Source organism: Cajanus cajan, chromosome 3, assembly GCF_000230855.2.
Source record: "Cajanus cajan strain Asha chromosome 3, NIPB_CcT2T_4, whole genome shotgun sequence".
NCBI lineage: Eukaryota > Viridiplantae > Streptophyta > Magnoliopsida > Fabales > Fabaceae > Cajanus > Cajanus cajan.
This window is the reverse complement of record NC_138519.1, coordinates 77,860,768-77,932,856: the sequence shown is the minus strand read 5'-3', so window position 1 is coordinate 77,932,856 and position 72,089 is coordinate 77,860,768. Positions and strand designations below refer to the sequence as shown.

The 72,089-nt window shown below is 30.8% G+C and overlaps 6 protein-coding genes across 7 annotated transcripts; 5 read left to right on the top strand and 1 right to left on the bottom strand.

Moving 5' to 3' along the window:
* Nucleotides 1-7,089: 7,089 nt before the first annotated feature.
* On the top strand, nucleotides 7,090-8,902 carry HSPRO2 (Hs1pro-1_N and Hs1pro-1_C domain-containing protein). The gene has a single exon (XM_020365309.3). The coding sequence runs from the start codon at nucleotides 7,356-7,358 to the stop codon at nucleotides 8,685-8,687; it is 1,332 nt and encodes a 443-aa protein (XP_020220898.1). The 5' UTR covers nucleotides 7,090-7,355; the 3' UTR covers nucleotides 8,688-8,902.
* A 9,128-nt stretch (nucleotides 8,903-18,030) lies between these two features.
* Nucleotides 18,031-19,829, top strand: LOC109808244 (putative aquaporin PIP-type 7a). Its single transcript, XM_020371183.3, has 4 exons — nucleotides 18,031-18,453; nucleotides 18,643-18,941; nucleotides 19,057-19,197; nucleotides 19,458-19,829. The coding sequence occupies exons 1-4, from the start codon at nucleotides 18,117-18,119 to the stop codon at nucleotides 19,548-19,550; spliced, it is 870 nt and encodes a 289-aa protein (XP_020226772.1). The 5' UTR covers nucleotides 18,031-18,116; the 3' UTR covers nucleotides 19,551-19,829.
* Nucleotides 19,830-31,350: 11,521 nt separating this feature from the next.
* EIF2 (eukaryotic translation initiation factor 2) lies at nucleotides 31,351-35,337 on the top strand. The gene is made up of 6 exons (XM_020376025.3): nucleotides 31,351-31,682; nucleotides 33,019-33,098; nucleotides 33,533-33,762; nucleotides 34,519-34,640; nucleotides 34,711-34,824; nucleotides 34,991-35,337. Exons 1-6 carry the CDS (start codon nucleotides 31,449-31,451, stop codon nucleotides 35,078-35,080), a joined length of 870 nt encoding a protein of 289 aa, XP_020231614.1. The 5' UTR covers nucleotides 31,351-31,448; the 3' UTR covers nucleotides 35,081-35,337.
* A 4,961-nt stretch (nucleotides 35,338-40,298) lies between these two features.
* Nucleotides 40,299-41,666, top strand: LOC109788219 (WUSCHEL-related homeobox 7). 2 transcript variants are annotated; one of them, XM_083072156.1, is made up of 2 exons: nucleotides 40,299-40,872; nucleotides 41,140-41,666. In XM_083072156.1, exons 1-2 carry the CDS (start codon nucleotides 40,551-40,553, stop codon nucleotides 41,346-41,348), a joined length of 531 nt encoding a protein of 176 aa, XP_082928282.1. In that variant the 5' UTR covers nucleotides 40,299-40,550; the 3' UTR covers nucleotides 41,349-41,666. The 2 variants fall into 2 exon arrangements, with proteins under 2 accessions (XP_082928282.1, XP_082928283.1); XM_083072157.1 differs by having other exon boundaries at nucleotides 41,143-41,665.
* Nucleotides 41,667-44,365: 2,699 nt separating this feature from the next.
* LOC109812185 (26S proteasome non-ATPase regulatory subunit 7 homolog A) lies at nucleotides 44,366-48,469 on the top strand. The gene is made up of 10 exons (XM_020376134.3): nucleotides 44,366-44,646; nucleotides 45,166-45,258; nucleotides 45,354-45,435; nucleotides 46,678-46,774; nucleotides 46,867-46,942; nucleotides 47,068-47,126; nucleotides 47,254-47,376; nucleotides 47,564-47,621; nucleotides 47,705-47,790; nucleotides 48,100-48,469. The coding sequence occupies exons 1-10, from the start codon at nucleotides 44,460-44,462 to the stop codon at nucleotides 48,166-48,168; spliced, it is 930 nt and encodes a 309-aa protein (XP_020231723.2). The 5' UTR covers nucleotides 44,366-44,459; the 3' UTR covers nucleotides 48,169-48,469.
* Nucleotides 48,470-59,941: 11,472 nt separating this feature from the next.
* Nucleotides 59,942-61,654, bottom strand: LOC109797773 (putative acetyltransferase At3g50280). The gene is made up of 2 exons (XM_020357907.3): nucleotides 60,953-61,654; nucleotides 59,942-60,858 (listed from the first exon to the last, which is right to left on the bottom strand). The coding sequence occupies exons 1-2, from the start codon at nucleotides 61,569-61,571 to the stop codon at nucleotides 60,101-60,103; spliced, it is 1,377 nt and encodes a 458-aa protein (XP_020213496.1). The 5' UTR covers nucleotides 61,572-61,654; the 3' UTR covers nucleotides 59,942-60,100.
* Between the last annotated feature and the right edge of the window lie 10,435 nt (nucleotides 61,655-72,089).

Below are 72,089 nucleotides of genomic sequence, written 5' to 3'. Positions count from 1 at the left end.
TTGACCATCAATTAGATATCTTTTTGTATATAGTTATGTAGTTTATATAGATTATATATGTACATGATGTGTATATAATTCCATGAGAAAATTTTATATCTTCAATATTATGGCTTATGTTATATACATATATAAATTGCATGAATAATCAAGTAACTATTACATAAAAACTCTATGATAGTTGATTGTTGATTAGTATTTCCACTACACAGTAATTGAATTATATTAAATATAGTGATCTCATATATTGTTACAATAATACTTTGATAAAATATATTTTTATTATCCTAAATATGTCATCTAATAGTATTAATTTCATCATATATTTTAAATTTAATTAACTAATTTATAAATTTAATGTTTTGATTCTTAATATCTATCTTATAAAATTTTAACTGTATTAATTTTTTTCAGGCACACTTATAATAATTGAATAAAATAAATAAACAACCTTTTAATTGAATAAAGAAAAAGAGTAGGAGGATAATTATTATTTTCTTGCTTGAATGAAAAGAAAAATTACAGTTCCACGTGGAAGCATCCTACGGCACAGTAGAGCACCGCCAGCGCAACCTGATCTGTCTACCTTTCGCCGACAGCGCGAGTGCAGTGTAACACCACGTCTTTGACAATTGCTGTGATAACTACTTATTTTTGTTAATCAACTCTCTCATATTAAATGAGAACTGTTAAACTGTTATTTTGCATAAAAATACTTTTAATAGTTTTTTTTAATGAAAATTTATAGATTCTTTTAATTTAAATTCAAAATTTTCATATTTATTCATGATATATTTTAATATTTTAAAATAATTTCATAACATAATATAAATTATTTATTTTAAATCTAAGATATAATTTTTTATTTTAAAATATTTATTTATAAAAATTATAAATATAATTTATACATTCAGTATTTATTTGTATATGTTTTTTATTATAAACTATAATTACATTTAATCTGTGAAATTCACATATTAAAATACTAGATATATTTACATCTAATTTTTGTATTTTAATTTTTCATTGATATACTGTGTATTTGAGTTAATTTAAAATATATTTTTTATTTTACATTAATGTCATAAGATTTTGTCTTAAATTAATATGATTCAATCAGAAGATAAATAAAATTTAATCAAAAATTATTTTCATCAAACTCGAGTACTAATTTAATCTTGAACTTAATCTATTAATTACGTGTGTCTAATTCCTTAATTAAAATATATTAATTAAAAACTGATTTAAATAAGAAACAATGGTTGTTTAATAAGAAATTAAAATAACTCAATGAGACAGTAATTAATAATTTAAATAAGCAATAGCTATGGAAGGGTGCAAAAGAGAAGATGAAATTGGAATTAAGGAAGCGTCACTTTCAGAACAAAAAAGAAAGACAGTCAGAGTAAGAAATTTGTGGGGCATGCAGAGTTCGATATGGATGGATTAAAATGTCTGCTGTTCAAACTTCTAGAGATAATAAATGGGTTTGATCATTTCTTTGTAGCAATTTAATTTATAAAGTTTAGAAGGGTTTGTAGTAGTTTATTGAATGTTTAAAGCAGCTATTACATATAAAAGGTTTGAACTTTAAATTATTAATTGAATATAAATATATAGTTTTATATTAATTGATTCATGTATTTTATATTTCTTTTATTCTTCTCAAAACGTTTTGCATATAAAAAAGTCATAATATAAAATATTATTTTAATTTTTAATATAATATGAATTATTTATTTATATCTCTGATATTTTTCCATTCTAAATTTATAGTTTTTTAAAAAAATTATTTTTAATCTTTATAATTTTGCAAATGCAAAATTTTGGATTTCAATTTTTTTAATTACAAATTTAGTTTTTTAATTTTTTAAATTAAGCAGTGTTTATTCTTATATTAACAACTTATTTGAATTTTTTAAAAACTTGCAGACAAGTCTGCAAATGACATTACCAAACAATTATTTGATTATATTGGCTTAATGTAAAGAATAACATTAATTTTTAATATATATATATATATATATATAATTTTTTATTTTAATTAAAATTTCAAATTTAATAAAATACTTTTTAACTTTCAATACTATTATTTTTTCAATATGGGTAACTAATTGTTAGACAAGATAATATTGTTCAGAGGACACTTAACGATTTTTATTTAATTTTATATGACATATTAATAATGAGTAGATCAATATTGCTTAATTTTGAAAATTATGGACATTAAATTTATAATGACCTGACAAGTCACCACATTTATTACAGCTCAACAACTATAAGTAACGAAAACATACATTAAATAACTATGATTACGATTTTTATTTAATTTTATATGATATATTAATAATGAGTAGATCAATATTGCTTAATTTTAAAAATTATGGACATTAAATTTATAATGACCTGACAAGTCACCACATTTATTACAGCTCAACAACTATAAGTAACGAAAACATACATTAAATAACTATGATTATTATACCAGCAAATTCTTGATATTCATGCAATAATATATATATATATATTGTACACAAACACACACATATACATATACAAATATCAGGCTTGAAAACATAAAAGTCTTAAGTTTTTCGATCAACAACAACTATATATACATTGCAATAGAACAACACAACAAAAAGAAGTCATCCTCAACATGACAAATCCTCAAGTAAGCCCTCCAACCTAATATTGCTTTACGCCCATAATAATATGATTAATGCAGTCTAGCAACATAGAAAAGCAAGCTTGTATACAAGGAAACAACATATACAAGCACATAGTGTAACATTGAATTTTAGGATTGTTTAGTTAATTCTATAATTAAATGATTGTATGTTTTGTTGTTTTAATGCTTTAAAACTCTTGGAATTAAGTATGGATGCAAGTAAACTTGTTTTAGTTCTCAAGTTCATCATCAAGGTCATCAATGGACAAATTAACACAAAAATCAACGCATGCAACACAATAAAGATTAATCTATAAGCTTCTCTTACCTTGAATCTTCTTAAAACAAGGGAAAAAAAAGGAAGAACACCGAAGAACACAACTCTTTGAGCTCTCATCGTACGACAACTCGATATCTAAATCTTAGCTTCGAAGCTTTGAATCTCAACTCCGCCACTAAAACCACTACTTCAGGGAAGGATTGAAGTACTTCTATGAATTTAGAAAAAAAAAAAAGAAAAAACTTTTGGCTCGAGATTCTATCTCTTTAAATTCTCTCTTTAAGAACTATTAGAAATGAATTTATGAAGTTCAAGTTCTCATAAAGCATTACATACTTTCCTCTAAACTTGGTCGACTTGATTTAAACATAAAACAACCTCAAATAACTTTACTCATAAAAATTCACTAATTCTTAAAATTTTAAAACACTAAAACAACACATCAACATAAACCATTTAATTAATAGAATTAAATAAACAATAATTCTTAACATAATGTTATAAAATTTACATTCAAAAATCTTAGAAACCATAATTGCACATTCATATTAGAAATGAATTTAAATATTTAATTTTTTTCTTCTCAAAGTAATTGACGTTTATAATTTTAAAGTTTAATTAGAATTTTTCTATTGTACCTTTATTTAATACATATTTTCTCCACCAATTATTCACAAGTACTTACGTTTTATAAAAATGAAATATAAGTTTTTTTTTTTAATTCAAGTTTACATTTTATAAGGACACGTGTAAAAAAGTTTAAAATTTTATAAGATCCTTATTTTAAGGACTACAATCATAAAATAAGATTTTATGACAATAAAAATATAATTTAACTTAAAAATTATTAAAAAAAATTCATACACTTAATTTCAAGTCATAACTTAAAAAATGTTACAATAATAATCAACAAGTGAACATTTAATAAAATAAGGTTATTTTTTTAATTTTATAAAATAAAAAAACTAAAATTATAGAATTAAAAATAAAAAAAATAAAATTATAAATTAAATATTATAGAGATTAAAAATATAACTTAATTATTTTTTTATAAAAACTAAAAATATAAAATAAATATACTATTAGAACTATAAAAACGTCTATAACTATTTACTTTAAGTTTCTGAATAAACAGCTAGTTGAAGTAATAATTGAATTCGAAATTAATACTTTTATCGAACAAATTTTTTTATTGCCTATTATTTATTCTCATTATTAAATTATTTTCTTTAACTAACAAAACATTTCATTTCTAAGAAATGTTTAGTATATGATAAAATTTTTCGTATATGAAAATCATGATTTTTAAGAATTATGAAAATATGTTTGATTAATTATAAATATTTATGAAAATATTTTTAAATATTACTTGAGAATCAAATATTTTTATTATATAAAATAAATAAATAAATATAGCATGATATTTTTGTTGCATTAATTTTTATTTTTATTTTTATCTAAAAAAAGTTGACTTTTCACTTTTCCATACCAATAATTTTTAAAAAAATTATGCAAACATCATTTTCAAGAAAAAATGCTTCTTATTTTTTTTTTAAATAATAAATCAACTTTCAATGTTTGATCTTTGAAAAAGTAAAAACTATTCATATATCCAAAATCACCTAGATGAAAAATTGTAAGTGATTAAAATTTATGAAAAAACCAAAATTATAATTATCTAATAATATGTTTATATTTACACAATAAAATTTTATATAAAATAACTAATCTTATTACACTATTTTCTTTATGTAACAAAACATTTGACCCTTAATGAAAAATTTTAAGTAATTAAAACTTATGAAAAAACTAAAACTGTAATTGACTAATAATATGTTTATTTCTACAAAATAAAATTTTATATACAACAACTAATTTTATTATACACTATTTTCTTTAAGTAATAAAACATTTGACCCTTAACGAAAAAGAAAAAAAACAGTTTGAATTATATTTTATAGTTATGAGTCAAAACAATAATAAAAAAAGACTTAGATTTTATAGTTGAAGTGTAACTCTAAATTAATTATCTTTAGTTTTTACTTTTTGGGGTAGATAACTATAGTTGTAATTGTAAATCCGTGTCAGTAAAACAACCCTTCTGGTTATTTCATAAAAATACAATTGCCAGTTGTTTTTCGTGGGGACCGCTCACCTTAATCGGTGTAATTCAAACCAGTGTTGTTTTATATTTTATGCATTATAAAAAATTAAAAAAAAAAAAAAAAAAGTGTCTTCAATACTACGATACGTGTCGCTGGACAAAGCTGGCGAATCCATTAGTCTTGTTTGGTAAAATAACATTCATAATGTTTTCAAATCTTGTTTATTATCGAAAAGGAAGGCATGAATGTTGGTAAGTTTTAGGAAAAAGGTTGTTGCCGCTGGATTTACATAGAAACAAAAAAGAAAAGCATTAAATCTAAATTTGTTCTATCAACTAACGAACCATATATTAATTCCCCTCACGGCAATATAAAATTCGCTAGCTAACTCGAACTTGTAGAGATTAAAATATTAAATACGAAACTTTTTTACTGAATAAATAGTCTACAATATAATACACTTAACTACTGCAGCAATTGATCAGATTATATTAAAAAAATTAATTGAAAATGAGTGTATATATGTGGATTGGGCATAGTCGTTTTCCCACAAATTGCGCAGTTTCTCACTTTCGGTCGACTAATGATACAAAATTTCTCGAGCAGTTAATGAGCTTTCCAATTCTACGCATGTCTAGATTTTCTTACTGTTTAAGGAACGTGTATTATCCTCTATGTTGTTGCTTCCATGTCTATCTTTTATGTTGTTTTCGATATATATGTATGCATTAAACAACTATTACCAGAATACAGTGCTTTGCATCTGGCAAAACAAATTGCTTATGCACATCACTTAACACTGAGTTAAGGTAACATGACCTGTATCTGGGAGCCAGAGTGAAAATTCTCAAGGCTATATAGAGATAAAAGTTGAGAACGTATATTCTAATGCACATTTTTAAATTCTGAGACGCAATATGATAGAAGAAGAATTTGTTGCTTCAGAAGTAAAAGTATTGTTGAGCTTCCCTAAATGGTGTCAAGACATAAACTATGACTTGTTTATTACTTTGTGAATTGCACTTCTTTTTATCTAGATTCAAAGTATGTTGAGTTGAGCTAAACTTGTGCTGGTAATTTAGCTTTAGCTACAATGATACATGCAGAACGAATTTGGGGTATTATTACATAGATCATAGATGGAAAGGTAGAAGAAAAGGACGGTGAGTTCATGTGGCTCTTTTTTTGAAAGGATTCAAGATTAATTCACCAAATTAATTTCTACAAATTTGAATATTATTAACAAATTATATTAGCTTAAAAAATTAATAAAATGTGTTATTTTAGTTTTTAAAACTAAAACAATAATTATTTAATACTCCATTCATATTTTATAGGATTCAATTAACTAATCTACAAAAATTAAGAAAATTATTTAATTTAAATGTTCTATAATACATAGTTATACTTGTAAAGAGCTTGAAAAATCAATTTCTTACACTTACTATTTGTTTGTTGAAGTCAGTGAAAAATTGTGATACTTTTGTAAAAAAAATCAATACAAAAGATATTTGGATTTCACTCTTATAAAAGAATCGGGACACAGTTCTAACTCTTTTTTTTTTTTTTTTATGACAGAAAGGCAGTTCTAACTTAGTTTTTATAAATAAATAAAAAATTTAAAGCATTTATTACTTGATTATTATAAATAAATAAAAAATGCTATAAATATAATATAAAAGAATAAAAAAAATGGCCTTCATTTTATAATTGTAAGTGAAATAGATTATGGTTAATATCCAAAAATAAATAAATAAAAAAAAATTGGTTTATGTGTGGAGAAAGCGGAAAGGCCATTGTTTGGAGCATAACGTAACTGAGCGCCGAACGATTGGGAATGAATATTGTCAAAAAGCGGTGGCTACTGGCGAAACGCGAAACAGCACAAACGCGTGCCCTCCGAAGGTCCAAATTCAACCATCCCCACTACTTATAATTTTTATTTATTTATGACAATAATATTCCCCGTGACAGTTCAAGTTCAAAGTAAACGGACACCTTCTGCATCTTCTTAGTTCTTATTCTTATGTTATGGATAAGCATAAGCTTCAATCTTCTTCTGCCGCTCCACCATTCCTCTCTCTTTCCTATCTTATTATCAATATAAGATAAATATAATTAATTCATCTACATGCCATGCCATGCCACTTTCCATAATTTTAAAATCTTATTTCAAGTAACCGCGACTTTCAAATAACAATCCCCTCACACACGTCTTTCAAATTCCACTCCATATAAATACTCAAACCCCCTTCCCTCTTCCCTCACTCACCCAACATTCTATTCAACCAAAATCAAAATGGTCGATTTACATTGGAAATCAAACATGCCAACTTCCGACATGTCTCCCAAGGCACCAAAACTCTCTCTCTCCTTCCATAACCACAACACAGACATCTTCTCCACTGCACCCTCACTCCGCGCCGCATACGAAAACTATCTCCACCTTCCGGAACTCAGAAACCATTGGAACACGCCACACTTCCCTAACTGGACCAACGAACCAATCGTAAAACCCGCTTTACAAGCTCTCGAAATCACCTTCCGTTTCCTCTCCATCCTTCTGTCCGATCCCAGACCTTACTCCAACCGCAGGGAACGCAACCGCAGGCTAGAGTCCCTCGCCATCCACCAAATCGAAATCATCGCAATGCTGTGCGAGGACGAGGACCACAACTCCGCCACACGTGGCACCGCGCCAACTGCTCATCTCACCAACACCGACAATTGCCAGACCAGAAGCTACAGCCAAGAGAGTCTGCTCCCGCGCCTCGCCACCTGGTACAAATCCAAGGACGCGGCGCAGAGGATCCTTCTCTCCGTCGAATGCCAAATGAGGAGGTGTCACTACACGCTGGGTTTGGGAGAGCCCAACCTCGCCGCCAAACCCAGCCTCTTGTACGACCGCGTCTGCAAGCCTCGCGAGATTCACGCGCTCACTGGCCAGCGCGTGGAGAATCACGAGAACGACGCGGTGCACGCCACGCACCAGATCGCCGAGTGTTGGATCCGCGCCGCCTGTAAGCTTGTGGAAAGGATCGGCGACGCCATCCTTTCCAGAAGGTTCGAGGAGGCCGCGGAGGACCTCCACGCGGTGGAGCGGATCTGGAAGCTTCTATCGGAGGTGGAGGATCTTCACCTGGTCATGGATCCGGACGATTTCTTGCGGCTGAAGAACGAGCTGGCGGTGAGGTCGTCGAGAGGCGAGACGGCGTCGTTCTGCTTCCGGTCGAAGGAGCTCGTGGAGTTAACGAAGCTGTGCAGAGATCTGAGGCATAACGTGCCGGAGATTCTGGAAGTGGAAGTGGATCCGAAGGGAGGACCGAGGATTCAGGAGGCGGCGATGAAGCTGTACGTGGCGGAGAAGAAGAGCGCGTTCGAGAAGATTCACGTGCTTCAGGCGATGCAGGCGATTGAGGCGGCGATGAAGAGGTTCTTCTTTTCGTACAAGCAGGTCTTGGCGGTGGTGATGGGAAGCTCCGAGGCGAACGGGAACCGAGTTGGCTTGAGTTACGACTCGGCTGACTCGTTGACTCAGATTTTTCTGGAACCCACGTATTTTCCAAGCTTGGATGCCGCCAAGACTTTCCTAGGCTACTTTTGGGATAATGCCGATTCCAAGTTGGTTTGAATTTCAAATCTATCCGCTTAAATTGTATGGGTAATGTTATATTATTCACTTTAGTTTCATACTGTTACACGTCAGGAAACTAAAATGAGAGAGCAAAACAAGACATGTACTAATTTATAAATTCTTTTTTTCTTTTCAACTAAACTGAATTAAATTTTGTAATAGCCTTTGCTCCTTCTAAAATATTGGTTAAATACTTTTTTGATCTCTTACAATATTTTTTTTTTTAATTTAATTCTACTTTAATTTTAGGTCTTAATTTGGTCCCAATAATTTAAATCGTTCCAATTTCAAATTTTCGTCTAAATAATTTAAACAGAATTAATCGGTGGCCACGTAAGTAGCATGTAAATGCCATGTAAGTGAATCAAAATAAAAAATATAAAAAAAAATATTGATTTAACAATTAATAAGAGAGAAAGTTACCGTAACTTTGAAGTCAAAGTGACTGACTTTGTTTCCACTATTGATTATTTGAGTTCCATTCTATTCTAGTATTCTTAACGTTTAATTTATTGTTGGTATAATAAGATTTGATTTTTGATGAAAATGGAATGAAGAAAATATTGGTTACTAGTTTAGCAGTGGCGAACTACAGATTCTTCCCCTCTCGCTGCCACCAACCAAGGAAAAATAAAAACTACCCATGGGCTGCTAAAGAAACAGATAATAAAGGAAAGTAAGTGATGGTTTCGGTCGAAGGCTGAAAGAATACATATTTCCAACTTGGTCAAACATGTAGTACAAGTATTCCTTGGACTTTTAAATGTAACTGCTCTGCATCTTACGCGTTTGGTATCAACTTAATCACATAAAATTATCATACAATAATATATTTAGAAAAAATAATCAATTAAAAGGTGAAATCATAACACAATCATATATATATATATACCTTACTCTCATAAAAAATATGATCATCGCAATCAAATAATAGAAAAATACAAGAACAAACTTAAATTTCAAAAGAAACAACACAATATAGGAGTATTGGGCTAATTATACAAAAAAATTAATAATACAAATTTAACAACATTTTAAGCTCAACTTAAGGATAATTATCGACATAATATTATATGTGTACAAAGTTACAAGAAGGTAGCTTCTCAACATACAAAATGGTTTATCAACCTTAACTTAGCAACTAAATCTCTTCACAACATGACAACACAAATATCATAATATAACAACAATAATCAACTTTCAACACAACTCAACTTAACAACATATCGACATAACAACATGATACATCGTCATACATTTCAACAGAAAGATCTTGTACAACATAGGTGAACAATTTAAATAATTTGATCATATCGAACTAACTTAGTAATGTGATCTTTATATGCTTGCTAGATCAATAACAAATTTAGATATTAATTCACAATACAACACATTTTCTCAAATTTCGTTACTTAAACTATGAAAATCCAATATTCTTACTCGGGATAAAAAAAACTTGGGTGTGAACCTACCAGGGTCTTGGCATGTACAACTAAACCTATATAAAATTAGTCTATCAACTACCTTCCAAATAGTGTGTAATATAGAAAAAAAAATGTGGCTGATTTAGTAGCCAGAACAGGCCGTTCTCAATTTGGAACGGGCCGTTCCAAGCTATTAAATTAGCTTGTAAAACGTAGTTGAGAACGGGTCGTTCTGATTTCAGAACGGGTCGTTCTACATGAAAATTTTGTACGTGATTAGGGGGTGCAGAACGAGCCGTTCCGGATTTGGTACAGGCCGTTCTGGCCACTCCGGAAATTCTATAAATAGGGGTTGAGGGTCTTGAGGAGAATGTGAGTTTTTAGAGAGAAGTTTTGGAGAGAAGGTCTCTGGGTCTGTGAGCTACTTTCTCTCCCAAATTTCTCTGTATGAATCCTTTCCTTCTCTAGATCACTAACGCCTTCTGGCTTTTCTTGAAATTCAGATTAGGAAGCTTACTTTTGGAGGATTGAAGTTCCGGGTTGAGCTTCGGCAAGGAATTCTACTTCTTCTCAGTTATTGGCTATTTTGAGCCAATCTTCAGGTGAGGGAAGCTAGAGTGTAGATTGACTAAGTTGTTTTTATGTTGTTTATATAAGTTGACGTTATAGATGAATTTTAAATATGTTGTATATTGCTGAAGTTGTTTATAAAGTTGTTAACTTAAGTTGTTCATATGTTGTGTGTTGATAATATGTGATACGTTGTTAAAGTTGCTATACGTGGTAAAACTAAGTTGTTTTTATGTTGTTTATTGTTGAATTATTAATAAGTTGAGATGTATAAGTTGAAGTAATTTATTGATGTAAAAGTTGTTTAAAGTTGTATAAGTTGCCTATTGTTGAAAAATGCTTATTGTTGTAAGTTGCCTCTTGTTGTAAGATATCTATAGTTGTATTGTTGTGAGTTGCTATAAAGTTGTAAGTCGTCTATTACTGTAAAGTTGTAAGTCGTCTATTGTTGTAAAGTTGATGTGATGTCTATTGCTGAAAAGTTGTATGTTGTTTAAGTTGTTATGCTTATTAAGTTGTGAGTTGATTATGTTGTTCAAGTTGAAAGTTGTTGAGCTGATATATGTTGTTGATTTATAAGCTGATTAAACTGTGATGATAAGTTGTTGATCACTAGGACTAGGGGAGATGTTTTCTAAGTTGCTCATCCCATTGTGTGGATTGAGATAGTTGTGGTGCTCTGAGAGCCCAATTTGTTGAAAAACCCTCCTTAAGAAGTTGTCCCTTGGAGTGGACGTTGTATTGTTCTCCTCTAGGACTTAGTCGATCCCGTGTATGGACAAGGTCGAGGCACACGTGTACAAAGCGACCACTGTATAGGGACCAGGCCGAGCTATACTGATTACAAGCGGCTAGAAGTTGAGATACATAGTACTAAGGTGATAAGTTGAAAGTTTTTTTAAAGTTGAAAGTTGTTTTAAAGTTGAATCCCTTAGTACTGTGTGGGCGACATGGAAATAGTCGATCCATGTCATGGTTGAATGACCAATTTGAGTAAGGTATCTAGTTAGAGATGCAGTCTTTGACAAGATACTGGAGGGTGCGTGATACTTGGAGGACAGTGGGTGAGCTAACTCCACATGTGGATTGGTGAAGCTAGCCAAGGTCGTGGTAGGCTCATACCCAAACCTTCTATCCTGACAGTAGTATTGGACCTCCGAGTCTAAGTGGCACACCTGAGAAATCAACTATTGTTGTCTATACCTTGTTCTCTTCGGAGTTCCTAAAGTTGTTCTATACCTGACCTGGTTGAGATAGGTCAAACGCTGGATTCGGTAGGGTTTATGCCACCCAGACTGCTCAACCTCAGTTGTTGGAGATCTCCCAGTTGTATATGTGTGACGACGCATTAAATATTAAGTTGTATATTGTTGTTGTTGTATTAAAGTTGCTTCTAAGTTGTATGAATGAGTTGGGTTTTTATGTTGAATTGTATGATCGTTTGTGATGATGATTGTTATGCATTTATTGCATGATTGTTAATATGATGAAGTGTGTGGTGTCTTGCTTCATGATTGATTTTGAACTCTAGCTTACCCTCTTGTTTCCATGTGGATGGATTGCGATGATCATACCTTGTATGGGAGCAGGTCAGGGCCAGCTTGGAGTTAAGGTGACCGCTGCGAGACGGAGAGTTTTGATCCTCGTGTTAGAGTTGCCACCTTGGGTAGCAGTTTTGTGCTTGACCGGCACTACGAGATAGTAGTTTTGGATAACTGTATAAATACCTAATACTTAAAAACTTAATGATTTATATATATATATATATATATATATATATATATATATATATATTTTATGTTTTTGTATTTATAAGTTATCCAATTTTATTATTTATCTTAGTTCACTATTTTTAGTGCGATTCCACTAAGTGTAGGGACCACGGCGGGTCGTTACATAGTGCATCCTTCCAATACTTAGATAAGGATCTTCGCCCTTGACCTTGTACCCTACTCGGTTGGTCACTTCATATATGTATGGCTCAATCTTACCCTCATATGGTTCTACATTGGTCACTTTATACTTAGTATGACTCAACCTAACACTCATATTATATCTACTAAGGTCTTAGAGGAGACTCAATACTCCACTTCAAGAGATAACTATGCTTAAGAAGTGTTTTTTTCACAATTGGGCTTTTAAAGCACCACAACATCATATCCTCACAATGAGATATTCGTCTTTTAAAATAACACCTTTTCTCAAGTCTTAAGTAAATTAACATAACTCAACTACATGCATCAAACATTCACAACATAACTACTTTCTACACTACACATCTTATTATCATACCACTTTACTACTAATCTACTTTCATTCATAATCAATTTGTAATTTAAGTAACTTAAAACATCATTATAGATTATCCTAGATCAATGCATAATGAACTAGAATCATATAACAACATAAACCATGTAAGTAATTAAATATATTTAACACATGTTCAACACTTTGTCAAATAAACAACAAGTTATCATTAAGTAACCCATGTTTCATGTCATTCTCCTAATGTTTGACATCATTGAGGTAGAGAGCTTTTAACTCGCTTATGCCTAATGCCAATTCACATGTGCCTAGTGTGGATGAGACAAAAAACTCATATGTCAATCAAGCCTAACGTGATTAAACCTACATCTGATTTCATTCATGTAGAGAACTTTTGTTTGATTCACACCCATGACTACAAAATCTATATCCAATGTCATATAAACAAAGAGCTCTCAACTGAGTGACATTTGACACTTCCAATTTTACGCCTGACATCAATAAACAAAAAGTCATTCACTTATCTTATGTCGAACGTCATAATGAATTACTTATATCAATTTACATTATGCACAAAATAGACTCTTAGAACGTGATTTTATCTAGCAAGTAAAAGATGGATTCTAAGTTTCAACAAGACAATGGAATTCATTATAAAATTGTAGTTTATCTTAAGTGTATTCCAATTTAAAATTTTAAAAATGAATTGAATTTGATTTCGAAACCAGATTTCTATCATTTTTAGAAAACCCTTGTTTCTTCGCTCGTATTTTGAAATTAAATTTTATTGTACTGATTTAAAAAGGGCATCATTTTCAGGTTAAAATAATACGGTGATGTGTAATAATTGACACTATTGATTTTTATTTGTAAAGGGGGAATTAATAAACTATAAAAAACAAATTTCAAATATTAAAAATAAAATAGGAATTCTAGGCTTTTGAGAATTTCATTGATAAAAATAATAAGTATTAATTTCTTTTAAAAAAAAATTATAGACTCGTATCCAGATATGATATCATAATTCTTCATTGTCTTTTTTATAGACGTTACAAGAGTATATGAATTTAAAATCAGTAACGGTCAAGTGATCACAACCCTTCATGTGTCTACAGATGACACTTGTTTTAAAACTAAAAACATAAGGGAAAAGTCCATTAATATTAGGGTTGGAGCCATAAAGGAGTTTGGGGTCTTTCTTTTGGGCTTGAGTGTGCTTTTGCTTCTAGTTGGGCCTTAGAGGTGCTATCAAATACAGTAGGTTGATGATATATACACCACCTTTTTTGTTATAAGTACACCTCCTTTTTTTTATTTTTTAAAATATCTTTAATTTTTTATCTTGTATTTTTTTTAATTTTACTCTTTTATTGTTTAATTTATAATTTTCTCCCTTTTTTTAGTTTATGATATTTTAAGAATTATTTTATAAAAAAGAAAAGAAGGTGTACTTAATATATATATATATATATATATATATATCATAAGTCAAAAAAAAAAAGAGAAAGATGCATGTGAAAAAATAAAAAAAATATATTAAATTAAAAATTAGATACCTAAAAATAAAAAATAAAAAATAAAAAATTAACTATATTTTAAGATTTTTTTTAAAAAAAGGTATACTTATCATAGAATAGAGGTGTATATATCATAAGCCAATACAGTATTATTCAGCATGTGATTTATTGAGTTTGCATCTGTGCGCATTTTTCATATGAGAATAATATTGTGAAACTTGTGGCCCAAATTTACTAGACGGTATCTGATAAAGAATTATTACATAATTTAACAGTTTGCTGTCGATAGTTTGTCAACATTTTGAACGATATTAATAAAATATATAGCTAAAGAAAGTTGATCATTATTAGCTTCCAAATGTTTTATGTATAATATTCATTTATTCAATTATTGATGCATATGTTGCACTGAAATGAAAGAGACAGCAACGATTGTTATCCTAATTTCTTTCAAGACAAAATACAATAGCCCTAGTCATGTAGGTGATATATTAAAAAGTATAATTTTGACATATTATTAATATAAAATATATTGTAATGTCTTGTATCTAATCTATAAAATAATTTTTAAAGAAGTTAACAATTTTCCAATACATGACTATCTATAATAAAATGACAGTGTTATATATATATCATCAATTATATTACAATTATATTTTATATCAAATGCATGTTATGCCTTATAATTTTTTGAATAAATCATACTATATACATATGGTATTATAAGGATCAATCTAGTTACTCTAAAAACAATTTTTTTAAAAATTATTTTATTGGAAAACTTATATGGTATATGTTTTCAACAATCTATTTATTAAATTAGAAATTCATCAAGTTTACATTTTTATAAAAATTATTTTTTTAATATTTAATTATATAAATTCAAATTAACGTAATATATATATATATATATATATATATATATATATATTTATGATTTTACCTTAATTAATTTGTGTATGATATTAAATTTGAAATGAAGATAGCATTGCCTAAACTTTAAATTTGGTTAAAAAAGTAGCAAATATAAAAGATAATTATGTTGTTAGATAGTTGTTATTTTCCTTATTTTATTTCATATGCAAATAAACTGTCTCTAAAATCTAACATAACTGATTTCAGGGAAAAACTATGTGTGGTATTAGTATATATACAAGGGGTGTATAGAAGGGGAAAAAATTGTCTCTGAAGTCCTTATTGAATGAGAAAAGGATATAGGAATATAAATGGGGCAAACAAATTTTGAAACCAACCATCTGAGTGGAATACTGGAATTGTTGTCCCCTCACTCAAAAGGAAAACCAAATGTGAATAATTTAAGTTATATCCTCAACACTTTTTTTTTTAAAATTTAATTAACACCACAAAATCAGGGATTGAAAGGAGCAAGGGACATGGCACCCTATTTCGACCAGGACGTGAGTGGTCCATCGAACCCGTGGCTCTTGCCAGAGCACAATTATGAAGATAAAAAACTCCAAGGTAGAAAAATAAATGGAAGTTATAAGCAAATTGATCACGAATCATTTCTTTTTATTAATGTTATCCCTGACAAGTCATCCAGACTAGTCAAGGAATTTAATTATCGTATGTTAGGTAACCTTATTATAATAATCAAGTTCCAAGAATATTCAATTTGTTTTATGTGTATAACAACTTTTGTATGCATGTCTATGGATGGTTTAATATAATTTTTCTTATTTTTATAGCCATCGAAACTTAAAAATTAATAATATATTCTTTTCATAGTTATGTTATGGACTTATGGAAGCCATCATAGTTTGTTGCATTCTATCTTTTATAGTAAAATTACATTTTTATTTTATTTGTTTTCTTCAATTTAGTAATTCATTTTATCTTGTGCTTCTGCTTAAAACATTAGTACCTAGCATATACTAGCAGCTCTTAAAAGTATGTAGGCTTAATTAATCATTGTTTCATCCTAACGGATTGAAACAAAATATATAAAAAGGTGATTTAAGAAGCGCAGAAATCGATCAAATATTTATTTTAATTGAGAATCAACATTTAGTTGGGGAGGTGAGATAAGTTAATTGCTGGACAGCCATATGCCAACCATTCTTATTGATTTTGCGACTTGAAAAAGAAGAAATTTGACAATAATCAACGGAAGAATCAGATTTATGTAGTGGTGAATATATTTTAAGTTTTAAGTTCTTATATATATATATATATATTATCAAATTAAGGTATATATACAACAGCTATAATGAGCTAAATTTTTCTACAAAAATTGAAAAAACCAAAAAAAAAAGAAAAAAAGAAAAGGGAAACAACTCATCAGCTAAATATTTTTAATTTGTGGGTTTGGTGGTAGGACACTTTTTAATATGGAATTTGGGAGAATTATTGATATAATTAAACGTTTTAAATTATAGTATATTTTACATTGGAATGCACCAAAGAAAAAGACAAATGTTCATGATAAGTTGATATCAATAACAATGCCATGATGTACAATATTCTTTCATATATATTAGTTGTATTTTCGTGCTGTATTTTTAAAGTCAAACAGTTCTTAGAAAGCTAAACAAAACATTCAATGAACTCAATCACCTTGTAGTTTTTCTAAAAGTTTTTTTACATACGGTATTTATACCGTTCAGTTGGAGAAACTCTCTTCGTTGAGATATAATCAAAATTTCATATTATTAAAACAAGATAATAAATATAAAATACACTATCTTTATTAGTAAAAGAGATATGTGATAATCAAAACTAAAATCATAAAAAATTAAGTTTAAAATGAATAATATTATACTAATATAAAATTATGTATTTGTAGAACCTTTAGTGTATAATAAATAGTATCAAAACCTATAATTTAGATAAATAGATGTAGACATAAGATTCCTTGTCTATAAGAGGAGATTAAACCATTATAACAATGTTTATTGTGGAGATTTTTATCATTGGAAGAAGTTAAATTATAATTTTAATGAGTTTATATACACTGTAAGTATTTTCATTGAATCAGAAGTAAAATTAATCGAGAGATATTATATTAATATAAAAATATGTGTACAGAACTATCCAAATGCATGACACTCTTGAAGCATATTTGGACGATACACAGTTGACAATCCCTTAGCTTGAGTGGTAGCGCATGAAGAGACTGTCTGGAACACCGTGGTCGGTCGTAAACACGAATGTACAGTATTAAAACAAACTAATACAGTAATTTTAGTACATGAACCGGTACCAAACATTTTGGAATTTAACACTTGAATTAAGACTTGGGCAGTTGTGCGTTCCTTTCCGAATGGTTTTCGTCGTGTTCATGTATGTGCATCACTGAGAAATTCGTGGTTAGAGTGGTGCCAGCAAGGACAATAGCATCGTCTGTTGTGCCAATCATATGGTTCCAACTAGATCCCCGTCAAAGCAATTCATGAATAAAAATCATTGGACGGCCAAAAAGATAAGAAAAACCTGCATTGATTACAACATAATGAGGACCCACCAGCCACCCCCACTAATCCCTTTAATTTTCTTTTGCCACCCATGGCAACAATGTCCACATATAAATAAGCCTCTAACCCCATCATAATTTTCATCACTACCATTCACCACAACAAAACACAACACTAGCTTAGTGTGGAAGGATAATATATAGAGTGAGAGAAAATATGGAGGGAAAGGAGGAAGACGTGTCTTTAGGAGCCAACAAATTCCCGGAGAGGCAACCCATTGGAACCGCGGCTCAGAGCCAAGACGATGGAAAGGACTACACCGAGCCACCACCGGCTCCACTCTTCGAACCCTCCGAACTCACTTCCTGGTCCTTCTACCGAGCCGGAATCGCCGAATTCGTCGCCACTTTCCTCTTCCTCTACATAACCATCTTAACCGTCATGGGCGTCAACAGAGCCGACTCCAAGTGCGCCACCGTCGGCATCCAAGGCATCGCCTGGGCCTTCGGTGGCATGATCTTCGCCCTCGTCTACTGCACCGCCGGCATCTCAGGTATATATATATATATTACTAAACCTTACATTAAATATATAAATATATTATCAAAGTTTGAATAGCAATATTTATGTCACTAATTAAGTTTTGTTTATAAACCATTTCATATGAAATAATACAAATATAAATAGTATATATAAGTGAAAGTAGATGAGTCAGTGACAATATTGTGTACGTGTGATGCAGGGGGACACATAAATCCGGCTGTGACATTTGGGCTGTTTCTGGCGAGGAAGTTGTCGTTGACTAGGGCGGTGTTCTACATAGTGATGCAGGTGCTGGGTGCTATTGTTGGTGCTGGCGTGGTCAAGGGTTTTGAGGGAAAAACCTTCTACGGCAAACACAACGGTGGTGCTAACTTTGTTGCTCCTGGTTACACCAAAGGTGATGGACTTGGCGCTGAGATTGTTGGCACCTTCATCCTTGTCTACACCGTCTTCTCAGCCACCGACGCCAAGCGTAACGCTAGAGACTCACACGTTCCTGTATGTTGCATCACATGCCCTCTACCTTAATAAATATTATGCATGCAAATGAATCAATTACATAATTAAGTACACATGTGTATTAATCGTGGAATTGAATGATTGAAATGATCAGCTATTGGCACCATTGCCAATTGGGTTCGCTGTGTTCTTGGTGCACTTGGCCACCATCCCAATCACTGGAACGGGTATCAACCCTGCTCGAAGTCTCGGTGCTGCCATCATCTTCAACAAAGACCTTGGCTGGGATGATCACGTATGTTAACTAAAATTCTCTTACTTTTAATTTTTGTATTATTATTATTATTAGAATTTCATTAACAATCTCAGTATCACTCTCTTCTGATTCGCTGCAATTTATTTACAAGTTGTGAGTCTTGCATTATTTTATGAGTTTTTCTTAATTTAGAAGTATTATCTACTGAAATTTATAATTTTCGACCAATAAAGTGTTATAGAGAGTTTGGCAATATTTCTCATACTATGGTGTGTACCTAAACCTTTTTTGTTGTGCAGTGGATTTTCTGGGTTGGACCTTTCATTGGAGCAGCTCTTGCGGCTCTTTACCACCAAGTTGTAATCAGAGCCATTCCCTTCAAATCCAAGTGAAAGATGCAAGGGTTGGTGGTCGTTGATTTTCGGCCTCAAATTCAATCAAGCTGGGTAAAACCCAAACCAACCCCAAGTTTAATTATGGTTTTATTAAAGCTTCTATTTGTAATGTATATTATGTATTATTAAGAATATTAGATGGTGCATGTGTTGGGTGAGGGGGCCAGTTTTCCTCTACTTTTAAGTTGGAAGATGGACGGCCATGTGTGATGTATCGCTGTGATTGTGAACTTAATTATCAAATAAAAACATAACATCCTCTTTTTTTTTGGCTTATCTATTTTCCCTCTATTTTTTTTTCTTGAGACTGTTTTGTGTTTGACTCTCTACTTTTGGCATCTTTCAAACAGTATATGCTCAAATGCCATATTGTATTATTGAATTCTTTTAAAAACGTTATCCCCACAGCCTTGATTGATAAACCACACCACACATGAAATTTACGGGTACTGAATACAATATCATGTTAAACAAAACACGTTTCAATATTTCGTTTTAGAATAAAGAAGTGGGTGGGTAATCAAACAACTTTTTAATTGCAGTACTAATTATATATACGAATAATGTCATTGACATGCAAGGCGACGAAATTAACAACTTGCAATTTGCGTCACCTTTGAACTAGAGGATTTGTCGATATACATTGCAAGTTAAAGATATAATATATCTTAAATTATATGTGGTACGGGCAACCTTTTAGTTCATGTTTATTTAAATTAGTGACGACATGAAAAAAAAACACAAACATAAAAAGCAGTTTCTTTCTCGATCGAAAGAATTGTCTGACTGGAGCGAATTAGAGAATGCAAGTCTGGCCATTGAGGGTGTGTTTAGTAGTATGAAAAGAAATATGTGAGAGGCACAAGATAAATAGAGAAGTGAAAAAATAAAATGAATGCAAATAAGTTAGAAATAAAAGGTATATATTTTTTATTAGTAGAAATTACAGTGATCATAACAAGGTTTGAACATGAAACCGTATACATATTAATACTGGCCCTCACCTTAATCACTAATTTTAGTGGTTAAAAATAAATGAAGAGAGAAATAAATGTGTTTGATTTAAGAAAAAAAAATTATAAAATCAATTTTTAATCACTTTTTTATATATAATCAATTAAATAAAAATTTATGGAATAAACCATGTTAATTAAATAGGCAACACAAGCAAAAGCATTTAATCCATTGAATGCATTGCACGATTAAATGTTGCATTATTCTCATTTCTTCGCATTTCTCCATCACTAGTACAAAAAGGGTCTTTTACGTTGCATATTTTCAGCCTTTTAAGTCGAAAAAGTGTTCGACGTTAATACGGGAGACGTAAATTTACGTCGCCTGTCAAAGACAATGTAAATTTACGTCGGAGATTTACCCAGCCCGACGTAAAAAGGGGCCTAAAAAGGGCAAAAAACATGCCAGAATTTACGTCGGACAAGACCATAAATTTATGTCGGCCAATGCTAGGTCTGAGGTAAATTTACGTCGAACATGGTCTTGTCCGACGTAAATTCTGGCATTTTTTTTTTTAAATGTTTATTGTTTTTTGATATACCCAACACTTGCATATATATATATAGTCCAGAATATCAAACCTAAACCAGGCAATCCAGAATAGAAATTCAAATTATATTTCAAAATTGAATGACAAAAAATATATATATATATATAAATCTTAAAAAGCATAAATTAGGACAATGTAAATCTTATTATCCTAAAAAAGCTATAAAACATATGTTTGTCAATGCTATCAAACTATAAACATAATATCTAACTAACTAAACTTAGAAATCTAACTATTATATACTTTGAAGAAAAAAAGTTGTCCATTGTTCTCTTATTTTGATCATCTCATCTTCGGGCAATGGAGATGGATCTTGAAAGACCTGAAACATTAATTTGAGTGTCATTAATATGCAATGTTAATTATCGTAAAGGTAAATATACTTAAATAAATTTTGATATGAATTACCTGCGCCCAAGAATCAGTAATACTCGCAGAAACTGTGGCTCTCATCCAATACATGATGTAATAGCCACATTCAAACGAGTCTTGTTGCTTATTACACTAAAATGAGAAACAAATAACTATTATTTCCAAAGTCAATAAATTTAAATATTATTGACTGTGTTAATTAATTTGCTAACCTTAGGGTATATATATGAAGTGCAATGTCTTTGATGATCTGCTTCTTCCACTTAAAATATTAGCTCCAGACACGATTCTATTTAATTGAAATAAAAACCGATGTTAGCCAATATATATAATTACAGTTTTAAAAGATAATGAAAAATTTTAGTTACCCTTGTAATTGGCATTTAATTTCGTGGCTTGGTTTTTGATGTAGTGAACAAAACCAGACCACGGTGTATTCCTTAGGAATGATTACCATTAACTGCCAATGAGACCTACATTGTATGACAAACAAATTAGGTATAAAATTATCATGATTAAAAAACTAATTAAAAAACTAACCTGTCAATGTATGGAGCCATGTATATATCTCTTCGTGAGTCACTCATCCATGTTTGCATATATTGCTGGATATGGACCTGAGTATTTCCTGATTTTTGGATGGATTGAGGCTCAATAAATCCATATCCTTGTGCTTGTGCTTGCTCCATACTCAATTTGTCCATGAACCTAACACAAATAATTATTATAAGTTAAATGTAATTATTGTAAATTTAGACTCATAAAAGAAAATATGACTTACATGCCCCACAGCTGTATGATAGATATATTTAACATGGAGTTTCCCCCAACAATCTCTAATGCATCAGGCAAGGATATGTATAGTGGAACATCAGAGCTATCAACTCCAAAAAATCTAATGTCTCACTGCAATTGAATTGGTTTCTTCTTTAATCGTGGTAATATGGATAGAAGCCTAGATATGGGATCATCCTCAGCTTCTGCGATATTAGCTTGATCAACTTGAGGTTCTCGCATGACCTCCTTACCACGATTGATAAAATCCTAAAGAAATAATCAAAATTAGTTAAACAATAATAGAATTATAAGAATATAAAAGAGTAATAATAGTATTACCTTTGCCCGTGCTGAAAGCGACATGACCAAACGCTTTGGCCAAGCTAAGAATGTGCCGGTTGCCTGCCCCACTAGTTGAACCTCTGTATTGGGCAAAGGCACTGGAGCAGCAGCATCTTGAACTTGGTCAACCACAACCCGTGCCCAGTTTGGCTGTAAAGGGACACCATGGATGGTTGAGCCACCCTCAAATACTCGGCCAATAGCCACTAACCGTGGGAGGTCATCCTCAACATATAACTCACACTGGTTTGGTACATCAGTGTGAGTCTGTTCCGCTGAGGGATCTGGAGCAGCACAACTCCCTTTAGTGTTGACTCGAACACCATCATGAGCAACTGCAGTCTATTACTGAGAACGAGCCAAAAGTTCAAACTTCTGTTCAAACTCTTCTCGAATGTTATTCAATTTCTCTTCAAACTGCATCTCCATTCTCTGCATAGCCTCTTGACTGCAAGAGTCAATAGTGCTCCTCGATGATCGTGCACCAAAGAAATCTCGGTGGCTCCAAGAACCACCAACACCACGCACACGACCTGCATGCTCTGGCCTTCCTATGGCCGTTGTGAGGATATCATCCCGACCATGGGAAACAAATGAGCCCTAGGTGGTCTGCTCAACTAAACCCTCCTGCAACATATTAACAATAAGTATACCTAAACTACACTTATGAATTAAATGAGTTGAAATGAAGAGTCTTAGTTTGTATATTTTTACTTACTATTTTATCAGCAACGACCCTTGCAGACTCAGAGGTCATTTGCCCATCTGATTTTATCCGGGTTGCTATCCACATCTCATGGCGGGGAGGTGACTCCACACGGTCAGCAGACTCAACCCCTGCTGCCTCTGCCCTAGCCTTCTTCATTTTTTTTTTAATTCATATCCCCTTCTTGACAATAGATGGGGTGAATCATTCTTGCTCTGTCGTTCCTGGACAGCTATTCTTTTGGCCTTCAATAATACAAAAAAGAAAATAAGATTAATTAAAATATACCTTAAGTATTTGTGTCAATGTAAGAGTTATCAATAACTAACCTGCCAAGAAGGGTCCAATCGAGTGGCACGAAATTGCATCCACTCCTCATCAATGATCTGGTACTTTAGACAGGGAGTCTCATTTTGTCGCTCTCCAAATACATACTCTCGTGTTAAGAAAGTCTTGAAGTCTCTCCACCTGGTGGCAAGGGCAGATAACATCTTCCTCCTCATGACCTCAGTGTTGGGAATGCCAAAATTTTGCTATGAAAATAACAACAATTAATAAATAATGTATTTAAGTTATATAATATTGAAGGGATGTGAAAGTATATACCAGAATATCCTGCCACATGAGGTTCTTGTCAGCCTCCTGAACGTCATCCCGTGATGGAATGATAATAGAAACATGTCGTCGAGCTAGGACTCCCAAATAGCTCTTAAACTTGGCAGCAACAGAAAAACTTCTGTGTTAATTGTTTATCTAGAACGGCCCGTTCTGGTTCCGGAATGGCTCGTTCCAGATTAACATTTTACAAACAAACAAATGAAGCAGAACGGTCCGTTCCAGATGAACATAAAACAGAAATAATGGGTAGACAAAAGTTACCTCAGTGCAGACTCTTACAAGACTTAGACTTAGTAATGTGTGCAAACAAGGGGCTTCGAGACTTAGAGTACGTAGAAGAACTTAGAGATATTATATGCTTTCGTAACTTAGAGTAGAAGGAGCGCGCGGGAATGAGGAAATTGAAAGGTGGGGTAGTAATAGAGGCTAATTTACGTCGGACAGATGGGGTCCAACGTAAATTAGCCAATCTACGTCGGCTAAGCTATTCCTCCGACGTAGAATAGCTAATTTACGTCGGATCCCCATCTGTCTGACGTAAATTAGCCTCTCCATATTGACGATACTGCCACCGCATTTTTATAACGTCAACTTTTCGTGTTTCCCACATAATTTACGTGAGTAAAAGCCTGTTTTTGCACTAATGCATGGAAATTATAATTCATGGATCTAATCACTTTTTATTTCTCTCTTCTATTATGTTTTTCTCTATCAAACATACTCAATTTTTTTGTTTGTTTGTTAGTTATCACTTATTTTTATCCATTTCTTACGTACCAAATGAAGACTTAGACTCTGGCCTATATAAGTAATTAAATTTGAATAGGTGAAAGTTAAAAAGGAATCAATTTTTAGAAGAGATATATTATATTTCTACAATTATTTTAACAATTAATAAAAAAATAAGAAAAACAGGGAAATGGGATATAAATTAGATATAGCAAATAAGAATAGCAAAAAGTAATCATAAGAAATATTGTGGAATTATATATATGAATGATAGAAATGTTTTTAAAATTAGTAATTCAAAACTAAGTGTCCAGTATCCTTTATTAAATTGGGCAACTAGAAATTTAAATAAAAAATAATAGTCAAACATAATAGAAATGTTTTTAAAATGGAAAGGTAAATGAACGTTATCACCAATCCAATCTCATACAAACAAATTTTTCGTTGAGATATTCACTCAATCACAAACATTTATAGAATATTTTTAATAGAGGGACAAATAGTCCTTCTAAAAGCACTTTATTATCTGTTTTTTTTTTTAAAAAAAAAAAAAAACCGAATAACTTGTATTAGTATATCAATTTTCATTTAAATATGTCGGTATGAATCATACCTTAGCTGGACAAGATTCTATGTGCTATGTTAGCGAGACATATTTAACTTATCTCACAGATCTAGGAGAAATAAAAGTGGATTTATCACTCCTCGACATAATATGAGAGTTACTCTTAAAAAAATAAAAGATCACAACATGTGAGTACGAGCCTATAAAATCTAGATTTGGAACAGGAGAAAAAGAGAATTTTACACTTCGAATACTTTAGACCTTACTAATTTTTTTCCTTGAGGAGTTATTTTTGTTAATTATATAAAATAAAATTATAATATATCAATTTTACTCTTATTATTTATCATTAAATTATTACAAAAGAAGTAAATGTATTATTATTTATCAAAGCTTATATATCAATACAAATAAAATTGATAAATAGTAATTAGGATTCAAGTGGGAAGAAAGAATATTTATTTGTCAAATTTTCCTCTCACTATTTAACAACAAGAAACATACTTGCTTGCAATTTTTAATAAGACATTATTAAAATTGTAAGATGTCTTATAAAAAGAATCATTATTTCTTTATAAATTGTACCTTATGATAAGAAATAAAGTAAGTATTAGTATCAATAATAATTTAAATTTAATCTATACATATTATAAAGAGAATTTCATATTTTTGTATACATAACTTTTAAATAATAAAAAATAATATTAAAAATTAACTATATTCAAGATTTAAACTTAAAATCTTGAAGTTCAAAGATTAAGCACGATACTAATTAATTTAACAAATATTAATAATTCTTAAACACTTTTAAATAAATAGAGATATATTTTTCGATTCTATTAGTAATATATAATATTAATATTAAGAATACTAAAAAGTTAAAAAAATATCACACTGCAATAAAAAATATAGTTTTCGCGCTTTGATTCGATCAGAATTCTGTAACCTATATAAAAAATCTATTTTTTTCGTATATAAAAATAAAACTCAAAATGAAAATGTCAGTAATATTTTGTTTTGGATTTAAGAAAAAAGACAAGTGAGTAAACATGTGAGTACGAGCCTATCTAAATTTGGAAGAGGAGAAAAAGAGAACTTTACGCTTTGAATACTTTAGGCCTTACTATTTTTGTTCCTTGAGGAGTTATTTTTGTTAATTTTTAAAACGAAACTATAATATACTATTTTTATTTTTATTATTTATCATTAACTTAACATTAGGGTGTTTACGGTAGATTTCTTTTTATGGATCCTTTTTATTCGAACTAGCATGATTTCACGTTTCAATTTATGCATGTTCGTGACATGACAGAATTGAAGACTTTCAGTGAAAAAATAAAATCGTACAAGTAAGAAATAAAGTTTTCATTAAATGGTAACAGAATTACAATTCGTAAGGGTAACGAAACGTGTTTAGAATGACTACACTACACTAGACTAGATTATGCTATGCTACGCTATGCTATGCTACTCCTAAAAAAGGAAAAAGAAAGGTGGTCGAGAAATCGTACCCAAAGCTGTCTCGTACGCACAGTATGCCTTATGCACAGGCTGCGGAGTGCATGTGAGGTATTGTGGGAATTAGATTTTCGACCCCCTGCTACGAGCATGGATCGTTTAATTTATAGACAAAGATTTGGGAAAGGTAACTGTTTCTGACGTGCCCCGGAAGTGCATAACCGTTCTAAACTTCCACCTCGACCTCGTGGCTTATTCCCGGGCACGTCTTTGGATAACTCTTGGAACTGCTCATTAACTTCCCCAAACCGTTCTGCAGCCTTTGACACTTATCCCATGATTTACTTTAACCGCTCTTAAATCGTGTCTCCTTTAAGTTATTCATTCTGAGAGGTTGCGAAGTGTGTTTGTGTATGTCCGGATTCTTGGGATTTCGAGTAACCAACGAAAAATATACTACTCGAGTGTTTCTTGATTTTTCTTGTACTTTGAGAGGTTGCGAGGCTGTGAGCCTTTCTCTTGAGCAGCGTCCTTCCTAGTTCAATAATTTCGAGAGTTTCTCGAAAAGTGTCTTCGTGTCCTTCCTGGTACAATGATTTTGAGAGTTTCTCGAAAAGTATCTTCGTGTCCTTCCTAGTATAATGATTTCGAGAGTTTCACGAAAAGTGTCTTCGTGTCCTTCCTCAGAAACTTCTTTGCCATTTTCCGATCACCTAGGATTTAAAGCACCTCTGTATTTCGAGTGCCTCCGAATTCATTTTTCGGTACTAACAAATGCCCCCCTGGAAAACATTTGTTTCGAAGTAACTGAGAAAGAATGTTTTTCAACGCCTCAACTCTCTTTCTCTGATAAGACCCTAGAGCGTTGTACTCTTCGCGAGAATTAAATGCCCCTGACATCTTTTAATTCTGAATTTCTCCTTTTCGTACCTGCTGCTCCATTTTCTCGGGATGTTATCGAAATTCGTGAATCAACTTCTCCTGAAGGTCCTGAGGTATGTTTTGTTGACTTTCAATTTTCCTCGAGCCTTCTCAGCTTTATAATTTTTCATAATTTCAGACTCCTCGAAAGCCTTAGCTGCTGATTTGTCAAACACAACGCTACATCTCGGATAAAGCATAACTTCCTGATCATCATCTTTCTTCCTCGAAAGAAAATCGAGCAAACTGTCCCTCTCTTTGGATACATAGGTTCCTGCTCTTTCGCGAACTCATCTAAGAGCTCTTCCAATTTTTCATCCGTAATAAGTTCGACAACTTCCTCTTCGTTCGCAACCAGGTCAACCATATCGATTTCACGCACATTACATTGATCCCCATAGGGAGAGGTTCCACATATCCTGCTTGTGCAACGAATGGATCAGTATCAATTTTCATTTTCTTCTCCTCGAAAGCCAAGCGACCATCAGGAATCGCTTTCTCGACCATGTCCCTTTCACTAAAATACCAAATATTCTATCGGCTTTCGTTATATTGAAACTATATTTTCTATTCGATCCGGCCTCTATTATTTTCCCCAGGTTTTAATAATTGGCATTGATAGGTTGGCCTAGGTTGCAATTCGGCTAAGTTCTCTTCCATTTCTTCATTTAGAGATTCGAAATTATCATCGTTAACGTCCATATTGTCTAAATATGCTATTTTCTCTTCGAACAAACTTGTCAATTTTCTCAACCTTTCTTTCTCTGCTCGAATTTGTTCAATTCTTCTCACCTTTTCGGCTAACAGGGCCATATCTCGCAACTGTTCATTTACTAATTTTTTGCGTATCGAGAAATCTAATTCTGTTGCTGCGATTCTAACTAATTCATGTTCAGGTATATTAGTATAACATCGTGATTTCAATTGCCTGAACCTATTTAAATAATCATCTAAAGTTTCCTGGCTTTCCCTCTTAATGTTCATTAAATCAACTATACTCACTTTCGTTTCTTCTCGGAAGAAATGTTCATGGAAACTACCTTCTAACTGAACCCAAGTGTGTATCGAATTAGGGGGCAGGGTTGTGAACCATGTAAAGGCATGCTTAGTCAATGAACTTGGAAAATATTTCATTTTTAAATACTCATTGTTTGCCAAATCCCCACATTCGACCCCATACCTAGTTATGTGTTCGACTGTTGACTCAGTTAACTTTCCCGCGAATTTTGAAAACTTCGGTACTTTTATTCCTCGGGGTAATTCTACTTGAGTTATATAATCTGGGAAAGCTGACACAAAGTAGGGGCATTCATTTCGACCCACATCGAATCCATGTCTATTAAGTATCCTCTCTACCATTTGGTCTAAGTTATCCTGTGGGTTTCTATTAGGTCGAACTACATTCTGATGAAAATTCTCATGCCCCCCAGGATTTTCCATCTCATTCAGATTTCCACTCATGGCTCTCGAAGGTGACCCCTCTCCTAATTTATCTCCAATTTTATTTATCAATTCATACAGAGGAGTCATAATATTATGCATTTGTGTCGACAACAAATTGACCATGTCATGATTACTGTGGTCCATTTGTTGTCGTAGAGCCATCATGGCTTGGTTACTAATACCCGTAGGTACATAACTCCCTGGTCGAATCAAAGAACCCTCCTGGCTTGTTCCTATATGCTGATACGGGTCTTGCATAACAAAACCCATGCCATTCGGCCTAGGATTATAACCCTGTGGGGATCCATGCATTTGTGAATTGGGTCCTATTAACGGTATTGGCATTTCGACATGCACAAGTTGGGTATTTCGCCAATTCTGTGGCATACCCCAGGGATACTCTCTAGTGACATTCGCTAGTTCCTGAGTAACATTTGTTTGCCTAGCTGTGTTTTCGAGTAACACAGGGGATGAAGACGTTGCCCCCCTGGTTACATTAGTCACATTATCAGGATTAGAATTTGCTTGTTCTACATCTACGTGATTATTGTTGTTAGTGCCTGTTTCTCTATTAGACGTAGACATTGTTCTTCCACTCCTAAGTCTCATGCAACATACATACCCAAAACTAGTCCAATTATGTTAGATTTAAACAGTCCCACCGGGCGTGCCAATTTGCTTACGGTGGATTTCGTTTTATGGATCTTTTTTATTCGAACTAGCACGATTTCACGTTTCAATTTATGCGTGTTCGTGACATGACAGAATTTAAGACTTTCAGTGAAAAAATAAAATCGTACAAGTAAGAAATAAAGTTTTCATTAAATGGTAACAGAATTACAATTCGTAAGGGTAACGAGACGTGTTTAGAATGACTACACTACACTAGACTAGATTATGCTATGCTACGCTATGCTATGCTACTCCTAAAAAAGGAAAAAGAAAGGTGGTCGAGAAATCGTACCCAAAGCTGTCTCGTACGCACAGTATGCCTTATGCACATGCTGCGGAGTGCATGTGAGGTATTGTGGGAATTAGATTTTCGACCCCCTGCTACGAGCATGGATCGTTTAATTTATAGACAAAGATTTGGAAAAGGTAACTGTTTCTGACGTGCCCCGGAAGTGCATAACCGTTCTAAACTTCCACCTCGACCTCGTGGCTTATTCCCGGGCACGTCTTTGGATAACTCTTGGAACTGCTCATTAACTTCCCCAAACCGTTCTGCAGCCTTTGACACTTATCCCATGATTTACTTCAACCGCTCTTAAATCGTGTCTCCTTTAAGTTCTTCATTCTGAGAGGTTGCGAAGTGTGTTCGTGTATGTCCGGATTCTTGGGATTTCGAGTAACCAACGAAAAATATACTACTCGAGTGTTTCCTGATTTTTCTTGTACTTTGAGAGGTTGCGAGGCTGTGAGCCTTTCTCTTGAGCACGTCCTTCCTAGTTCAATAATTTCGAGAATTTCTCGAAAAGTGTCTTCGTGTCCTTCCTGGTACAATGATTTTGAGAGTTTCTCGAAAAGTGTCTTCGTATCCTTCCTGGTACAATGATTTCGAGAGTTTCTCGAAAAGTGTCTTCGTGTCCTTCCTCAGAAACTTCTTCGCCATTTTCCGATCACCTAAGATTTAAAGCACCTCTGTATTTCGAGTGCCTCCGAATTCATTTTTCGGTACTAACAGAGGGATAAATATATTATTATTTATCAAATTTTATATACTAATATCAATAAAAATAAAAAATAATAATTAAATTTCAAGTAGTAAAAGAAAAATTATTTATCAAATTTTCTTCTCATTATTTAACATCAATATTCAAGATATAGACTCGGTTGTAATATTTAATAAGATATTATTGAAATTGTAAAATATCATATAAAAAGAATCATTATTTTTTTTAAATTATATCTTATATTAAGAAATAAAGTGAGTATGAGTATTAATAATATTTTAAATTTAATAATATATAAAATTAATATTAAGAATTCTAAAAGGTAAAAAAATTTTTAAAAAAATCACATTGCAATAAAAGAATAAAATAGTTTTCGCGCTTTTATTCGATCACGAATTCTGTAACCTATTTTTTCCATATATGAAAATAAAACTAAAAAATGTCAGTAATATTTTGTTTTTGGATTTAAGAAAAAAGACAACGTGACTAAACGAGCCTCCTTATTTGGGCCAAATTGGTCTACTCACTACTGGGCTTATTCTGTCGAACTGAAACTGAGTTAAAAAAAAAAACAGGGGAATTGTTATTGTTGAATGTTGAACGTTGATCACGGATAAGCCCATGTGTAAAACCCTAGTAACAGATTAGAGTGTTAGCGTTGTATCGTTCATTGGCACGCCTAGTTCGGTGTAGGGAGTGGTGAAGGTGCGGAATCGAATCTCCGAACATGGCGGCGAGCGATCGCACAGTGTTGCAGTTCTCTTCTTCTTCCTCTTCCTCTTCCGCGAGCTTGTCGGCGAAGGTCCACCCTCTCGTTGTCTTCAACATCTGCGATTGTTACGTTCGACGCCCTGACCAAGCCGACCGCGTCATCGGAACCCTACTTGGCTCCGTCCTCCCCGATGGAACCGTCGATATCCGCAATTCCTATGCCGTTCCTCACAACGAGAGCATCGAGCAGGTCCTTCACTCTCTATTTTCTTATCAATGATAATTAGAGTAGGAGTTTAGTCCCACGACTGGATCTGAGGCATGCGGTTTTGTTTTATTTTTGATTTTTTAGTTTCATTTATTTAGGTCATGTTTTGATTTTGTTGGATTTTGCTTTGCATTTAGGTCTATGTTACTATGTATGATCTAGTATGTTTCATCCACTTGCTATATAATGTGTGACATTTATCTCACAACTAATAAAAGTATGGATAAATTTCTTAATGAACACTGGCTGGAGAAGAACACAGGAATTAAAATGAATTAAACTTCTCACGTAAGTTAAATTTTGTTTTTGAGGAACTTATCAAGAGAACTTTTATAAATTAATTTATGCCTAAGCTAAATTAGCTACTTTTAACTTATGGGAGAAGTTTAACCTTCTTATGTTCTTCTCCTTTAGTGCTTATTGAGATGTTCGTCAAACGGGGCCTAAGTTTTCATCAGTTATGTGATTCTTATTACTATGCTTCTTATTTGCAATTTGTAATTGCCTGGTGGGTGTGCATGACACTAGAAGGAGATGGAATGAAATGATTAGTTGGTATTATTTGGATTATCTAAAACAGGGTGGAATGGATGGGAATCTAATGGAATTTATTTCCTCGTGCCTCATCTGACACTTATCTTTTTCTATGGGTTTGTGATAGAACAATTATAATATAAATCATAACTCTACTATTCCTTCTAGTTTCCAAACAATGGAATGAAATATTTTCCTTTCCATTTACTCATCATTAGATATCCAAACGTAGTTCAAGGTTCATATAGTAAATTATCTATTGACTGGGCAATTGAGGCTACTTGTCCCACTCCCACATTATTTAGAAATGCTACTCACATTCTGAAACTCGAACAGGAAGGAAATTTGAGGAACACACAATTCTTGATAGGAAGTTAGCTTAAGCCTAAAAATAACAATAATAGCTTTATCCCACTAGGTGAAAGTTGGCTGAAGCTTCTTACATGGAAATTATTTGTTTAATTTATCTCCTGTTGAGGCAATTTGTTTTCTCCTTGTGAATGGGATTAGTAATTTTATGAGTCAATTAGAGTTAGTGATCCATGTAGAGTTCTTCAAGAAAGGGGAAGTTTCACTAGCAGTACAGTTGCTGCTAATATTTAAAGCCAAGAAAAAAGTTTCAAAATTATTTTTTTTTTGAGTTTTGACTCTATTGTTGACCTTTTCATTCTTATTTTTCAAAGGTCTCTCTTCTGGTTGTAGGATCTATTTCCTCTTAACATCAGCTAAATTATTTGTTCTCACTAAAAAAAATGTTCTGATTTTTTTACTTATTTTTCTCCAGGTTGCTTTGGATATAGAGTACCAGCACAATATGTTATTATCCCACCAAAAAGTGAATCCAAAGGAAATCATAGTTGGATGGTAATTTCAATTCTTTTCAAAAGTCTATTTTCCCCCCCAAATGTTATCATAGTATTCTCAATGAAGTGTGTGCCCAGAAAACTTGCACATCCATGATCCATATGGCCTAGGTTGAAAATGTTTGCTTTGGATTCTGAAAGTGGGGTTTAAGTACAATGTATTTGGGTGGAGACGTGGAGTTCAATGCAACATTTTCACTCTATATTTTACCTGAAAACGAATTAGGTATTGTTGTGTCCTAGTGGATTAAAGCAAATGGTTTCTCAAGGGGGATATTCAGTGATTAATATGCAAATGGACTGGAGAGCTGTTTTATCCTAAATTGTTTCTTCATTTGTCCCCCCTCCAGTTCTTATGATCTCAGGAGGATTCGCCGAGTTTGTTTCTCCTTTTCCAGGTGGAAAAAGCAATGTTAACTTTGGTTATTTATGCAGGTATTCAACTGGTCTTGGAGTAACTGGTGGTAGCGCATTGATCCATGAATTTTATTCTCGAGAAGTACAAAATCCCATACACTTGACAGTTGATACAGGATTTACAAATGGAGCGGGTACCATTAAAGCATATGTGTCCAACAATTTATCTCTTGGAGAGCGGCAAATTGCTGCACAGTTTCAAGAAATTCCATTAGATCTTCGTATGGTGGAAGCTGAGCGGATTGGATGTAAGTAATCGTTGAAATTAACTTTTTAATTATCCTATCTCTTTCTTTGTCCCCCACTTCTCTCTCAACCTCTACTTTTCTTTCTTGTTTAATATATTTGCTAAAGCTTATATGCTTACTTTCATGAATGCATCTGAAAAGAGTATTGTTTTAAGTTTTCTTATGTTAATGAATAAATTGTTTTTTGAAATTTATTTTAGCTGTTTGTGATAGAGTCACGCATTGTCTTGTACTGAAGGGACAGAGTCTACAGTACAAGCTCGCTTGCGCTTCATCTTCTTTCTTTAATTTTCATTGAAGTCATTTTTATGGCATACCTATATAATGAGTGAATATGTATTTTTCAGCTGTAGTTCACTGAGTCTTGAAACTGAGGATTCCCTGTCCCCCCATTGGCCCATTCTACCTGAATTCCCTTCAGGATGACAAATTTACAAAGTGTTTTCTCTCTGTTTTTAGGGTATAAATTGTGGGTGCTTTCATGTCCCTTTGTTAAATGTCTTGTTTGACGTTCACTTGGATGGAAGTTCATAGTTTAATTAAGCCGTTAATTTGTTTATATTCATAGTCTAAAAGAAAATTCATTGAATGATTGATTTTTGCATTCTCTTCTCCACCAAGCAATGGCAATGTCTTATTAATAGCATCATTTGACAGTGGTGTTGTTTGTAATTATGTTATTCTTTAGTAATGGAACCAAGATATTCTTTTGTTTAATGATTGTAGCTGATTTTATGTTTATTCTGGTGATTGCAGTTGATATGCTGAAGGCAACCGCTGTTGACAAAATTCCCTCAGATTTAGAAGGGATGGAAGCATCAATGCAGCATCTACTAGTATTGATTGATGACATCTACAAATATGTTGATGATGTTGTGGTATGTTGTTGCCTTCGTTAATCTGTTGTCTTGTTACTCTGAGATTGTTTTAATAAGCTTTTCAACCCAGGAAGGGCGAGTTCCACCAGACAACAAAATCGGTAAACATATATCAGATGCCGTAGGTTCCCTTCCCAAAGTGTCCCCATCAGTTTTTGATAAGCTTGTCAATGACAGCTTGCAGGTAAGCTTATGTTTTTGTGCTAGTGGTTTACTGGGATTTCGATGAAAATTGCAAAAAGTGACTGAACATGTCTGTTTCATATTTTATTGGTTTATGAGCCTGTCTTCTCAGTGTGCCGTTAATGGTTTAGTTGTGCGTGCTTACACGGGTGTTTCATCCATTTCAGGATCACTTGCTTTTGCTATACTTATCTAGCATCACAAGAACGCAGCTTAGCTTGGCCGAAAAATTGAACACGGCTGCTCAGATTCTGTGATTCTTCCCTCTTTTTGTAGGCGAAGACAATTTTCTGATAGAAGTTTACTTTATTGTTCTATTATCCAGAAACGGGGAATGTCTGCTTTATACTTCACTTTTACTTTGCTTTATTGTATTTTTTATCTTTTCTATTTTGTACTTGGCTTTGCATAGGTAAGTTTATTTGGATATTGTCCTAGGTTGCAGGGTAGTGTTTACTTGTCAATTTTCATGTAATCTGTATTTGAAAGAAAATGAGCGAAAGTTTTCCTTCCATTACCTATTTTGCGATTTGATATAGTTGAAAATTCAAGTATTTAACAGTTTTTCAATCTTTCAGTTTTTAATTAAATTTGACATGAGAATTTCTTTGAACGTACTTTTTAATCAAGTTTTAGTTCGACTTTGATAGTCAATCATAATCGGCGCAGCTAATGACTGAAGTCCTATTTTTCGAGTTTTTATAATAATTTATCGAAGCAGTGATTTGGGATTTTTTGTAATATAATATTATTTTATGAAATTAGTTATTAGAAAAGTACATAATTTTGATACATATGATAAATTCCGTAATAAAATAAATAAATTCTGTTTATTACTTTTGATTCACTTAGAATTAAATCTGAAGTTTTTAAGATAAATTTGAGTCTGATTTTCATGTATAAAGATTAAAAATCATTGTAGTTATGATCTTTTAAAGTCTTTCTTATAACTATAATGAAAAGCGGTATTTTGATTATCTCTACATCTATGTAGTTATAAGGAAGGTTAAAATGGTTATAAATAAAGTGTAACAATAAGGGTTATTATTTTAACCGTCTCTGTTATATGCTTCAGTGAAAGAAATGTAATTGCTTGAAGTTTGAATGAAGATAGTATGTAAAGGTCTATTCACTGCCACTGATGATCTTCAATGTTTGCATTCTAATTTAGCATTTCTTTTTCTTTCATCCATTTTAAATGACCTGATAAGGGTTATAATCATTCTTATTACCTTTCGCTTCGCATCAATGCAATTATTCATTCTGTTTTTGTCAAACAAACGTTGATTTTGAATCAATATTGGCCATTGTCTCTCACTCGAGTCTTCTATTTCTCCTCCCCTTAAAAAAGGAGCAAAATTCTCAATGCACCTAACAAACATTTTGCTCGGTGTCACTGTCATTAACAGTTACATAGATTGGAGAATCCCTGGTTAGAATTTTTAATCTTCAATTGACAATTATTTGGTCGGAAAAATGCAAACATGCGACTAAGGTAGTGAGGGTGTGTAGTTTCCCTTCCGGGATTTGTAGGACTACATTGGATTTCTCTACATGCATAATTGCATATTACTGTTTTCTTCTATATGTATTGATTCTCGGGAACTGTCTGCATTCTCCTCCAAAGCAATAACTATAATTGTTTGCTATGTCTATAAATTAGTTATGTTTTGAGATGATACGTTCATATTCTTTGATGATTTCTAATCTAACCATATAAATCTTATATTTTGGCAGTGTCACGAAGAATATGATAGATCGACTCACTCACTTTTTGACAGAAGGCGAATGTTTTGCCTAACGCGGTTTGCAATGATTTTCTTATTGTATCCAATAAAATGGAGAATTGCAATTACATTAATTAAAGAAAGAAATGCAATTGTGGGTGCGATGGCAAGGACCAAGTTTTGCGTTGATTGGTAGGCAAAAAAAGCAGTGAGAAAAGTAGTGTAGACACGGTTGATACGAAAAGCCCGCGTCCAACATTTCATATTTCTATTTCTACTCCCTTACCCATCCACTTCTATGGCAGACTCAAATGGGAAATATTTTAGCGCAATTGTCATTGTAATAGGATATATAGATTTCATTTACTCCTTAAAATTAATATTATTCGTCAATTTGATCCTACATTTTATAATCACAAATTTAGCTTCTCACTTCAATAATTATTTTTTAATTTGATCCTAAACTTCACGCTATCCATCATTTTCATCCTTAATATTATTATATTAGGTTTGGTTCCTGAATTCGTTAATTATCATTAACTTATTTTTCAGTTTAACAATGAGTAAACAATTTAGTCTCATATATTAATATTATGCCATCGGTAAAATTTAATTGCGAAAAGTGGAAGTGGTATGTAATGGATCTAAGATTTGAATTTCGTTGTGGTCATTGGCTTTGTAATTCTTACAATTTTTTTAGACTCATGTATTAAGAATATAATTGATCAATACATGTACTAAATTCAATAATCAAATAATTAATATTATGCTCGCTCTCTCTAAAGTAAAATAAAATAAAATTATGCTCACAAAATTTACAAAATAATTAATGAAATTAAGAACAAGGATATACTTGACAAAAATATCTATATATATATATATATATATAAAACTAGCTAGAATCTAAAATGCTAGTTGGTTATTGAAAATTGGTAACTAGTAGCTCAAAGTTGTTAAACTTGCTTACGGAGTTATAAGTGTTAAAGTTATTTATTGAAGTAGCTAATAAATATAAAATAATAAAAATATTTTATTTTATATCCTATTTATATAACTTATAGTTTTATTTTATTGATAAAAATATTTTTTGGTATTTATAATTATAATTTTTAATTAATTATAAACTCTTCTAATTTTTGTTTATAGATCAATGATTTTAATTATATTTCTTACTTTCATTTATTATTATTTTTTTTCATATTGCGTATTCAACTTTGCATCTTATATTATATCTTAAAATATTTTCTAACAAGTTTAAAATAAAGTAAAATTAACGTACGCTTAAGTACACGTTTTACTTTCATTACATTAATGAGTGTAATCGTTAAAATATCTTGAGGTATGATGTTAAAAATAATAGAACAAATAAGTTAAAATAAACAGTATATTATAAGAAAATTCAAAAAATTACATAAACGACAAATAAATCTATCATCTATCAATATCAATACGTTGAAATATAATGCTAAAATAATCAAATTAATATCCTAAATAGTATTATAGTTAAACTAAACAGTATAATATAAAAATATCCAAAATTTAATAATCAAAGTAAAATATAATAAATTTATTCTCTATCATTATGAATATCTTACGTAGTACGAGGATAAAAATAAGAAAATCCTAATGTAAAAAGCAGTAAAATTAAACCTTATGAGTGGAGAGAAACAAAAATATATATAACCCTACCTTATGTAGAAAAGGGTAAAAGGAAAAATTAAAAAATATTTTAAAGATAAAATGAGAATAACTACTATCTCTAAAGTATCCACTATACTTTCTCTCTTAAATTTTATTTATGTCTCTTTCTTCCTAATTATTACTATTTAAAGTGTTTTAGTTATAGATATTAAAAAAAAAAAGTGTTTTTAAGTTCGTTTCTCATTTATTTACTTCTTCAAACCACAAGTGTTTGGATTTTGGAAGGTGTTTTGAGTATTACAAATAAGCATCGGCTGGTTAGCTTATGTTTTTTGCTCAGCCTCAGGACATGGATATCTAAATCGTGTAAGAATTTTAAATAGTTAGAAAAATATCATTATTACCCCTAAAATATCGTAAACATTACAGTTTATTTTTTTAATTTTCTTTTAATATGATTATGACCTAACTAATTTTTCTTTCTGTCAAAAAAATCCAATTTTTCTTGGAAATTCGAATTTTATATATTCTCCTCACAAATGCATGCTCCCTTTATCTTTATTATTATTATTATTATTATTATTATTATTATTATTATTATTATTATTAAAACTGGAGCTCAATGTGATACCAGACATTTGACCACCTATGGATTGTATTCTGAGCTACTATTTTTTTTACGTACTTTTTTTCTCATTCTGTTCTATTTTTGCGATATTGGACAACTAGAAAAAGACAGAGTAAAAGCCACTTTTACCAATTTTAATTTAACCTTGGACCAAATTCTTCCTAATTTGATTGAAAATTAAAAAAATTAAATACGTGATTTGAACTACAAATTTGATTGATTGTGATGATTTCCAAGCTTGGCTGCCTCAGGCGCTTCAATAGCTTAATTAAATGTTAGTTGAAAATGTGATATACAACATATAGTATTTTGTTTTTAGACAAAGAGAGATTGTAGGTTGGATGAGACTTCTTAGCTGCTCGATGAGGCATGTGTTGTGTATGAGTGTATGACAAATCACTACATGCTTAACAGCTTCAGTCCAAAAATCCTACAAGTTAGAGTAGGCAAGGCAACCCCTTCTTCTCAACTATCAACACATAAAATGGGACTCGTGAATTGTACAACATCCTCGGGAATTGTAGCAAGTGCACAAAGAAAGTGCCCTATGTCCTTTCCTCACCACCAAACCATTTACTAGTGTTGGATATAATAACTTTTTTTTTAAAAATTATATAGTTTAAAATAAATATTTTAATTATATAGTCGACCAATTTCAATCTTCACCGCGTGTTTTCTACATCCCCACTCTTCAAAAGCCGTAATGCAAACACTTCATAGCCGATTAAACAACACGAAAAGAAGAAGAAGGAGAAGGGGTAGGCTTGTGCCCCTATTCTAAGGACAATGACCAAAGACAAGAGAAAATGACATAAGAAAAGCCGAGTTACTCTCCTTTTTGTAGGTCATGGATTGTCCCTCCAAAATCTCTCAATTGGGTGGCTTTGTTGTCGCTAGTTCATGTTCTCACATCTTAAAAAGAAGTTTTCCATGAAAGCTAGTCAACCTAACTCAGTATCTCTGTCAGCCTTTATTGTGATCACAAAAGTCCAAAAGAGATCAAACAATGTGCAACTTTGACTTTCACTTCCTATGCCACTCCCTCACACTTAAAATATATATCTACTTTAACCATTCTTTATAAACTTTACCAGACAGCCACTTCTTTTAAAAACAAATATTTGGCTTAACTCCCATGTCTTCATGGAACTGGATTTATCTGGTAAGTATATTGGTGAAGCACAAAACATTAAAAATTATACAAAGACACACAAACGACCTCTTTATACCATTAAAAAAAAAGCATAGTATATATAATAGTATACAATTTAGCAACAAGTGCACACTTTACTGAAAAACACATTTATATTCCTATTGCATGTATAGTTTAACCACTATTAATGAAACTTACATGTTGTTTGTCCCCGGACCAAAACTTTGAATAGTGGCTCCTTTTACGCATGTCTTTATCTTTTCTATTTCTTTATTAGCACAAAAAACCAGGCTAGCAAAATCAAACCAACCGCATATACTGTCCAATGTTCATTAACCTCATATTTCACAAATTCAAAGAAGACAGAAAGATGACTTATATATATATACTATAATGCCCCAAAAGCAATACAAAAAAAAACAAAGAGGAAAAGGACAAAGATTTTGGTACTAGATTACTACATGGTTATGGTATTATAAATGCACACGGACTGAGATCTTTATGGTTCAGAAGCTCAGAAGGAAAGTGTTGAGTTCAGAGGCACAGAATCATTGAGAGGAATCTGGAAGTGAAATATTATGGAAGACGGCATGTCAGGCTTTTGTATTAGAGGTGCAAGTGTTGGTGGTAACAGCACTGGCACAAAGTGTGGGCGTTGGAATCCCACCACTGAACAAGTTAAGGTTCTCACTGAACTGTTCAGTTCTGGGCTCCGAACACCAAGCACTGATCAGATTCAGAAGATCTCTAATCAGCTTAGTTTTTATGGTAAGATTGAGAGCAAGAATGTGTTCTATTGGTTTCAAAACCATAAGGCTAGGGAGAGACAGAAACGTCGCAAGGTTGATAAGGGTGTGATTCGTAGAGAAAACTCTATCCCCAAGAATTCTTTTGCACAAAGTAAGTACCATATTTGATCTATAAGTTATTTATTTTTTAGTAACTATCCACCAGCTCTGCCTGATGAGTAATCTCTGCCATGATGGATCCATATGTAGTTTTTTTTATTGTTACTAAGTATCTATTGATGAATAATCTCTGTGGAAGAATATCTATATGCAGTTATGTACTACTACTGCTACTATGTTTTTCAAAAACGATATGTAATGATAACAGAACTAGCTTGGATTGTCTAATGTTTGATTAATTTGGATTTGTTTCTTTTAGCAGATTATGCTCAGGTGTATGAGGTTTCTGAGCCCGAGAGGGTGATCGAGACTCTTCAACTCTTTCCCTTGAATTCCTTTGGTGAATCAGAATCAAAGAATATGAGGGTGCATGCAAGTGAATGCAGGGATAATACGATGTTTTCATACACAGTGGGGGAACAAATGGATCACCCACCATTAGATCTTCGCTTGAGTAGTTTTATGTGAAAATGGGAATCTTTTTGGGGTGGTGGTTGGAGAAGGGGATGTTATGTTTGTTTCAATAAATACATTCTTGTTAGGTTTAGCATAAAGAAAATGTATCTTAATATTGGTAATATTTACCTAGTGAGTTTTAGTTCCTTCTTAAATATTGGAAATGATTGGACATTCTTCTCTGCATGCTCGGTTCATGTTGTTTTTCTCTCTATTTTCTGAGTATACTATCCTTAGATATTTTGAATGCTTGGGATTCTAATTACTCTCATTCTAATGAGAGATGTCACCTTGGAATGCTTAAAGGATACTTTTACTATTCGGTTGCAAATGAGCCATGCCTCGGGTCTGCTCCTATCTTTGAATATCAAGAACAATATACACACAAATATGAGTAATAAATGGTACGGAATCTAAGCATGTTGGGAATGTCATTCATCGTTATCATCTACTAATCTAAAACTAATTAAAATCACTGTTTAAGATGGACTAGGATAAGACCAAAGTTATATCGCTCTGATTCGCATGCAAGGGTAAGAACATGGTAAAATTAACCAGGGTAGATTGAGGACCAACCTTGAAATATATGGCAAACAAAAATCTTCCTTTTTGGTTACTTTTTTCACACTCCCGCCATAAATCTGTCACATAAAACAATAGTTTAAGCTTAACCAATACTACCTTTTAAATTAAGATTACAAAATTGTTTTTTTGATTAAAAAATTATTATTATTAATACGTTCCTAATAATCATCATTTCTAATGTACTTCTACTACAAATTTTAGTGAAAACTTTCTATTTTTTAATTAATCAGTATCTTTAGGATGTTGATTGGTAAAACTCATAACAAAATGCCCAATAATGTGAAAAAGTAGAGAAATTAAAGAAATTTATTTTAACGGGTATAAAGAGAGGTAGTCAAAAAAGTGAAATAATTGAGAATTTGATAATGTATGACGAATAAAGATTTCCTCTGAATATATATGTTTGACTTTTTGAGAAAGATGGCAATAGCTGAAGAAAATCATTAGAGAAAGGTGTAAGACAGACTTTGAAAAATACAATATACCAGCTTTATTATATAGATCAGCTCTCAATGTCACATGACCAGCTTCATGAATAAACTAGTAACTAACCAATAGGGTAGATCTATGATTTTTCCCCCCTCCATCAGCATATGCGATATCTCAAAGTTAATAACTAATAATTAATTTATATTTATAAAATATGATTTTGGTTGATAAAATATTATTTTATATAATTTAATATAAAAAAAATACTTTAATAATATCTTAAAATAATGATCTATGACTCTATCTTACTCAGGATAATTTAGTGTAGAAAAATTGCATTAATATTATCAATTTTACTAACCATTTTGAATAATGATTAAAAATTTTAAGTGATTTTTTTATTAAAAATATAATATTTAATGATATAAATGCTCTTTTAGGGTAATTTTTAATAATTTTTTTTTATCAACTTCTTAAATAATGTTAGCTTGGGAGGTGAAGTGTTTGATATAATAAATATTTTTACTTTTCTAGAAATATAAAGTTGGAAAAATTATCTTCTCGTGTCTATAATTGTTATTCCAACCAGCCTTTCATATCATGTTATTAACACCAATTATGCATCATATATGTGTGTCTCCACCACCACCACTCAAAATAATTTATTAATTGCAATAAAACCAGAAATAAAATTTTGATTTTAAGAACATAGTATCATATATCTGATACTATATATAATGTAGTTATATATATATATATATATATAAGTGATTTTTGGAGTAGTTATTGCAGTAAAATTAGATATAAAAATGTGTACACCAAAAGTGCACATTCCATTTATATATAATGTAGATAAGTATATTTTTTTATTTATAATAACTTAATATCTTTTAGGTCAAAATATATTTTTGATCGTTTACCTTAAAAAAAATTAAATTTAAAATTTCATTTTAAAGGTTTCATTTTCAATTTTAGAATGTAATTTTAGTTTTGTTTTGACTGATTTGTGAAACTTGTTTGATTAGATATATTACATAAAAGCAATGAAATCTATTAAAGTAATTTTTTTTAATAATTTATGAGACTCACTTTTTACATATTTTTTTTTATCATATTTAGAATTCTTTTTTTTTTTTGGTTATTTAAACATTAATCAAGTTTCATGTTTCATAAATTTTATGTAGTTAAATTTAGTGAGACAAAATTCATAGATTGGATTATATAAATAAGCAAATCTAGTGCCATTAATAAAGAAGAATTACACATTTCATTTGCTCATAATAATTATGACAATTTCCAATATATATTTTTTTATATAATTTTAAACATATTTTTAACTCTCCCCTAGTTTTTAGGTGATTTTGGTTAATAACCATTTAAATTTAATTATGTGTTTGTATGGATAAAAATATATTTTCTACTTACTTAAGTAGAGTATGATAAATTATTATAACCGACACAAGTGTTTATTTTTTAGAAGACAGAAAATATGATATTAACATAGCCATCATATAGTTTGTGGGTGTTGTACTTAAAATTGTAGCACCATTAACTTTTCCAAAAGCTACGAACATGACATGCAAATTCTATTACCACATAACACAAGCTCTTTATTCCAACCAGCCTTTCATATCATGCTATTAACACCAATTATGCATCATATATGTGTGTCTCCACCACCACCACTCAAAATAATTTATTAATTGCAATAAAACCAGAAATAAAATTTTGATTTTAAGAACATAGTATCATATATCTGATACTATTTTTTATAAAAACATTTTTATTAATCCAACAGATAAATAAAAAATGATTATTAAAAATGTTATTATAGACAAATTTATATTAGTCTCAATTAGTATTATTAAAAATAAGTTTTTGAATGAGGGTAATTGGGCCAGTGGATCGTTAACGAGACATTGGAAACCGACCCATAGGCCCAAGAATACTTGGGCAATGGGCAGAAAAGAGTGGAGTGTGGAAAGAAAAGAAAGAAAAGAAAAAGGAGTTAGAGGCATTAAATAAGAAGAGGAGAAATGGAACAGGAAAAGAAAAGAAGGCCAAGCAGAGGAAGAAAAGAATAGAAGGGAGAAGAGAGAAAGAATTGCAATGGATGTGATAAAGACGCAGCAAATCTCGTCGCGACCAATCGAGAAGGTGGTAGTTCACCCGCTCGTCTTGCTTAGCATCGTCGACAACTACAACAGAGTCGCCAAAGACACTCGCAAACGCGTCGTCGGCGTCTTGCTCGGTTCCTCCTTCAAAGGCACCGTCGACGTCACCAACAGCTACGCCGGTGCCGATCTATCCTTTTTCCTTTCCAACCTCCGCATTGCTAATTCTTCTTCTCCATCTTATACTTTAGTACCCTTTTCTTTTATTTCAATTATGTTCCTTCACTCATTGTTCATCTATGTCAAGACCTAATACCACTTTCTCAAAATTAATAATACTATAATTACCCCTTGCCCACTGCTTCCCCAATTTCTGACCTATTGAATCACAAATCAGGCTTGCCCTTGTCGTTAGTCGTTAGTGGTGGGGTTAGGATGCACAAGGTACTAAGTTCGAGCTTTGTATATCATGAGAGCAAAGGGTGTCCATGATTATTATGTATTATGTATAACATTATTCACACTAGTTTGCTTCATTTTGGTATGTTTACCACGTTGGATATCCAATTTAACGTATAACATTGCTGCTTCCAATGTGAATTTTGTTGGAGTGATTCTTTGCGCGATTTAGGCATGTCAACACGAAATGGAGTGTGTGAATTGTCTCTCTCTCTCTCACTACTTGGTTATCGAATTGACAGTGCCCTTTGAAGAAGATGACAAGGATCCAAGCATCTGGTTTCTTGACCACAATTACCACGAATCCATGTTTTCCATGTTTAAAAGAATAAATGGTATCACTTGGGAAAATTTTCCTTTTGTATTTCTTTTTTGATTAAATATATCTGATCTAATTATTGAACATGTTCCTTTATTGTGTGATTTACAGCAAAGGAGCATGTCGTCGGGTGGTATAGCACAGGTCCAAAACTGCGTGAAAATGACCTTGACATTCATGGCTTATTTAATGAGTAAGTTTATTGAGCTGAATTCATGGTAGTTAACATCTGGATTCAAACCGTAAAATCCACGGTTTTATGACTTTAATCCCTTTAGGCAATTCAAATCCAAATTGTAGTTAAAATCCATGTTGCGGTAAAATCCTTCTAATATTAGGATGTAAATCCCAAAATCACTAAAATCCTTCAGTTTTGCTATTTTGTTGGTGATCCGTTTGGATGCATGACTTTGACCTGATTCATTTTTTGCCGACCAGTTTATTTTTCTCTCATTACTCACACAGACACTGCACCATTCTCTTGTTTGATTTGGTGAATCAGCAAACTCTAATACTTGTGTGAACCATTCTCTCCTTCAGTCCTTTGTTATTCTTCCATTCTTCCTGTCTGAGGCTTTGGGCCATTGTTGTCCTCCATCTGAGCCATTACTGTTCTTGGTCCATCTTTCTCTGTTTGATCCTCCGTTTTTGGTGTTCAAGTTTTACGTGTTGTAATGTGTGGTGTGCATGTGTTTTGGATGACATTTATGTAATATAGGTTATGAAGATGTATTAAATTTTTTTTTTGAAATGCTATCTTTGATTTTGAGATTTTCTTGGTAACCTGTTTGGATGTTTGACCTGATTCTTTTGTTGTTACTGATCCACTTTTTATTTTTTTCTTGGTAACCCAAATTGTTGTGAGAACCCTTCTGTCCATTGTTTTTCCTCTTTCTGAGGCTTTGGGCCATTGCTATTCTTCATCTTCTTCCTCTGTTTGAGCCTGTGTTTTTGGTGTTCCTAGTTTTATTAATTGTAATGTATGTGTTGTGTCCTTGTGTTTTTGGAATTGTTTAGTTTTTTACTACTTTATGAGTTTTGACTTACGAATATGATGCATGACATTTATAGGATACGGATTATGAATATGTATGTATTATGAATTTTGTAAACTCTTATGATTTGATTTGTGATTTTATTATTATTTGCAATTTTACCTCCCTGATTTTAACTACCTTGGCCGAATTCTTGTGGACTGTGGAGTGATATTTCTATGCTTTGTTTTCTTCACTTAATTTGAGCATTTATATTTCCCTGTCTTACTTCAAAATATAAAGTGGCTTCGCAACTTCCTTACCTTTTTACCCTCATCAATATCATTGTCATATATTGATTGAAACATCTTTGCCTGTTTATGTATTTATTGTAGTCATCTGTTGTTTTGTATACCTGATTAATCTTTATCCAAATTGATCAAAGCTTAAAACTGTTGCAGCTATGTTCCAAATCCTGTTTTGGTCATAATTGATGTTGAACCTAAGGAATTGGGAATCCCAACAAAAGCATATTATGCTGTTGAAGAGGTTAAAGAGGTAGAACACAAGTCCTTTATGTCTTTGATAAAGTGTATATGATGGTGGGAAGGAAGCTAGTGTTTTCTCAACATAGTTTATTCTGAATACAGAATGCTACTCAAAAAAGTCAAAAGGTCTTTGTGCACGTGCCATCAGAGATTGCTGCTCATGAAGTTGAGGAAATAGGTATTTCATGCCAATGAACCTAAAACTACTATAATGTGAAAATTCTAAATTTTATCCATACAGATGTGCAACCAATTTCTCCTTTTTTTTTTCTTTTTTTTTTAATTCTTCATACCCTTGTGCAGGAGTGGAACACTTGCTTAGAGATGTGAAGGATACAACCATTAGCACCCTTGCGACAGAGGTTTTTATTTTTCCCTTTTAAGTTATTCTTATTTATTTATTCCTTTTCCTTTGTTTTCTGTTGTATGTTTTTTTGCTGTAACTTATCCTTATTGATGCCGAGTGTGGACAACATAATTTTTACATAGGTAAGTGCAAAACTCACAGCCTTGAAGGGTTTGGATGCAAGGCTTAAAGAGATAAGGAGTTACCTTGACCTTGTTATTGATGGAAAGCTTCCATTAAACCATGAGATCCTGTACCATCTGCAGGTTTGTTTCTCATATTCTTGCTTAGTAAATGCTGATTGTTTGGCTCTTTTGTAAAAAAACAGGAAACCATGTGATACGTAGCAAATGGCTGGCAGGAATAATAGAAACATTTTGTTTCAATTTTATTTTTATGCTTATGCTGTATTATTGTTTTTAACCATTTCATTTCCTCGTTGCAATTTGTTAGGACGTGTTTAACCTGCTACCAAATCTTAATGTTGCTGATCTTATCAAGGCTTTCGCAGGTTACGATTTGTGACTTGATTAATATCATTTTTTTTCTTCTAGAATATCCATATTAAATTGTTGATCTGTCTTCCATGTGTAGTGAAAACAAATGATATGATGCTAGTAATATACCTCTCATCTCTCATCAGAAGTGTAATAGCACTCCACAACTTGATTAACAACAAGGTGAGATACACTCCCCTGAATTCTTCTGCAAGTATCATCGATGGTTGTTGATTACTTCATATTTAGAATTTGTTATGATATTATGAAAAATAATAATTTTGCAAGGTTGGAGAAAATTAGTCCTCCGTTTGTGTAGTCAGGTTTAGTATTCGGTAAGCTAGGCACTTGATGAACTCGTTCTCTGCTTACACCTTACTGGGTACATGGGTTATATCTATAAAAATGAGACAAGCTTATCTAGTGAAATGTTTCTAAGTCATCACTGATATACTGTGATTCGTGTCTTTTAATATTGTAATGTGATTTCAGATGCTTAACAAAGAGCATGAACGGGCAGAAGACTCAAAATCAGTTACAGTACCGAGTGCAGCTGCGTAAGTTTTGAGGGTTGTGATAGCTTGGAGCTCTAAATGTTATTGAATACATGGATTGAGATTGTTGCACTTTTTTACTTCGGTCGATCTTGCCTATTTGTGCTAGGGTTAGAGAACTTACACCTAACATGGCATAATGATCCTTTTATGCGATTCCGGTGCTTCATGTATTTTACCCTTAAATACTTATCCATTTTCTGTTCGGTAGTTTTGGAAGTAGCCGTTAAAGAATTCAATATTATAAACAAATTGATTAAAATATCAGAATTCAGAAATGAATCTTTGCCCCGATAATTTTTACTTGATCCTTGAGGTATCATTTAGATTAGTCGAAGCACCTGTGGTGTTGAGTTGCAACATATATGCCGTTATGATTATGAACTATGTCGGGGGAGGGGAGGGGGTATGAGGATGACCTGCGTAAAATTCCAGTATTCGAGTATCGTTATTGTATATGATAGTATATCTTCTAATTGCAATGGTAAGTTTGCTAAATTGTAAATTACTTGCTTAAATATTATATTTTCTGTAGATTAACCACCTGAAGTTTAAATTTTTGTGATATACATGCTTGAATTTTATTGCTAAAAATCTCGGTTTCTTTTTGTGAAAATGGAAATGAAGATTAATGCAATTTAACTTGAGTATGTTGTGGAGCACCTGGAAAAGTTAAAACTAATTATAATGACATGTTCGTTATTAACAGTATAAAAGGATGTTTGACAAAAATGAACACAACTTGATAAATGCTTGTAGTCTTAGTCGGAACATTAAAACTTTTTGGAGGAATTTTTCAGTTTTTTTTTGTAATAAGCAATTTTCGGTGGTAAAAAAAATCAGTTGATTTTGACGGTATACATGTTTCAATGATTTTTTTTAAAATAATGCTTTACATGCTGTTTGTTTTTTGCCAGTTTTATATAATGCTACATCAGTTACGAGACATTAAGATTATAAGTTTGCTGTTGCTGAAGATTTCTTAACAAAATCAATGAAAGTAGAAAATCACAAATCTTCTGTGAACAAAACACCTTCAGGTAGATGGAGGACATCACTTTTCATAAAATATCATTTTGAAAATTGAGTTGAATATAAAACATACGATTTATTAAAAACTAGTATTTATCTATATCTCTTTAATTGCACTCGGGAAATTTGGGCTTCCAACTTCCAAGTTCCTCATGATTTTTTTGCAAAAAACAAATGTCTATTTCTGCTCAAATAAACGTTTTGACCTGTGTGAGGTATGAAAAACTAATGTAAGTCATAAGATAAGTATATATATAGATCAAATAACTCATTAATAATTCATAACATATGTAGAATATATAGATTAAGTTTATAAATTTTTAAAATTTAAAAATTATTTGATATTTCATTTTGTTAATTCAAATTGACGAATAATTATAAAAAAATTATTTTACGCGTTAAGTTTAATTTATATATCAAAATATCAAGATTTTTAAAAATTTCAAAAATTTGTAGATTTGACTTGTGTATTAAAAAATCTTAATTTAACGATTAGATCATTGAAATTTAACATACATCGTAAGTTAATAAGTGGATTAACTTTACTAAAAATTACTCTTGAAATCATTTAATCTTTATATATATATATATAATGTATCATATATCTTCCGCCATAGACATTCTTGATCAAGTAGGGTTATTATTTATTATGAACAAAAAATATTTTTCTCCAAATGTTTACCAGTTACATATACAATACTCGGGATAAACGATAAGGATTTTCAACTTATACGAGAAAAAAAATCATTTCACCTTTCTTTTACACACTTTTGGTTTGTGACTTGATTTTTAATTACAATAATAAAAAAAAGTGCAAAATATGCCTTATTGGATGAGACTATTTTATTAATGTAAATATGCAAAATACTTATTATTCAATTGGTATGCTAATAAATTATAAAATTATATAATTTTCTATATAAGATGGACAAATTATACACTATTTTCTATATACCAAACAGTAATAACGAAAACTACCAAAGGACAAAAAAGTGAAGTAGATTGTTTCTTCCATTGTTTGGTTTCTCTTAAGAAAGGGATGAAAAACCACTCTATTCAAATATGGAGGTAAAGAAAAAAAATGAAACCTTTTCTTTTTTAATGTATGATAAAGATAAAATTTTCCTTATTTTCTCACATTCTTTATATATATATATATATAAAGGGATATTTTCTTTTTTATATACATGTTTTTCTTTCTAGTTTCTTGACAACCAAATAAGAAAAAGAGAAGTTACAACTTTCTTTCCTTTTTTGAAAAAAAAAAAGCTTAAAATACATCTCATTTTTTAATTCATTTTCTTTTCTTCCTCTCTCCTTTTCATTTTCTAAACCTAATATATTTTTAAGGGTAAAATATTCTAAAAAAATTGTGTACACAAGGAATCATTTTTTATATATAAATATAGATTATAATTTTTTATTGATAAAAAATCATTAAATCAAATTTATTACAAATTATAAAATTTAATGTCCCATTATTATAATCATTTCAATCATATAATATCACCTTGTCAATGCTTTCCCATTCCGATTAGTAAAATATCAAATGACATTAATAAAGTAAAAATAAATAATACTATTTTTGTAAAATGAAAACTAATATAATACAAATCAAAATTTCAAAATTGATAATTGTTTTTTAAAATAGATAGAATACTTTTCTTGGTTATAATTATTAAAAAAACCTTAAGGTCATTTGTTTGTGTTTATCTTTTAAGAAAGTTTACTTTTTAAATTAAAAATATATAAAAGCAATTAAATCAATCAGATGCGCCTTTTTTTCTCTTCGAAAAATGGTAACTTTAATACTTTATAAATAATTAAAAACAACTACTACATTAACTCGTATCCTATGACATATGAGTAACTTTCATATATTATTGGTATTTTTCTAACCAAGTTAAAAATCAATTATAAAGGATTATGTGCTATAAAATTTAATTAAAAATATTCAATCACAATTTATCATGTGACAAGTTCTTAGTTTTTATATTACAATAATTATCTTAAAAAGTCATTCCTATCATTCCTATCATGATTTGTTGTTAGTTGTGAATAAAAAGATATTTACTCTCAAGATTGAAATTAAACTCAATTAAAATTTGTTTAAAATGTGCAATATACTAGAAACTTGTTAAAATTTGTTTCAAATGCCTTCTTTCTTTCATTATTTCTTTCTTTTCTTTATTTTTATATTCAAAAAGGGCCTAAGCCCAAAGAAACAGAATTACAAAACGTGGGGTTAGAAACCCTTATTTCTTTAATCAACGAGGCCGGTGCATGTGTTACATATGAAGTAGGACTTCGTTTGATCAATGGTAAGAGTAAATTGGTGAAATTCATGTTAACGGATACGTTTGATTACTTGTTCATGCATGTCAGAAATCAGAATTGAAAACTGCATCCATTTGTGATCGATATGTCATTGCTAATCAAATTGGAATACGGCATACATGCTTTTCCATATACACCATTTCCATTTCTAGCAATTTGACAAACCCCATGTGGTTCATTGAATATGAATATAAGGATACAACACCATCCAATAATCATATAATGGATCATGCACATAATATTGGTATGCGGTTGATAGCGAGTTACTGTGTGCAACTTGAATTGGCATGGCCATTTTTTTTTTATTATATTAGGTATTGCTCAATGATGGGACTGCATATATGTGGAGTGGAGGATCCGATAGATATATCACCAAGCTAGATGTAATAATGTAATATTTTTTTACTTGCAGTATGCTAAATATTTAAAGAGAATGAATGTTGTCATCATCCATAATAGTTTTACTTTGAAAAACACAAAAAATAATTTAAAGAAATTTGTATATCTGCATTTTTTTTTACATGAATATGATTACTTTTAATTGAGGATACTTGTACGTAATTTGTTTTAATATACTTACAAATTTTACATCGCTTTAGAGTTTAGGTCAAGAGTAATTAATAAACATTATTCCTAACTCCTAAATTCATTGAGATGGTTTTTATAGATAAAATTGGTTCAATAAACATCAAAATAAACAATATCTTGATTGTAGTAATTTATTCGTAGATTTACAATTAAAACATTAGAGAAAGGACACAGACCTCTCTAGTCCCTTAGAAGTTAAAACTAAGAATAGTTTATAAATATCTTCTTTATTTAACTCACCAAAGCGTCATAATAAAGAAATTTTGTTGTTACAAAGTTAATGTCATATATCTATAAATATATTATTCTTACATGTAGGTATTTTTAAAGATTTACATTAGGATAATAATAAAAAAAATACTTATAATGTGAATACAATTTATTTACAAAAGAAAAAAAAAATTCTAAGCTTTCAATTATTAGAGTTTAAGTATGAAATGAACTCTAATAATTAAAAAAGTTAGACAGGTTGAATAGTATATAAGTAAAAAAAGTCTACCTACCTAATATCTTAAGGTATTAACATACTCACTTATGTGAACTTATTCACTATTATTATATAAAATATTTTGATATTAACAGCGTGTTTGGATTTGCGTTAGAGCAAGCTAACGCACGTATTTGGATGAAAAAACGTGATTCCTCTCTTTGAATAGATGTTTGGTTTTCTCTTTTTTACACAATTTTAAGTGTGAAAATCAATTTTGCCTGAAGCTAATAAAAATAGCTTCTACGTTTGGAAAATTGATTTTGATAAATCAATTCTTAAAACGCAACACCAAACACACACTAAAACTCCCGCAAACACATATGTGTAACCATATATTCATGCATTTATAATGAAGACCCCATATATTAGGACGCCATGCCAAATATATAGATAAAGGCATTTCACGTGACTAAAAGTAATGTTGAATCTTACCCTTTTAAGTGTAGTTGTCTTCTGTATCGGTGTGCTATGGAGGATTTGAATAGTTTGAATGAGAAATTAACTTGAAACATCATTTTCGTTATCGTGAATAAAGGAAAAGTAATTGTTTTAAGGGGTATGTAATAGAAATTAACATTTACAAATGAAGCAAGATGATATGTGAAAAACAAGCAAATTAATGGAAAAATCCCGTATCCTTTCGTGATGATACGTGAGTTCTTTAATATGGTTGATTGTCATATTTTGAATTGCATAAAAAAAAGTGTACACAAATAATATATAATATATATAATTCCGTGACGATGTTTTTAACATCTTGCGCAACAGGAAAGATGGTTTTTTACATTATCATGGTACGTGATTGTTTGGGTGTTTGTCATGGCATCATATGTGACGCAAAAAATGTTCACATGTATTATAAGAACCACAATAATAGAAATATATGGGCACAATGAATTAGATTTTGCAGATTTATTAGAAATGATAACCTTTAAACGCACTAAAATAAACACTAATAACTAACCAGTTCCTTTTATGAATTCTACTAGATAAAATATTGTGTTGAAGAGGTTGTTTATATTTTTATATTTATTATCGTATTCCTGCGAATCGAATGCATTGGTTGCGTTCATTTTAAGCATGTTCTAAAATTAGTTTTGTATCGTTTCGGTTTTGATTTTGGATTTTTTTTCTACACCCCAAATTGACATTATATATTGTCTTTCCATATCATTTTTTTTTCTCACACCCAAATTTCAGTTATTTCGAGTTATATGTTTTAATGTTTATTTTTATTTAATTTTTTAATCAAAAAATTAATGTGAATTATTCATGGATGACTCTAACATATGTTTAATCTTTAATAGAGAATCAGATTTATCACTTTTAGTGAGTTTTTTTCAATCATATTTTTTTATTCAAGATTCAAATTTAAGATCTTATCTAAAAGAATCTCTTCAGTTTCACTAGGACCATAATTTGATTTATATTATTATAAATTATAATTTAAATAGAATATTTTAAAAAAGAATGAAACAAAATATAATGTAGAGTATTAAACCAAAAATATTGACAGTAGTGACTGGATCTTTACAAAGACCAATCTAAAAGGAATGTTTCTTTATTATACAAAAAAGTATATTAAATTAAATATAGAATTATTCTTCCATTGAAGAAACATAAATACAGGTCAGCTAATAAATGATCATTAAATGCGAAATTGATTTCTTGCCCTCAAACCAATAACATTAAATAGCAATAACGCCATTTAAATATTTGATTTTTTTAATATAGAAATAAATAAAATTATTAATACTTTACTGCAATCAAATTTTCAATATATTGCATATATATTTTTCACTATAACACTTCATTTATGTTTTAATCTTTTTGTTACACAGGAATTATTGTTATTAGTAAATTAAATAAATCAAAATATTTATTACTTTTTTCATCTCATAATAAATATTATTTTATACTTTTATACACATCAATAAATGTTAGTAAATAAATCAAAAGTATAACAATTTTACAAAAAATTTTAAATTTTAATAAAACCATTTCTCTTACTCCAATTGTCATTTTCAAGTACATTAAGTTTCTACCTTGAAACAATACAAATCAATGAATGAACATCGTCATCAGCAACATATAATTAAAGTTATTGAAGGTCCCTTCTCTCTAAAAAAAAATATAATTAATATATAAAATATTGTATGCATTCATGAATTTTCAATTTTTTAGTGTAACGGGAGTAGTTTGTGAGTCAATAAATACAGAATTCACTATCGTTTCAAGCATGCCTTCATGATATTGGGTGTGATTTCAACTAAAGGATCTTTATCTCAGGCAATAATTGATGATATTAGACATGAGGAGAAAGAATTGCCTTAGGTTGAAATGACATTAGACATGATTTGAATAGCGTTGGAAATGGGGTAAGAGAATTGGTTCAACTTGGATTGAAATTGGGTGCCAAAGAAGTGGCGTCCAACGTGAGGAAAAAGAATCATCTCGGATCAAATTGAGGCCGGGTGTGACACTTGGCCACATCAAGCATGAGGGCTCAGGGGTCTCTACCTAATCCATGATAGGTTTGGGTGAGGTAGACGTTGGTCCCGGTAGAACATGAATCTAGAAGTGAGATTGAATAGATTCTTCACTTAGATGACTTTCTATGATCTTTAAAAAATTTCTTATCCTCTTCTTTCTTATTTCAATATCAATTAATCAAATTTAGATTATGAAACAATACAAACCAATGAATGAAGACCGTCTTCAGCAACATATAATTAAAGTTATTGAAGGTCCCTTCTCTCTAAAAAAAAAAAGTTAATATATAAAATATTGTATGCATTCATGAATTTCCAGTTTTTTAGTGTAACGAGAGTAGTTTATGAGTCAATAAGTACAGAATTCACCATCATTTCAAGCATGCCTTCATGATATTGGGTGTGATTTCAACTAAAGGGTCTTTATCTCGGGCAATAATTGATGACATTAGACATGAGGAAAGAGAATTGCCTTAGGTTGAAATGACATTAGACATGATTTGAATAGCGTTGGAAATGGGGTAAGAGAATTGGTTCAACTTGGATTGATATTGGGTGCCAAAGAAGTGGCGTCCAACGTGAGGAGAAAGAATCATCTCGGATTAAATTGAGGCTGGGTGTGACACTTTGCCACATCAAGCATGAGGGCTCAGGGGTCTCTACCTAATCCATGATAGGTTTGGGTGAGGTAGACGTTGGTCCCGGTAGAACATGAATCTAGAAGCGAGGTTGAATAGATTCTTCACTTAGATGGTTTTCTATGATCTTTAAAAAATTTCTTATCGTCTTCTTTCTTATTTCAATATCAATTAATCAAATTTAGATTATGATTCAATAAAAGATATAAATGATCAAATTTACCACACAGTGGAACAAATATTTGTAATCCAAATTAATTTTTATTATTTTCCTTCTTTCTTTTATTACCAAATAGCATATATGATAAATTGAACATGAATCAACAATTGATAACATTCAAATAAACATTTTGTTGAAATTCCTTTTAACAATTCTCACAAAAATTATATCAAAAGATAAAGGTTAAGAGAGAAATACATAATGCATGGTCTATACTAGTTAAACTATACAAGGGTGTACATCTAGTTTCTGACTTAGCATCCCACTAAATCAAGTCATTTCACTACAATATTCTTTACACACACCATGTACAAACAATATTATAATCAGAATGAAAATCACACAATCTTGATTTTACAAGATTTCACAATCATAAAATTCTTACACCCCACAAGAACCCACTCGAGAGAAAACAATCTCAAGATTTCCCTTAACTCTTCTTGAGACACCTTATCTCAAAGAGTAATACAACCCAATAGTACAAACAAAATTTTATGATCAGAGAGAATACACATGATATGTGTAGAATGATTTTGAACAAAGATTAACTCATAAATTTATTGAAATCTATCAAGAACTCATCTTCTTTAATCAATCTTTAGCACTTGTATTCTTTCTGAAAAGTATATGATATGATCTTGTTCTAAAATAGTTATATATATATAGTTATATATATATATATATATATATATATATAGTTATATATATATATATATATATATATATATAGTTATATATATATATATAGTTATATATATATATATATATATATATATATATATATATATATATATATATATTACACACACTTGGTTAGTATGTCGGATGTTGATGCAAATTTTTGTATATGTATATATTATTGCTAGTATATTCAAGAATTGTTTGTATGATAACTTTAGGTAATTTTTTGCTAGTAAATGTTTCTATTAAGTGTAGACATCATGTTGGATTGTTACACTAAAGCTATAATTAATAAATACGTACTTCATGTGAATATATTTTATTGTTTAGAAGAAATTATACTTGTTTTTTTTTTAATTCAAGTAGGTTATAATTATTAACTAATTTGACATAAAATCATTTTAAATATATTTTTATTTAATTAAAAGGTCACATTTTAAATCATTAAAACAACTTATTAAAATAAATACTACTAATATTAATTATGTTTATTAAATTATTTTTATAATATTTTAAAATTGTATATTTATTAGTTTATCTAAAAGATTAAACATAATTTACATAAGGATTTAAATACATTAATTTATATAAACTTAATATTTTAACTTATTTTAAAAATTTACTAAACAATAAATCTTTGAATAAACTTGGAAGTCAAACTCAACTTTTAAAAGAACAAACTATGCCCCCAAAAATTCAATATTACACACTAGATTCATATAATAAATTTAAGACTAAATTGTATTATAATATCAAGTTTATAATTTTATTTTTTTAATTTTATAAAATCAACAAGTTTGATCCTTTTATTGAATGTTTATTGATTGATCATTAAAATTATAAAATTTATTGTGATCTAATAATATATAAAAGACACAATAATTAATATTTAATAATACGTAAGATAAATTATACTTTTAATTCTCATATTCATCTCATTTTCATATCAATTTAAACATTAATTATTATGTCATATACTTGATGAGATAAAAGTAAAATTTAACTTGAAAATTGTTAAATCTTAATTGTTATGTCATATACTTAATGTTAAATCATGATTAATGTTACAATTTTAGCAATCAAAAATGAAAATTTAATGAGAGGATCAAAATTATAAATTTTATAAAATTGAGAGGCTAAAATTGTAGATTTAAAACTAGAGGGAATGAAATTGTGAATGTGATATTATAGAAGGACTAAAAGTACATTTTAGCCTAAATTTAAAGTAAATATATTATATTTTGATTTAATTTGAAAAAGATTTATATTACATGTTATATTATAATTTTTTTTAGAATTTTTTTAATTTTTGAAACACATTGCAACGAACCAACAGGTTACTATACTTTATTGTTAGGCAACTAAGCAACGAAAACATAAAGAATTCAATTATGCTAGAGTTATCATGCAATAGTACTTGAACATTCATTTAACATATATATGTATATGGTGCAGAAAACATAAAAACATCTCTTACCAATTTTGATCTAAAAACATAATGCCCCTTATGGGTTTACAACAAAACCCTGTACATATATATAAATATACATGTAGTATTTAAAAACATAAAGAACCTAGTATTAGTCAAACGTCTCTAAAATCCAATATTGTATCAAAACAACTAAACAAAATAAGGTCATTTCCAACATGGTCATCTACCAAGCATGCCCTCTACCTAATATTATCCTGCTTCCATAACAAGTATAGTCATTACAGTCCAATAACATGGAAAAGTTACGATAAACTTGTAATTAAGAAAACAACATAGTATAGAAGCAATAAGTTAGTTATACCAACAAACTTAATCAACACAACATAATACCAATCCAAGGCCCAATTTAGCAACACAAAACAATCATATGAACACATTCTCTCAACTTACAAAACCACTATACAACTTACTAGCATACCACTTTAGCAACTTTTCAACATATCAACTCAATGTAAGAACAACATAGCTTCTCAACACAATTTATGAACAAGACAATATTTGCAACACAACACAACTTAGCAACATAACAACTTAAACAACACCACAAATATTCACCATTTTTTTTTGTATTGAAATGGATGCATTTGTTCGTTACTTAACGCTGTAAATCATTTTCATTGTTTAAAAGTTTTATTCCTTTTTTTTGCTAAGCAAAATTGAATTAAATAAGAGGAATACAAGGGGTACTCCAACCCATATACAAAACATAACCAAAGTAGTGCACCTCTGACATCAGGAGGTGTTTAATGAAAACAACACAATAACTACATATCTCCTAAAATCAATTTTCAAACATCATACAATAAAAGACCTTGCACTAATAGGTGGAACAACCAAACTAGCAATCCAAAAAAAGACTATCATCTACAAAGTGAAACCAATCAGCATTGTCAAAAGCATTGCCGCAATTAAGTCGGAATCTCACACCCAGATAGTAATAATCACCAACAAAATCACTTAATAAAAGTTAAGGCATAAGAAATGGGACTCAGCCCAAGAAGAAAATGAGTATGAAAAAGAATTATCTCTCGCTTTTCACCATTTCCAAGTGCGCAGTTTTACCAATTCAAGCACATCTAAAGTAGATAGCAGCTTGTTAGAAAAAATAAGAGTATTTCTTGCTAGCCAGATACTCCAGATTACAGTCAACCAGATCACCACTCATCTATACCTCATTTTGGAAGGACAGAGAGGCAGTCCAAAAAATTGATTAAAAGTTTTATTCCTTGAATTACCAACAATGTTAGGGAATATAATTATTATTACTTAAAATCATTTAATTTAATAACTATATTTAGAATAAAATTTAAATTTATAATATTGTTAATTAAAATGTCTTATTCGACGAATTTTTTTGGAATAAGTAATAATTTTCTTTTATACCTTTAATATTTTTTAGAATTCTATTAATGAAATATTCACCCTTTTTTTTTTATCGAATTAGATGCATTTGTTGGTCGATTATATAAATCATTTTCATTGTTCAAAAATTGTATTCGTTGAATTACAAACAATGCTGATTAGAAAATGTAATTATGACTTAAGACCATTTAATTTAATAAGTATTTGCATAATAAAATTTAAATTTATATATTTTAAATTAACTTTTTTTATATATATTTTATTATTTTATGAATTTTGATTAATAGAATATATATTCTTTTTTAATGAGATCAGAATTAGTATTAAAAAATAATATATCTATTTTTTTTTAAAGTTATCTTAAAGAAACAAAGAGAGTCTTAAAACATTGGTGAAAAAAAAAAAAAAAAAAAAGAGAGAGAGAGAGAGAGAAACGTACGCTAAGGAATGAAAATTAAAAGCGAACTTGATTTCAGGAATTCGAAACAATGAAACGTCACACTGGTGCAGGCACAGCAGTTAAGCGTTACATAATTTTTAAACACAATCCAACGGTAAGAAAGAAATCACAATGCAAGTTAAGCGTTTCAAATTCAAACACGTGTCCCTATGGACCACACACGTAAAACATGAACTCAGGATCAGTTTCGAGTCGCGCCATCGTGTCGGGCGCCAAAATCATCTCCAAATCGACGGCGCCGCCGCCACTCCGCCCGGGAAAGGCCGACATCTTGCCGTCGAACTTGTTGGCTCCGCCGCTCCGCACGGCCAACGGGCGCCCCCAGCCGAAGTCGTTGTCGTACATCGGGAATCTCGGCGAGCTACCCATCTGGACGGTGGCGCCGTCTTTGTTTCCCAACGCAAAGACCTTGGGCTGGCGCTCCCAATCCTCCACGGCGCGCCGCACCATAGCGCTGTCGTACGCCCTCACGCTTTTGTTCAGCAGCTCCGCGCTCCACCGAAGGTCCCTCGACGCCACGTCACCCGCGGATGCATACGTGGCAATGCTCTGAATCGCGTTCCCAAAGTAATTCTCCCCCAACTTGGGCTCCATCCGCTGCCGAACGTTAACCGCCATTCTAAACGTCGTCGTTTTCGTCCCCTCCAGATTCCTCGCACGCGTCACGCACCGCCACACCAGCGCGCAGAGCGACTGAAACGACGAAATCTCCACCGTTTCATCTGGCGCAACGCTTTTCACCTGCTTGTCGCTGCTCCACTTGGCCAGCACCTCAACAGCCTCAACGTTCTCCGGTAAACTCCGGCCACTGTTCACCCTCGCTTTCAGCTGCTGAATAGATTCTCGCTTGAAGCTGAAGATTCTCTCGCGAATCGGCTCCTCCGCGTTGAAGCTCACCTTCATGTCTAGTACAACAAAAATTTAACCAGTTTTAGTTCTGGATATATTAAATATTTAATAATAGAAAAACTTTTGTAATCATGAACGATGATTGATGACCTTTGGGCAACTGAAGCAGGACTTTGGAAGAGAGAATGGAGTCGCGGCGGAAGTCCGGGAGGGAGGAGGGAGACGTGGCGGCACCTCGGGAGATTTTGGCGAAGGTGTTGTAGAAGTTCCAGAAGGAGGCGCCGTCGGTGACGGCGTGGCAGACGGCGCAGCCGATGAAGAGGCCGTCAGCGAGCTGGGTGAGCTGGACGGCCATGATGGGAGAGGAGTGAGCGGCGTAGCTGATTGTGTGGTGGAAGGGGAAGAGTTTCTGGAAGATAGGGTTGACGTCGGGAGGGGAGAGGAGGTCGGAGACGGAGACGTCTGCGGCGGAGGCGTGGATGAAGTCGACGCCGGCGTCGTTGCATGCGACGTAGACGTGGGCGTCTGCGTGTGTGACGAGGCGGCCGGCGAAGGGGGGGAAGAGGGAGAGCGTTTTGGAGAGGGCGTGGATGAGATGAGGGATGAGAGTGTGGGTGGGAAGTTGAGGGGCTGTGAAGAGGCATCCCTTCTGGATGTAGTGAGAGCATAGCATGTTAAGGTCTGACATGGAGAGTTTTAGGTCTCCGAGAGTGGATTTTTGGTGAGGAACTACACTGCATTTTGAGATCACACTCACTGCGGAAGCCATTTTTCTACCTCCTTTTCACGCTTCGTGTGTCCTCTTTATATATACAGGCCTCCCCGCTCTCTTCCTTCATGCTACATTACATTATCGTCACCTTCCTCGGAAATTTTTATTACAGATTTTAATGTAAATACTATGGTCTATTTAGTATTATCTCAAACTCCGTAATGTTCATTTCTTAAACTTACTTTCACTTGATGAATAAGATTTCAAGTTTGAGTTTTGAGTCTGGATAATTGATTATATCATAGGCGAAGATGTTAATAAATTAAATTATTGAATAAATATGATTTTTTTTTCAGAAAACATTAAATAACTAATGTATTATTTATTATTTTTTCAATAATTAATTTTTATAAAAAAAAATTAACTAACCATTATCGATTGAACTTTTCTTTTATTAGCATTTTTTTATTCACTAGATTTTACATTATATTAAAGTTTTGAATTTATTTATACTCAAATTAACTATTTGTTAATTATATATATTATTATGTATTAATTGGTAATCACTGATCTTTTTACTATTTAAAATTTCATGCAATTTTTGGTAGATATTCGTATGGTAAGTCTCACGTCAAGGAATTTATTGTGCATGTTGATCAAAATTGATTCAGGAATAATATCAGATAATTTTTCTTTAAATGAACAATTTTATCCTAAAATTTACTATTAGCTTATTTTTACATAAATTATTTTACTTCAAAATAATTTCAAGAAATCAATTTTACTATTATTCAATCAAACACACTCGTAATCATGTCTGATCATGAGCATAGTTCAAAGGGGCAGAATCTGAAGGGTCCAAAAACATGTTAACTTCAATAATTTTTTTAAAAGAAAAAAGAAAAACTGATGCAATATTAGCTTAACAATTCCTATTTTCCAAATCAACAAATCCAACCTCATATAATAACTAAATATTCTAGTTAATTATTCAATAATGACGGCTACATCACAAGTCATAACAATAGACTTCTTTAACAAAGGGCATTTTTCTATTATAAAAAGCATCTTAGGGATCCAAGGATATTTAATCTTCTAGTATTATTTTTGATTGAGATCCAAAGTTCATTTATAGGTTCTAACAGAGTTTGCACCAAACTCTAAAAGAAGGTTGAGGTTAAGTTTTACTTATTATCCACAAATGGATATGGACAATTGGAGAGAATTATTTAATCATTGGAGGACTTATTGAGAGTTTATATTCTAGATCATCTGGGTAGTTGGGGAAAAGTGTTACCTCTTATAAAATTTACTTACAATAACAGTTTTCATGTTAGTATTAGCATAACACCTTTTAAAGCTTTTTGTATGAGAGAATGTGCAGGACTCTTTTGTGCTAGTACAAGGAGGGTGAGTCGATTGTTGTTGGGCTAGAGTTAGTTCTCTAAACTACTAATAAAGGTGAAGATGATATAGGAAAGATTGAGAACTACCTAGAGTAGGTAGAAATCTTATGTTAATAGAAGGAGAAAGCTCTTGGAATTTAAGGAAGGGGAGCATGTGTTTTTTAAGGTGAGACTCATTACTGGAGTGGAAGGGCAGTGAGGTCCAAGAAGGTGACGTTGAGGTTTATCAGTCCTTACCAGATCCTTTGTCGTATAAGTCTGAAGGCTTATCAGTTGGCGTTGCCACCATCTCTATCCAACCTACATGATGTATTTCATGTCTCCCAGTTGAGGAAGTATGTGCACGATCCTAGCAATGTGGTGGAATATGATGAGGTGCAAGTGAAGGAGAATGTCGCTTATGTGAAGCAATCGACTACAATTATAGATCATATAATTAGGTGAAGCAGTTGAGGGCAAAACCATCAGCTTTGTCAAGGGTGTTTGGGATATGGTCACTAGTAAGGTTACATGGAAGATGGAGGATAAGATTTGAGATCAATATCCATGGCCTATCCCATGTAAGTATATTTTCAGGGGTGAAAATTCTTATTGCTGGGGAGAATTGCAACAATGTACTATGTTTCGTTAATTATTATTTTTCCGTCAATAATTATGTGTTGTGGTGTTTTGGTGTTTATTATTGAGAAACTTTGAGAGTTAAGTAATTCTCATGAGCATGAGGAGAGAGAATTGTCTCTAATTTAGTCATGTTAGACGTAGGAATGACAAATAAACTCATACTCGTAGGTAATACCCAAACCCATCCTGACTTTGACGAGAAATACTCAGCTTGATCAGGTACGGGTACGGGTAAAATCTGAAATATTAAACCGGGAACGGGGACGAGGTGGGTAACCCCGGTTTAATACCGTCCCCATCCCAATCCTTGGTTTAATATCTGTCCCCAATTTGATTATTTTAAATAATTTTAATATTTAATTATGGGTGATTGTGTATTATGACTTGAAATATTTGTGGTTGTTTAATTACTAAGAAGTTTCTTGATTAAAATATGAGATAGACAAATAACCTAATTACAATTGTAATATAATGAAAAGATAAACTAAAAATATTGTGTGTGTTTTTTTGCAAATTTTTTTTTATATTAATTTTGATAGGTACCAATACGAGTATACCCAATATTCGACGAGGATGGGGATGAGACGAAAATTACATACTCGACGAGTACGGGGATGGGGATAGGGATGAATTTGAATCGCAGGGACGGGGAGGGATATCATGAAACCTATACCTGACTCGCCTTGTTGCCATGCCTAGTTAGACGTTAAGTTAAATTGCATCAGGCGTGATAAGAGAATCGTCACTGCTTGGATTGACACTAGGTTTCAATGGAGTGACATTAAGCAAAAGCCCTTTGTCTGAAATGGGGTCGGGCGTGGATTTTGTCACACTAGGCATGGGAATTCAAGGGTTTTCTAGCTTATCCACACTAGCTGCAGGTTGAATGGTGTTGGGCATGGGCGAGGTAGAGAGTTCCTTGTCTCGATGGCACCAGCGAAAGGCATATGGAGCCGATAGTGGTTTACTTTAAAAAATCTTGTTTGTTTGATTACATGGTGAACATGGATAGGTTAGGCAATCTATTACATGTTGTATGTTGATAGGTGTTGTTGGTTCTATGTATATTGATATGAGATAGTATACATAGATGGTTATATTATTGACCTATTGAGGTGTTGATATTGATAATGCTTTAGGCATTTGAGCATGTTGATTAACTTAGGACTAGAGGAGAAGGTATTTTTGAAAGTTGGATATCCTATAGTGTTTGGTGTGGTGTTCTATAAACCTAATTATTGAAAAAATTTCATTGAGTAAACGTTATCTCTTAGAGTGGATTTTTGAGTCTCCTCTAAGTCTTCATTTAATGTTTGAGTAAGGTATCATGAGGATAGTTAGTGGGATGAATTCAAAGGTGACTTGGTTAATGCATGTCAATGTCGTGATAGGTCCATACCCAAACTATGTTATACTTGAGGATAGTATTGAACTTTCCTAATTTAAGTAACAACATCTGAGAAATCATGTTGTAGGGATTGGTATCCCAATTGACTATCGATCTAACATGTGTAAGTCTCCTCTAAGTCTTCATTTAATGTTTGAGTAAGGTATCATGAGGATAGTTAGTGGGATGAATTCAAAGGTGACTTGGTTAATGCATGTCAATGTCGTGATAGGTCCATACCCAAACTATGTTATACTTGAGGATAGTATTGAACTTTCCTAATTTAAGTAACAACATCTGAGAAATCATGTTGTAGGGATTGGTATCCCAATTGACTATCGATCTAACATGTGTAAATAGATCAAGCCCCTTAGATTGCTCATCTTGGTTGTAGGAGATCTCCATAAGTGAATGCATGACGATACATGTAATTGAGGTGTATGCATATGATGTGGTGTGATTTGTAGTTGTTCATATGCTTTGATGATTACATTGTTAAATGACATGGATGTGGTGAAATATGTTGTAAGTTGCTTACTTTTGTAAGGTTGTTGAATGCGTGTTGAGATGTTTGTTGGTTGTCATGTTGTAGAACATGAGGTGATACATGTTGGTATTTGTAGTATAATGTTTACTTTTATACTTGTATATGTTCGTTCTTTTGAACACTAGTTTACCCTTGCATATTTTTCTGGTGGTTAGAGTACAATGATCACGTTTACATAGAAACAAGACAAGGTTAGACATGAGGCTTTTTGAGCGGTGAGAGTCATGCTTTTGGCATGTAGCTTAATGTTAATGTTGTTGGTAGTTTTTGATTGACTAACAACTTAGAATTTTTATTTTATAATGTCAGATTATTGTACATATGTATGTGTGCGTGTGTGTGTATATATATATGTGTGTGTATATATATATATATATACTATGGTGCAAATATCCAGGTATTGTGTTTATATTAACCTTAGGTAATTAGTTGTTTTTATTACTAGTCATTGATTCCGTTAAGTGTAGGATCACAACGAGTTGTTACAACTCAACATTTAATCAACGAAACATAAATATAATTACTTAGAATTATCATGCAAATAGTTATTAGATAAACATGCATCAATATATATGTAGAGGAAATAATCAACTACAAACATAAAGGTCCTTTAGTGGGACTAACAAAATCCTATACATACACACACACATAAAATAATAATCCAGAATTGTAAACATAAAGCCTAAGTAATCAATCAAGCAACTATCATATAAGTTGTGTCATAATAGCCACCAAAACAACACTATTATCTCTAAAATGGTAGTTAAAAGGTCTAGCTCGTCCTTTAACCTAATCCTACTCTATTCCCATAATAATATGATCATCACAGTCCAACAACAAAAGAATGTTAGGGTAAACTTATACGTAACAAATTAACACATAATATATAAGTAAGATACAACTATAACAACAACTTCATGACACCAACACTATAACAACCAACTACGAACCACACAACAACTCACAACTCAACAACTTAAGCGACACTAATCATCATCTCAACACAACTATGACCAAATGCCTAGTGTAGCGGGACATATCAACATACAACTTAGATTTACTCACTATAAGAAAAATCAAGATTATCTACGGAAAAATCCATAGATAAACATAAAAATCCGTAGATAAGTGTCAATTATCTACGGAAAAAAATTCGTAGATAATATGGTCGTAGATAACGTTATCTACGGAATTTTTCGTAGATAATGTTATCTACGGAATTTTCCGTAGATAACTCACGAAAGTTGTTATCTACGAATTTTATCCGTAGATAACTTTTAGGAAATTTTTATTTAATTTTAATAAATTTATTAATGTAATAACCCTCATATTTGGCCTCTCAAGGATGCTATTTCATTACACTTCACTTTTCAACATGTTTTGTCCTTATTGCACATTTTCTGGGAAACTTCCCATAAGGTCACCCATCCTTATACTACTCCAGGTCAAGCACGCTTAACTGTGGAGTTCTGATGAGATAGGCTACAGAAAAGCTAATGCATGTTATCAGTATAACTAGTACAAATTAATTCATTTAAGTACAATCTCATACTTATACTATTTTTGGATCCTTCTCATTTTGGTATGTCCAGACCGCTATAAAAATATAAAAATATATATAATAATTATATTATCAATAATAATAATAATTATATTATATTTAATTAATATTTATTTATATATATACTTACTTGTATAATTAACAATCTACTTATTTCTATTTAAAATTAATATTATGATACAATTTAAATTAATTATTATAAATTTAAAAGTTTAAATAATAATATATATTTTAAAATGATAAAGGCTGAAATAACACTAGTGTAACTTTTACTAAGTATTACACCGCTCAATAATGTTATATTAAATGTGAATTTTGTAAATTCAACCGTTAGATTTAAAGTTCATATCACTTTATATGTTTATATCAAATTTTGTTAAAATTGAACAACAACTTGAAGGTAATCAAAGTGTTCATATTTTAGTATATTTTGAAATGTATATATTACGTTAATTTTATTTTACAAGAATGAAGTATCAAATCATCTTAAATTAATATAAAATTTTGTATATATGAGCTAAGAGTAGAAAACTTTTAATCTAACGGTTGAATTTATAAAATTCACATTTAATAAAAGTTACATTGATATTATTATAACCCTTCTCTTTCAAAATATTATTTTTATAAATTAAATTTTAACATTTTAAATAAATTATTAATTAAATTAATATATTTATTCATCTTCAATCTAAGATATAAAATTCAAAAAATGTATTTATTCTTGTTTTATTTTCTAATTATCAATCATTAATAAAATACTAATTTAAAATCTTATCTAATTATATCCTAATATTTTCATATCAAATTTAAAACCATATATTAGTATGTTATTTTTTTTATCATCTTATAAAAATAAAAAATTTAAGATGACAATTTTTAATAATATTTATTTTAAAATATTATAATGAATTAAATAAAATTTTAAAATATATTTTAATCATAAATAATTTTAAAATATATTTTAATCAAAAATATATTTTTTGGTCAATACGATAACTAAAAGTATTATGATAAATAATTAAATTAAAAAAATTAAATCTTATAATAATTATTTTTTTAATGATGCTAAATTAAATATTCTGATTATTTTACAATAAATTACAATGAAAAGATAATAAAATATGTTAATTGATGTTTCAAATAAATTGTAACCTTAGAAATTTATTTACGGGTGAAGTTATCTACGGAAATTTCCGTAGATAACTTATCTACGGAATATTCCATAGATAACTTATCTACAGAAAAATCCATAGATAAATTATCTATGAAAATTTCCATAGATAACTTATCTACAGAAATTTCCGTAGATAACTTATTAATGACAATTTTTAATAATATTTATTTTAAAATATTATAATGAATTAACTAAAAAAAGTTTAATCAAAAATAATTTTAAAATATATTTTAATCTAAAATATATTTTAAAATATATTTTAATCTAAAATATATTTTTTGGTCAATACAATGACTAAAAGTATTATAATAAATAATTAAATTTTAAAAAAATTAAATCATATAATGATTATTTTTTTAATGATGCTAAATTAAATATTTTAATTATTTTACAATAAATTAAAATGAAACGATAATAAAATATGTTAATTGATATTTCAAATAAATTGTTTTACCTACGAAATTTATCTATGGGTGAAATTTTCTACGGAAATTTCCGTAGATAACTAAATATTATCTACGGAAATAATTCCGTAGGTAATATTTCGTAGATAACTAAAAATTATCTACGAAAAAAATTCCGTAGATAATATTCCGTAGATAACTAAACATTATCTACGGAAAAATTTCGTAGATAATATTCCATAGATAATAATAATTTTTCTTGTAATGACTACTCATCATCATCATTTACAACTTAGTATATAAACAACACAACTTATCAACACTTAGCATCACAACAACTAAAAACCACATCAACATAGCAACATAACAACACAATGCGTTGTCATGAAATTCAACTAAGAAATCTTACAACACACGTTAGTAGTCAAAGTGACTTGACCCTACCTATCTAATCTTAAGTACAACCGGACCTTTTTGACTTGCTACATCAAATTTGTGTATCAATCCACAACACAGTGTAATTTCTTGAATTTTGCTACTTAAACTAGACATATTCGGTACTTGTTGTCATGAATAGTATAACTTACGTATGGATTTGCCACGACATTGACGTGGATTAACCAAGTCACATATGAATACAACTCACTAACTATCCTCGTGATACCACGTACCTTTTTAATAATCAGTTAAAGGTATTTTATCCCTTGACTTCATACCTTATTCAATTAATAATTAAGGGTCTAGTGGAGATTCAACACTCCATTCTAAGAGACAACAATATTCAAGTAGAATTTTAACAACTAGGCTTTTAGAGTAAATTATTGTTTTTAATTAGTTCATGATCTACGAATTTTATGTGGGTAAGGAAATTCATGTACCTAAGTCAACCTTTACAATTTAGTTTGAATTTTTAGACTGTTTGGATAAAATCTAACTAATTCAATATCAAAATCATCATTTTTAATGAGAGAGTATCAATTTCAAATTTTAATTTAACATATATATATATATATATATATATATATATATATATATATATATAAATTGGTAACATAAAAATATAAAACACACATTTAACACAATTGACACATACTCATAAGTCACTACTACATTTGTTATTTAGCCTTCACTATTACGAATTGGATATTGTCTTAGAGTTTTACATGACACATCTCTGTAATAGATTTCGTATGATGTAAAGTTTTAATTCAAAGAATATTATTTTAGTATTATCCTTCATATATTAATTTTTAATTTTATAACATGTACAAGATGGTTAAGAGAATATTATTTCATTATTTTTTTTTTCATTTTTGCATATACATTTATAATTAAGGGTGTATGAGTTTTTATATTTGTTGTAGTGTTAGTATTTTGTGAAAATATTTTTTTTATTTTTTTTATTTTTAATAACCCAATATAAACCACCCATATTATTAAGTAGGTTGATATTTAATTTATATTTGATATAAAATTTACACAAATCCTATATAAACCAACCCAAACTATTTAGATTAATTAAGTTAAATAATGAGTTTGATGAAACGTAATCCAAACCAAAGTGTGAGCTCTCCTATCAGGATGTAAAGGGGAAGATTAAGATAGGAATAATTAAGCAAGTTTATTTTTGTTTGTACCCAACCCAAAAATTTGATGAGTTATTTATTTGAATTCGAACCCAACTCAATATACATTAGATGAAATCAGGTTAATATGTATAATTAAATTATCAAATAAAAAATTATAAAAACTTAAAATTAAGATATAATTTACAATATATTTTAAAATAAATAATATCATTGTGAATATAATATCTTGTTATATAAAGTATATTATTCATCAAAATAAAATATTATTAATACGCAATTGTTTAAAAAAAATATTATTTTTAAAAGAATGTAGAATGGGTTAGGACAACCGTAAATTTGTCTTAAAAATTACATTGACTTTAATTTTTAAACCGTAATCCGCAAAAATCAACAATTCTTTATGAAACTGTGATGTTAATTTCATTTTAATACTAACTAACTCCGCTGCTCATAATCTAGCTAGAGCGACCGAGTCCAATGTTGAGCTTAAATTCTTTTGACACATTCCATCTTGTATCCTCACTAGTTTTAAATGAAATAATAAATTTACTGGTATATAAAAAAAAATGGACCAAATCTTTTGACACGTTCCATCTTGATTACGTATGAACTTGTGTAATTGTGTTTATTTATAAAATTTACTTCTTCTTTTTTAAACCTACTCCTCCTTCCTGTTTTTATAAAACAAACTATTTAAAAAAAAAACAATTTAAATGCATTTGATTTAATTTTTATCTTTTAGAAAGAAAAATAAAATAAAAATTTGAATCAAATACTACCCAAGTATAATATTCTATCTCTTTCCTCATTACTCCCTCTCACTAACTCTTCCTGTTATTATTGTCATTTTGTCTCCCTTCGTGATGTAAATATCATTTTCTTGTATTTCTTGTTACCTCTCTTCACTTGTTTTGGCGGCAAGTGTGTGCATAATAATCGATTAAGCAGAGGGGTTATCGATTTTGACAAGAGAATATATTCACATAATCACGACAATCACAATTCAACACTACTAGAATTTCTCTTATTACACATGATTTTTCTTGTGAATTTTTAAGAAAAATTCGCAGGAAACGTTGTTCTAATAAATTTTTTTGCAAAATTTTATCTGCAGGTAATACCTTCGTGCATAATACATTTTTATGAATTTTAAAATTCGCAAGAAATTTTCTTTCGAAATTTATTGCGAAAAAATTTCGTAGGAAAGTTTCATTCAAAAAAAATTGTAGCAAAGTTTCCTGCAAAAAAAATTTGCAAGAAAGTTTCTTGCGAATTTTTTTTGCAAGAAATTCTGCAGGAATATTTTTTACGAAAAAATTAAAGAAATTACTATAAATTTTGTCAATAATTCTTAAACTTTCAAATGTTCACAATGAATTCATCCAAAGCATTTGTTTCCATGCCTCCAACATGTGATACATAATCTTTTAAATTCTAAGATTGTAAATTATAAGTCTAACACTCAACCATACAAATCAACTTATAAGGTAAGTGTTGCCCCAACTTATATACTCTTTAATTGTTTTATTTTCAATCGATGTGGGACTTGAAGTTTTTTTAAAATATTAAACTTATAAATTTAAATATATATTTTTTATTTTTCTTGCGAATTAAAATTTACAGGAAAAGTTACCTGCAAAATTTTTCTACCATTAAGTAAACATTATTTGTGAATTTATTTTTGCAAAAAATAAAATAAAATTCTTACAATATTTTTTTGCAAATTTTTTTCATGAAAAAAAATTTCTATAATTATTAAAATTGTAGCAAAATTTGTAAGAAATATTTGTAAATTATTTTTCGTAAATAAATTTGCAAAAAATTTCTGCGAATATTTTTTTGCAGAAAAATAACACTTTTCTAGTATAAAAAGATATACTTTTAAA

Excerpts from the sequence above, each read along its gene's own strand:
- LOC109812185 (XM_020376134.3), top strand. The coding sequence starts at position 44,460 with ATGGATGTGATAAAGACGCAGCAAATCTCGTCGCGACCAATCGAGAAG. Across the intron at positions 45,259-45,353 it reads CATGTTTAAAAGAATAAATG|CAAAGGAGCATGTCGTCGGG; the intron begins GTATCACTTGGG and ends TGTGATTTACAG. Across the intron at positions 47,622-47,704 it reads TCTTATCAAGGCTTTCGCAG|TGAAAACAAATGATATGATG; the intron begins GTTACGATTTGT and ends TTCCATGTGTAG.
- LOC109788219 (XM_083072156.1), top strand. The coding sequence starts at position 40,551 with ATGGAAGACGGCATGTCAGGCTTTTGTATTAGAGGTGCAAGTGTTGGT. Across the intron at positions 40,873-41,139 it reads CAAGAATTCTTTTGCACAAA|CAGATTATGCTCAGGTGTAT; the intron begins GTAAGTACCATA and ends TGTTTCTTTTAG.
- HSPRO2 (XM_020365309.3), top strand. The coding sequence starts at position 7,356 with ATGGTCGATTTACATTGGAAATCAAACATGCCAACTTCCGACATGTCT.
- LOC109808244 (XM_020371183.3), top strand. The coding sequence starts at position 18,117 with ATGGAGGGAAAGGAGGAAGACGTGTCTTTAGGAGCCAACAAATTCCCG. Across the intron at positions 18,454-18,642 it reads CTGCACCGCCGGCATCTCAG|GGGGACACATAAATCCGGCT; the intron begins GTATATATATAT and ends CGTGTGATGCAG. Across the intron at positions 19,198-19,457 it reads ACCTTGGCTGGGATGATCAC|TGGATTTTCTGGGTTGGACC; the intron begins GTATGTTAACTA and ends TTTGTTGTGCAG.
- LOC109797773 (XM_020357907.3), bottom strand. The coding sequence starts at position 61,571 with ATGGCTTCCGCAGTGAGTGTGATCTCAAAATGCAGTGTAGTTCCTCAC. Across the intron at positions 60,859-60,952 it reads CCTGCTTCAGTTGCCCAAAG|ACATGAAGGTGAGCTTCAAC; the intron begins GTCATCAATCAT and ends TTGTTGTACTAG.
- EIF2 (XM_020376025.3), top strand. The coding sequence starts at position 31,449 with ATGGCGGCGAGCGATCGCACAGTGTTGCAGTTCTCTTCTTCTTCCTCT. Across the intron at positions 33,099-33,532 it reads AAGGAAATCATAGTTGGATG|GTATTCAACTGGTCTTGGAG; the intron begins GTAATTTCAATT and ends TTATTTATGCAG. Across the intron at positions 34,641-34,710 it reads AATATGTTGATGATGTTGTG|GAAGGGCGAGTTCCACCAGA; the intron begins GTATGTTGTTGC and ends TTTTCAACCCAG.